Source organism: Cuculus canorus, chromosome 1 (assembly GCF_017976375.1).
Source record: "Cuculus canorus isolate bCucCan1 chromosome 1, bCucCan1.pri, whole genome shotgun sequence".
Lineage (NCBI taxonomy): Eukaryota > Metazoa > Chordata > Aves > Cuculiformes > Cuculidae > Cuculus > Cuculus canorus.
Window position 1 is genome coordinate 43,991,573 of NC_071401.1, and position 60,948 is coordinate 44,052,520.

The 60,948-nt window shown below is 42.1% G+C and overlaps 4 protein-coding genes across 5 annotated transcripts; 2 read left to right on the forward strand and 2 right to left on the reverse strand.

Annotated features, from left to right (window-relative positions):
* Positions 1–1,466: 1,466 nt before the first annotated feature.
* Positions 1,467–10,626, forward strand: ACOD1 (aconitate decarboxylase 1). The gene is made up of 5 exons (XM_009556036.2): positions 1,467–1,554; positions 2,911–3,072; positions 4,177–4,266; positions 6,186–6,391; positions 7,381–10,626. The coding sequence occupies exons 1-5, from the start codon at positions 1,543–1,545 to the stop codon at positions 8,297–8,299; spliced, it is 1,389 nt and encodes a 462-aa protein (XP_009554331.2). The 5' UTR covers positions 1,467–1,542; the 3' UTR covers positions 8,300–10,626.
* A 990-nt stretch (positions 10,627–11,616) lies between these two features.
* Positions 11,617–17,998, reverse strand: LOC104054959 (glutamine amidotransferase-like class 1 domain-containing protein 3, mitochondrial). The gene is made up of 4 exons (XM_009556034.2): positions 17,827–17,998; positions 15,242–15,413; positions 13,193–13,397; positions 11,617–11,922 (listed from the first exon to the last, which is right to left on the reverse strand). Exons 1-4 carry the CDS (start codon positions 17,932–17,934, stop codon positions 11,730–11,732), a joined length of 678 nt encoding a protein of 225 aa, XP_009554329.1. The 5' UTR covers positions 17,935–17,998; the 3' UTR covers positions 11,617–11,729.
* Positions 17,999–22,748: 4,750 nt separating this feature from the next.
* CLN5 (CLN5 intracellular trafficking protein) lies at positions 22,749–32,706 on the forward strand. The gene is made up of 4 exons (XM_054067209.1): positions 22,749–22,840; positions 25,210–25,375; positions 26,994–27,219; positions 32,120–32,706. The coding sequence occupies exons 1-4, from the start codon at positions 22,752–22,754 to the stop codon at positions 32,629–32,631; spliced, it is 993 nt and encodes a 330-aa protein (XP_053923184.1). The 5' UTR covers positions 22,749–22,751; the 3' UTR covers positions 32,632–32,706.
* A 5-nt stretch (positions 32,707–32,711) lies between these two features.
* On the reverse strand, positions 32,712–54,261 carry FBXL3 (F-box and leucine rich repeat protein 3). 2 transcript variants are annotated; one of them, XM_054067187.1, is made up of 5 exons: positions 54,047–54,261; positions 48,490–48,844; positions 45,979–46,101; positions 42,705–42,876; positions 32,712–38,540 (listed from the first exon to the last, which is right to left on the reverse strand). In XM_054067187.1, exons 2-5 carry the CDS (start codon positions 48,841–48,843, stop codon positions 37,897–37,899), a joined length of 1,293 nt encoding a protein of 430 aa, XP_053923162.1. In that variant the 5' UTR covers position 48,844; positions 54,047–54,261; the 3' UTR covers positions 32,712–37,896. The 2 variants fall into 2 exon arrangements, with proteins under 2 accessions (XP_053923162.1, XP_053923169.1); XM_054067194.1 differs by lacking the exon at positions 54,047–54,261 and adding an exon at positions 53,642–53,900.
* Positions 54,262–60,948: the final 6,687 nt, after the last annotated feature.

Sequence of the window (60,948 nt, forward strand, 5' to 3'; positions counted from 1 at the left end):
TCAGTCAGTGATTTTTCAGCCACCTCCATTTTATACCACTACAGTTCTACTGTGGAGGTACAGGTCTTTGTGTAGATGCCTCCTTCCCCTGCAGCGATAATCATATTGCTTTCCTTTCCCTCTCAGCCTACAGCACACACCTGATTCCAAAGTCCATAGACCACATTTTGGAAATCAGTCTCCCAAACAATTTAATTTTGTGCACTTACATTTACGCTTCATCCTTTCTAGAAAAAGTCACTTTCGCGTAATGTCTCTGTACAGTCCTTAAACAGCAGTGATGTTATTATTGCAGTACATGGGACAATCCACCCTGCAGCTGAGGTTACAGAAGGAAGTGACAACATATCTGAGATGAGCTAGCAGCATCTGACCACACATCATGCTGCAAAGTACATCACAAGTTCTGGCTCCCATTCAAATTCGCTTTGGAGTCTTGATATGGGATTAAAGGTAGCTGAATGTCTGCACTTCTTTGCTGTAAGAAATGTTTCAAAGTGTTGGGGTGTAGTAAGATGTTGTAAGCCACGATCTATGCTGATCTCTATGTGGAAGCACTCAGGAGTTAGATAAGGATTTACAAAATTATTTGTGGCTTGGCTGAGTAAAGGGCTGATATTCCTAAAGTTTTAGGCAGTGCTTAAGCATGGAAGTGCAAGACCAGAATGCTGAAAAGACTTGACCCTTTGTTCCCTAATCCAGAAACTTCCCAAACTTCAGACATACATTACTTTTTCACTTTAGGATTATTCAGTGGCCTCTATTCGTGCTCCTCAAGGGTCTGCTTCCTTTCTGTTGGGATAGGTAGGCATTTCTCACTCCACAGAAGCAAAATCCCTAAACTGATGATGGGATAAGTGCCTCCTTCCTCAGAGAAGACATTCTTGCCTGAAGTGCGAAAAAACTGCTAGTAGAAATTATGGCCTCACATAGTGATTCGTACTGTTAAAACACTACTAAATGCCAAGAGCTGCTTTAGTCCAACTTATAGTCTGAAATTGTTATGGTACAGTATGGTGCCTGAATTGTATGCATTATAGAGGAGACAGATATAGTGAAAGAAGAGAATAAAACAAACCAACAGGTTGTTTAAAGTAAAATAGTCTTTGCCATGCTGTAGTCTAGTACCGGGCTAAATGTTCTTCCATCCATGGCCTACTGTGGTTTCCCAAGATCAACCTGACACACTTAATGACCTCTTCTCTCAGTGCTACCATATGTAAGATGCTTAAATTAACGTATTATTTTCTATCACATACATCAGTTTACATATGACATGTATGTGGCAGACAAAGTCCTATCAGTCCTATCTGTATCAGCAGTTTATAGTGCAATTAGTCAGAGGAAAATTGAAAGTGAAGAAAAAGGAAGATTTCCAGACACAGAAGGAAATGGGCAGGACACAATGAGCAAGAAAAAAGGCCTAATACTTCTTCCCCCACCCAAGACATACGTATATAAACAGTGAGAAAGTGATTTCCCTGCTTGCTGTCTGCCACTCATTTGCTGCATCTCTTTGGGACCACACACCAACTCTCCAAGATGTGGGCAAAGGTAAAATCTTGTTTCTTAGCACTGTAAGATGCACTTCTCTTTTTAAGCTTTTGCATCCTTGTCTGTTTCCATAGGTGAACAACACACCATGGGATATGTAGTTCACCTGCTTTAAATGACCTGTGTACCTCAAGATAGTCTTAAAGCTTTAGTAGAAATCTGAATGAGTACTTGTCTGAAACAATGAGTACAATTCTGGTCACCATTACCAGGAAAGAGAAATCCCATGCGGACAATGCAATGAAAAGCCACTAGCATAGTAAGAGTGAGTTGGTCTTTTAAAAGAGAGAGCAACACAGTTTGGTTTGTTTAACTCAGAAAAATGAAGGCCAAGAGGAAAAATCATCATCTATTTGGATATGTGCAGGGGAGCAGAAAAAAGGGAAGGACGAGGAGAAATGGAAGGAGACAATTTCCAAAGATAGAGAAGAGCTATATTCAGTAATGCCAGTATAAAAAGAACAAGCATGTGCATAGATGGGTTGTAAATAATATATACCTCTACAGGAGAACGTTTCTGATGGTCAGAGGAGGGAAGTTCTAGACTGGTTTGTAATAGAGGTCTTAACAGCAGCTAACAGCTCCAGCCAAGAAGCAAGCTGACTTTGTGCAATGGGTCAATTCTCAATAAGAAAGCAAGTAAACAAACAAACAAACAAAAATAGAAACATAATTCCCAGACCAGCAAAAGCCAGGAAAAAGTAGCCACTGATTTTCAAAAAGTGAGATCTTGTCTTGGAGAAAAGCTGGGACTCCAGCTGAGCATGAATTAGATGGGAGCTGGAAGCTAGATGCAATGGGTGCGAGTTAGAACAGCCAAGTCCTGCCTCCCACTGAGCTCCAAGCTCAGCAAGATTTGTGATAGTAATTCTGCTACTCAGGGAAATTAAATCCTGCCTCCTTGTGTGGTAGTGGCTGCACTGGATTGAAATCGCACTTTTCCGCTGATTTCAATAGCAATAAGAAGGTGCTATGGAAAGCCAGATGTGTTTTGCTTCTATTTCTTTTATATATATGTATGTGTGTATAGATATCTACATCTATCTATCTGTATCTTGCAAAATTTCATGACCTGCAGTGCTTACCTTCAAGGACTCAAGTCAGGGGGGAGGCAGCAGAAATGCAGAACAGACTTGATGAAAGTATAAGTAAAATATAAATAACACCAATGCATTTCTGGGAATAAAAAGAGGAAGAATCAAACCTTAACTTTGTTGCATCACATGTAAGCAGGGGAAGGACAACAGAACAACCCAACCGAAATGGCCAGAATGCTAAGCACTAGCCTGAAACTGAAAGCAAAAAAAAAAAAAAAGAAAAAATTATCTACTTCTTTCTTGTTTTATCCCCTCACAGACAATTACAGGAAATTTTGCCAATGTAATTCATGGTTTGAATGCAAACCACTTGACAGATCAAGTTATTCAGAGAAGCAAGCGAATGATTCTGGATACTCTTGGAGTGGGGCTTCTGGGTACCAGAACCGAGGTCTGCCACAAAGTGACACAGTACAGCAAGGTAATATGTCTGTCATTCAGAGCGCACCTGAAAGTTTAGCTTTCAGAAAAGCAAGGAAAAATTTGGGCTATAAGGGGAAACTTTGTCATGATGAAATTCTTCTGGGGATGGAAAGAGACACACGGTGTTCTTCCCACGGAAGACAGGGAAACTTCATTTCTTGAGTTACTTTTAACTTTGGATGGGCAAAACGCTGTGTAACGGTTTGTATGCTAAGATATCCTACTGCAAACACAGTTAATGAAGAATCCCTTCCTTTCTTTCACCTTTGAGATTTCCTTAAAAACATCAGCAAAATAAAAAACACTTCTCACCTGATGTGCAAAAGTGAGAGACGGAGAGTTAGTAGTGAGTTGCTTCCTGTTCAAAAACCATAATTATTGTCTGAGGTACATTAGTCACATTTCTCCTCCTGTCTTACTCCTTAAACTAGAGGAGTACCTTACCCTAAGGAGAAGCCTTCACAACACAGGAGTGCACCAATGAGTTTAGCCCACTGTTTCATAAGCCAGACCTGCTTAGTTGGACTTGGGCTCCAGAGCTTTGTGTGCCAATAAGCCTCTTTGCACAGATATCCCTACTTCCCAAACTGTGGTAATTTATGCCCTTTTATTGATTTCCATAAAGATATCTTCATTGACTGAAAGATCTGCACAGCAAAACGAAAGGAACAGCGGCTTTCAGCACCAGGAGGCCACACGTCCTTTACTCAGTGGCTTACTAAATTGAAGGAAACTAGAACCCTTAGCCTGAAATCTTCCCTAACAATCATAGAATCACAGAAACATTAAGGTTAGAAAAGACCTCTAAGATCACCAAGTCTGACAAGGTGTTAACAAGGAAACTGCCAATGGGCTGTGAGACATCAATGGACAGAGGTTTTGTGAAGGTATTGGATGGCGAGATGGATGGTGTGGTCTCCTGAGATCTATTTGGGTGAAAAGGGACATGAGTCAACAGCAAAATGAGTTTCTTTTCTTACTTTCTGAAAGAAATGTATTTTTCTCGTTAAAGAGAACAGTTGGGTCCCAAGGGGGTACGGTCTGATCTCAGTTACGTTCTTGAGTTCAGGGCTTCGAATTAATTGATGTAAATTTGTTTCAGATCTACAGCTCAGATACATCCAGCACCATCTGGGGCCACTTGGATTTCCAACTGCCTCCTCTGTATGCAGCTTTTGTGAATGGAGTGGCTGTAAGTGATGTTCTTTTATTCACTCTTAAATCACACTAATTGATGCCATTCTTGCTCTAGAGGGAACAGAATGCTCCTAAAAATCTTTATTTAAGTAGGCTATTCTTCTGATGTGTTTCAACTTTCTTGCAATGAGACCGAGTTCAAGGTATAACATATAAATCTGCTCCGACTCAACAGCATCGCTTACCTTTCATGTGGTACTTGGGGGCTAGTCAGAACTCTACAGCTTGTTATACCTTGCTACAGCCACATTACAGAGAGATACTCCAGCTCTCACTGATTTCACTGAGATCCAAATTTCTTGCCAAGTGGCAAAGTATGGTTACAAAAAAACACAAATACAGATAGATGCACATATACATATACACATATAACATCAGAAGACAGTTTAATCTTCAGTTACACAGTTTTCAAAAGCCAAATATATATTTTGGACATGTACTTTGTCATTAAAACAATAACTGACCCCCCAGACTTTTGTCTAAGTTCAGATTGAGGCTGAAACTATTTGAAGTTGAAAGATGCACAGGAAGTAGGGTAGAAAAATTTAGCATTTATGCAAAATTAGGGAAGCTGACCAACCAAGGAAATGGCAATACTAAGCCTATCTAAATGAGCGTGACAACAAAATCAGAGGTCCAATTTGGCACTTCATTTCCAATGTAGAGAAAATTACCTTGGAAATGAGATCTGGTACCTCTCAGGTCCTAGCAGCCCATGTGATATTCAAATCTGGCTGTTAGCAGTTATACGATTGTTTCAGTTTACATTTCAGACACAGGTCAATTCGAAGCCTTATAGAAGATGCCAGGAACACAGCTCACTGAGTATTAGGCACAGCTTTCCTTATCCTGCATTTCAGGGCACCTTCCCAGCTGGCTTCAAAATTCTTCAGGACAGGGACTGGATTTGCTCTCTGTTCAGAAACACAGTACTCAGAAGTGCATATTCCCAATATTACAAGGCAAGCTCAGGGAAGCCTGACCACTCTCCCAGTTTGCTCTGAAGTAAGACATGGGTGAATAGGTGTTGAAGTTCAGCCTTGGAGGCACTATGATGTTAATCAAAATGTTGTCCCTGATGATCTCAAGTCCTTGGGGGTTCTCAAAACCTGGTGGGGGGATGTTTCCAACAAGCAGTACATAGCAAACACTGACTGCACCATTGGGAGCAGTCTGCTACCAGGACTGCAGCTCTATTCCATGCTGGAAATGCCCAAAATCTTCTCAAGCAGCTGGACTCTGGGCGTGGGAAAGATGAGGAACCTCTTTGCATACTCTTAAGGACTAAGCAGCTCATCCCAGTTTTAAGACTGTAGCTTTTTCCCACTCCCAGCAATCCCAGGAAGTCTGATTCTCTGTTTCAACATGCTGAAAATTCAGGCTAAAGCCTCATACATGTTTGCAGGCTTGTGCCTGTGGATTGTTGCACTGGAGAAGCTGTTCTGATGATGTAACTTTCAGTTAGCAGTATGGATTTGACTGCTACAGCTTTAATGGTGTGAATCCTAACAGCAGCATCCATTGCATCACTGGGAAAGTAATTTCATTATGTTTTTGTACTGTTTGGGAAGAAGTGTAAATTCACCATTCACATGGTGGGCTTAGAACTGCTGCTTTAATTATACCAATCTGATTAAAGCAGCAAAAGCTTAATGTACGAAAGAATCATTGCCATACTGGTTTTAGATTGATGTCTCATTTGAGGCAAGATTTGTGTTGCATCCCCACTTCTTATGGAACCAGGGTGGGAGTATAGGTCTTTAAAAGAAAGACTTTTGAAGTTTTGCTTTGTAAGGAAAAATCTAGGTCTTCAATCCTGTTTTCTACAAGTTACAGTAGTTTTGTTTGACTGAGACAATCTTGCCAAGTCAGAGTTTATTTCTGATGACAAGACGTGACTTCTCTTTCCTTTAGGTGCACTCAATGGATTTTGATGATACGTGGCACCCAGCCACACACCCATCTGGAGCCATCCTCCCTGCTGTGATTGCACTCTCAGAGGCCTTTCCTCAGAAGAAAAAAATCTCAGGTCTTGATCTGCTCTTAGCTTTCAATGTGGGAATTGAAGTGCAAGGCAGGCTGCTGCGCTTCTCCAGCGAAGCCAGGAATATTCCAAAAAGGTACGTAGGTCCAAGTAGATACTTGACTGGAAGACGTTTTTTTCTCAACGTTAATATACTTTCCTTAATTACAGTTAAATTACTAATGACACAGTTCATATTTTTCATGTTGTTTGTCTGAAGGTGTTCAAGGCTTGGATGAGGCTTTGAGCAACCTGATCCAGTGGAAGGTGTCCCTGCCCCTGGCACGAGTGTTGGAACTGGATGATCTCTAAGGTCCCTTCCAACCCAAACCATTCCATGATTCTATGAAATTTAGGAAAGGTTCATCTTAAACATAAATACACTTATATGACTCCTTACAGCTTAGCTATTATATTTCTCTTCTAGAGCCTTGATCAGTTTGGAAGGAGGTGATGATCTCCTGATTAGCTAAAAGCAGCAGCAAAGAACAGTGTTTAATAATGGAGGTGTCAGGCTGTCGTGAATACATAAGGTCATGCCTCTTTTGCAAACAGTGGCTTGCTTTGGGAAGAAAGCAGTCACAGGTGCTGGGCTCAGAGCAGAGCCCAAGACAGAGACAGCTTTAGAGGAAAGCCTTGAAGTGTGGGTTGGCCTAGATATCTTCTTGCTATTTTCTGTGTGTTCCTTCTACCAGTTCTGCAAAACTCATTCTGAATAACAAAACTTGCCTCCCCCAAAATGAATAATTTATAGATGACTATAAATTATTCACAGATAATTTATAGATGACTATGAACTTTGACCCTTTTGCCATTGTTCTATTCAGTATGCCTTGAAGAATGAGCAGTTCTAATATTTCAGTTGCTTTCCGGGGAAGATTATTGTATGCGGTACTATTCCAGTTTAACTTGTTCTTAGGGAAAAGCAACAACTTTTTCCATTAGAAGTGCATATGAATACTGAATGTATGTTTCTTCACAATCCGATTAATCTTCTATAGCAGTGAAAGAAAACTGGAGCTTGTCTATCTAGTGTGTTCAGGTGACATTTTGAAATACAGTAATGAAGAAATTTTGTTTTCTCAGGTTTCACCCACCAACTGTGGTTGGTACGATGGGAAGTGCAGCAGCTTGTGCTAAACTGCTAGCTTTTGACCGGCTGAAATGTAAAAACACTTTGGCTATTGCTGCCTCTTATGCGGGTGCCCCACTGGCTAATGCAGCAACCCAAACAAAGCCCCTCCACGTTGGCAATGCTGCCAAGCACGGACTGGAAGCAGCCTGCTTAGCATCCCAGGGCCTTCAAGGAAACAAACAGATCTTGGACATGGAGTCAGGGATAGGTGCCTTTTACACAGATTACAACCCACAGACTCTGCCAAACTTGCAGTCCTATCCCTGGCTGTTAGACCAACAAGACGTGGCCATCAAACGCTTTCCTGCTCATCTTGGAACACACTGGGTGGCAGATGCAGCATCTTCTGTTAGAAGGAAGCTTGTAGAGAGCTGTGACAACTTGCTCCCTCTTGATAAAATTGAAAAAGTCATTCTGAAAGTCCCAGAAGTCAAATATGTGAACAGACCCAGCCCTACCTCAGAGCATGAAGCTCGACACTCCTTCCAGTTTGTTGCATGCTCTGCTTTGCTGGATGGCAGCATGTCAGTCCAGTCCTTTGCCAACGAGAACATTCACCGGCCAGCCTTACGGGAGCTCCTTGGCAAAACACAGCTGGAGCACCCTACAGATAATACACCCAGCTTTGAAAGCCTTTACTGTGAGGTGTGTGTCACACTTCGGGATGGCACTACAATCAGCGACCGCTGTGATACATTCTATGGACACTGGAGGAAACCTCTGAAAAAGGAGGACTTGGAGAAAAAGTTTCAATCCAATGCTTCCAGCGTCCTGCCTGCAGAAGCCACAGAACGCATTATAGAGACCGTGTACAACCTGGAAAAAGTAGAGGATTGTTCTGTGTTAAGTACATTTTTATCGGGACAGTGAGCTAGAGCGCTTTTGGAGGAGCTGTGCTTCCTTTAAGTGTTCCAACTAACAGCTAGACACTGTTCACAAGGCAAACACAAAATTCAGGTCAATCTCTTATTTAGTGACTCAAGCACCTTTAAATCGGACTCTTCTAACACAAGCACCATGCTTAGTCCAATATTGTGGGTTTGACTAAGTAAATAACTTAGCAATTATGTGCACGGCTCAGTCAGGCTGAACAGAAGATCCTTTGTTGACACAGTCAACTTTAATTATCCATATACCTCTAGAGGCAGAGTAGTGCTTGTGTATGACACAAAAATTGCCTACTCTTCTGCCAAAAAATAAGGTCTTTATGTTCTGTTTCTGGTAAATAATTCCATAAAGAAAATCCACATTTTGAAGGAGTATGGAAATGTCATATCTGTGAGAAACACCACTGTGAGAAGGACAGAGAATAAAAGCCTTTATATATTTATTTCTATACGTTTAGCTCTAAAGCCTCCTTGAAGAGGCCATCTCTTATATCCCAGCTTTGATGTTTATGCTAATATAAAGATGGAGTACAAACAGAATAGTAGCACTTGATACATCAGGCTTTGCTGTGATGATTGATCTTGCATTGACAAGGTAAATGTTAGCACCCTTCCTGATCGTGCCAGCTAAGCAACAGGGACAACTCAACACTCCTCAGCACAAAAGTGTTATTTCCCAGTTCTGTCTCTTGGCTACTGTGTGGTGCAGGTTTATTCCTGCTGTATTCTTGATCCAGTTACAAGGACACTCACTCAACATGACTTAATTAGCACTAATTAGGAACAACACAGTTAGATTACTTCAGGCACTGCAAAGCATGAGCTACAGTACCCTCATTATGACTGCCAGAGACCTGTGAGGACCGGAACACTTTCTTGTGCTGAGACAATTAAGCATCCACAGTGACAATCAACTTTCCTTGATCATGAACTCTGGGGAATTTTAGTTCCTTCATGAGAACAAAGCCTTGCAGATTGTTCTTCTAAGAGAGGCTGATGACCTTTGCTCACATTTATAAGATCAAAGCACATCTTCTAGCATACATAAAATGTATCTTCCTTGGAGCATTAAAACATGTACGCAAAAAGTCACAAAATAAAGTTTATCCACCTTACTAGCTTGTGCTGCTTTTGGCTAGGATAGACTTAATTTTCTTCCTAGTAGCTCGTATGGGGCCACATTTTAGATTTGTGCTGGAAAAAGGGTTGATAATACAGGGATGTTTTGGCTGTTGCTAACTAGGGCTTACACAGAGTCAAAGACTTTTCTGCTGCTCAACCTACCAGCAGAGCAGGTAGGTTGCACAAGAAGTTGGGAGGGGACCCAGCTGACCCTAACTGACAAAAGGCATATTCCTCACTGAAGGACATCATGCTCAGCTGTGGTGGGTTGACCCCAGCTGGACACCAGGTACTCACTAAAGCTGCTCTACCATTCCCCCTTCTCAGCTGGACGGGGGAGAGAAAATACATCAAAGTGCTCATGGGTTGAGATAAGGACAGAAAGATCACTCACCCATTACCACTACCGGCAAACCAAACTAGACTTTGGAAAAAAAAAATATTACCAATCAAATCAGAGTAGGATAATGAGAAATAACTAAATCTTAAAACATCTCCCCCTCAACTAGCCCTTCTTCCTGGGCTTAGCTTTACTCATGAGTTCTTTACCTCCTTCCCCAGGCAGCACAGGGCAACAAGAGGTGGGTGTTTTGGTCAATTCATTAAACATTGTCTCTGCCACTCCTTCCTCTTCAGGAGGAGGACTACTCACGCTTGTCCCCTGCTCAAGCATGGGGTCACTCCCATGGGAGACAGCCCTCCATGAATTTTTCTAAGGTGAGTCCTTCCCACAGGCTACAGTTCTCCCTTCCCACACAGCGCAGTCCTTGAGGAACAGACTGCTCCAGCACGTGTGTGTGTGTCCCCAGGGTCACAGGTGCTGCCAGCAACCCTTCTCCAGCATGGGCTCCTCTCTCCTCAGGTCCTGCCAAGAATCTCCTCCAGTGTGGGCTTTCCACAGAGCTACAGCCTCCTTCAGGTAGCCACCTGCTTCAGCATGAGGTCCTCCACGTGCTGCAGGTGGATATCTACTCCACCGTTAACCTCCATGGGCTGCAGGGGGACAGCCTGTCTCACCACGATCTGCACCACAAGCAGCAGGGGAATCTCCACTCTAGCACCTGGAGCACCTCCTCCTCTTCCTTCACTGACCTTTGTGTCTGCAGTTGTTTCTCTCACATATTCTCACTACTCTCTCTGTCTGCAGTTGCTGATGTCTAGGTTTTTCTCCCTCATTTTTAAATATGTTATCCTAGAGGAGCTACCACCATCGCTGATGACCTCAGACTTTGCCAGTGGTAGGTGGAGCTAGCTGGCATTGGCTCTATCAGTCAGGGGAGAAGTTTCTATCAGCTTCTCACAGAAGCCCACCCCTGCAGCTCCCTTGCTACCAAAATCTTGCTACACAAACTCAATACATGAGTGTATAAAGGTGGGGAGAAAAGAAGGAAGGGAGGACATTTGGACTGATGGAGTGTGACGGAGTCCTGCTTTCTTGGAGATGGCTCAACACCTGCCTGCCACTGGGAAGTGGCAAATGAATTCCTTGTTTTGCTTTGCTTACTTGCATAGCTCTTTCTTTGCCTATTAAGCTGCCTTTATCTCAACCCACGAGTTTTCTCTTCTTTACTCTTCTAAATTCACTCCTCCATTCCACTAGGGGTGAGTGAGCAAGCAGCTGTGTGGTGCTTAGTTGCCTGCTGCGGTTAAACCACAACATAACTAAACTTCAATTTCTTTCATTTATTAAAGCAAATGTGTCTTTGCCACCTACATCTTCATTTGCACTTAAGCCTCTGTGTCTTGGTTTATAAAGTTGGTGGCTCTGCAAAAATTTCCCAAGTCCATTAGTTACACTTGCTTAAAGACTTGCAAGGAAAGAAAAAAAACCCAAACATATTTTTTTTTTCCTTTCCCCTTCTGTTTAGAAATCAGAATTCATTCTATTTCACCTGCAACAATAGCTGGGTAATACCAAATGTGAATTGCTAACAATTATTAGTGATATGATAAAACCCCACTGGATGAGGAGGGTTTTTATATTATCTTATCAAGACTGAATGCATTCAGATCCACGGGGGGGAAAAAGGGGTTAAAAAGCCTCCCACATCCTCACAACCAAAACAACAGTCTTTAGCATGTGCCTTCTATTTTAAAAAAGAAATAAACAGGATAAACTTAGCAATAACCATCTGAAGTACTACAGATTAAAAAAAAAAAGCCCAACAAACCCAAACAAACCAAGAACTGTGAAGTTTAATAGTTGCATTATTTTATTTATACAATCAAAGTAAGCTAAATGCTTTTGCTTAGCTAAAGCAACTTTCTTGCAGAAGTCTGTACCCTTCCAGTCAGGCAAGTTTCAGGACTTCTTGTACCATTGTTCCAACTCCCTCAAAGATTTCATGCAGAGGAGCCTTGCACATGAATGCACAGGTAGTAACTATTTTATTGGCTTTATCCACATGGGATTCATTTACATTTTTGCAAACGTGCTTACATCCAAGCTCTACTATAGCAGATGCTGTTTCAGCATCAGGAAATCTGTAAATAAAAAGATAATAGTTAACATAAGAGAGGATACAGCCTTAAAAGTTCTGCCAACCTAACTTGAATGAGAGAACTACAATAAATATTTAAGTGGTTTAGTTGACGATGACAAGTGAGTCAGACTGCCACTGTTAGCTTTTCCCATCCCCTATGGACACAAGTGGTCTGATTCCTTTGAAAACAACATCTGAAATGCAGAGCCACAGTGTGTCAGAAGGGACAAGTCTGTTTTAAACAATCTTTCAACAAGTTTACAAGATGATACCAGTGCAGCCATAATTGATTCTCAGAAGTGTGAAAGGTGTCAGCAGAACTTGCAGACACGATAGACCTTTTCCTGCACCTCCACTGGGATTCTGCAGAGATTATTTTTTTTCCTGATGATAAGGTAGGAACAGGGGCAATCCCTCACTACTGCTGCTGATATGAAATTCCATTCAGAAGTTTTATCAGGAACTGACAGTCCTTGAAGCAGCACTGACTTATGGCAGGCCCTGTTCTCGCCTATGTCCCCTAAAATGGCCCTAAACCACTTCTGCCAGAAAAACTTTATTAGAAATCCCCAAACAGGTGCAATTTAAACAGCAACTCAAACTACCAGAGGGTACACAACTTTTGAATTCTACATGATCAGATGCCTACTCTTCATTTGCACGTTTGTAACGTGAATCATAGCCTTCCAAGGCATTGGGTAAGCAAATTCTGTCTCTCACTTAATGCAACCTAAAAATCTATCACTGTATCACCAGGAATTTAATGTGAAAAAATAACTGGATATCCTTGGTCACCTGCATGTTTGCACAGCTATGGTTCTATAAAGTCATTGTGTTCTGTCATCTTTAAGACTGACAGGTGCCACATCCAGCGACACATTAACACACACACTGCATAATAAAGCCAGTGCCAGAGCCTATGTTATCTTCAGTAGCTCACAGACTGATGACTTCAGCGAGAGTTGAGGCTACCTAGAGGTTTCATACTGTTAATTGTCATGTGTCTGTAAATGTTGATACCACAGAACACATCAAAGACTGACGTATTTCCAATGTTGTAGCAGACAAGTCACCTGGCCTCACAGATTCAGTCTGTCTGCCCTGAAAGTGCTGTGCTTACTACTACTATGCAAATGAAAACTTGAAATAAGTGAAGGAATGTCAATAATAAGGTACCTAAGGCATCAGAGACCTTGGACTTCTGCATAGAATACTGGCCATGTTCTAATCCTAATTCTCATGTAAATTATCTCCACGCATTTTCTTCTTACCTTCCATCCACATTTTTATCTTGGCCGACAGTGACCTCACAACCAGGAAACACTTTAGCTGCCAGGACTGGCGATATACAGCACAATCCAATGGGCTTTTTAGCACTGTGGAAAGCTTGGAGTGTGGAGTGCACATGCTCATTGACAGTGCAGTTCTTGCCGTCTACAGCCCAGGAACATAGGTTCTTTGCTACACCAAAACCACCTAAAAGAAACCCAGAACCCAAAAGCTCAGATGTAAGACACTGCTAAAAGACGTTAAATTCAATAACAGAAAGAAGTTTTCCTTTTTTATAATATAATCATGACATACGTATAATCATGACATATGTAGAAGTTACTATACTGAAAGCTTTCAGCACATGAAGGGTGATGGGTTTATAAGGTTAAATGTTTAAGTGCAGATTTTTTTATACGATATATGTTACGTAGACCAGAAAGCTTAACTTTGAATCAATGAGTAGAAACTGAAAAACAAGAAAGCTCACATGCATTCGCTAGTGACTGGAAAAGCTGTACCACCTAACATGCACCCCTTGATATGCAAGAGAGGGATTAGAAGAAAAGCCAATGATAGTTAAAAGCAGAGGATGTAATTTACAAGAGTAATGCAACCAGCATTTTCACTCTACAATTTCACTCTTAAGTTTTAGTTCAATACTTAAACAATTACAGGGACTCTTTCCCCACATAGAATTCCCTTTAGACTTCAAAAAAAATAAGCAAAATGGGCATTACATAGAAAGGAATTGACAACATGATATTCTGAGAGACACCACTTGTGAATAATAACATCATATACTATTAAAAATAATGCTGAATTTGTCCTTATAGAAATTAGTTGTGACAACCCTTTACTTGCATTTAATCTTTGTTTAATCTTACAAGCAGATTCTATTTTACAGCATCTTCATTTACTGGATTTATAACCATCAGAATGATCAAAGTAAAAAGATTATTACTAAGTGCAGCAATCCATTATATTTGATTCTTCATGAAATGTACACAACATTAACTTTTCTACAATAAACAAACAGAAAATTCCACAAGAATTGTAGTGGATGACATCAAGGAGATTTGTATTTTTAATATTTTTCCTTTCACTCTTTGCTCACTTTATCTCGAATCTCTTGAGGTAAGATTTTAATTTTCAAACTCAACAGGGTTATTTCCCCTCTAACAGTTAGGACAGCAATCCCCCTGTACCAGGGTTATAACAGCATGAAATTAATGCAGAAAATACACGCTAGCCACTGCGCCCTGATCAGTCCTGATGTCTCCCACTCATTTCAGTGTTGGAAGTATGATTCTCTGTGTTATACAAATCCTCCCTCTGCTGGCTTTACAATAGAAAGACAATAGAACAACTTCAAAATTAACACTTGGGCACAGTCGTAAAGGTAATATTTAACAGCACTATGTATATTCCAGAAAGCAATCTTCAACCAGTCATAATTTCCTTGTGACATTTCAGTTTCTTTATTTGTACAGTAATTACAATTACTTCCATCTGAAAGGCAATTCTATGGTCTATAAATAAAAATTTACCCTTAAATATGTTTAGTATAACTTGATCAGCAGAAGACCAGATACAAAATGTACTCCTATCTGACAGAGAATATAATCTACTTAGCAACCTGCTATTTTGCCAACAATTTTAGAGGCCTTAAAATTAAGGTATTGCCATGTAACATCAAGTTCTGACCTTAGTCAGTGTCCTTCAGTGCCACAAATAGGTACTGAAGTTTTCACAGTCTTTAGAAAGAAGGAACAATGTGACGTATAACTTCATACCTAAAGAATACTCTGGCATTTTGAATTAATGAACTCTAAATTAATAAACTGTCAGCCCATGTAAGGTTGCTAAAACATTTTCTCATCCTCAAAAGAAAATAAGTAAAAAGAAAGAAAAAATCCACATACCTCTCAAATTCAAGAGTGTAATTTATTCTTTAAACAGATTTAAAAAAAAAAAAAAGGAAGCAGTGAATGCAAATAAGTTACTTACAACTGAAGAACCACAAGTTATTTCCTTCTGAAAGCACCTACCAGGGAAAATGACCGCATCAAATTCGCTAGCTTTCAGTTCAGCCAAATCCTGAATGTTCCCTCTTGCCAATCTGGCACTCTCAACTAACACATTTCTCTTCTCTTCTGCTGGACTCCCTTTTAGGTGATTGACTACATCCCTTTGCTCAATGTTGGGGGCAAATATCTTCACCTAGAATACAGAGACAAAGCAATTTTGAGAACGTAAACAGAACTCATACACATTTGTGACAATGATCTTTTAATGAAAGTCTTTGTTCCTCAAATCTCTAATCCAAGAGAAGTAGATATCACTAGATGAATCCATTGCATTAAATACCTAAAGTGACAGATGATATATTAGGATAGGTAAACCCAGGCACTCTCCCCATCCTATTCCTGCATCTTTTTGACAGGGACGCATTCTGACACCAACATTAAGCTTATGAGTTTGCCAGGGCCTGCAGATATCTCCTCTGTGGATAAACTCAAGGACAAACAGTACCACAACCTACATTAGCAGCCTGACTGGGCACACAGCCGAATCTGCAGAAAGACTGCTCTTAACTGTTACAGCATCAGGGTGCTAAAATATGCATAAGAAAAGGTTAAAAGAGGAAGAAGCAAACTTTATAAGCATTTCAACTCCAGACATTAGAGTTACTCATTTTTGTGTAGACTGGTACCAGGAAAGAAAAACAAAACATGAAAATACATATTTTCACAGAACCATAGAATGGTTTGGATTGGAAGGGTCCTTAAAGATTCCAAACCCTTGCCATGGGCAGGGACACCTTCCACTGTATCAGGTTGTTCAAAGCTCCATCCAACCTGGCTTGGTACAAAAAGGGGAAGTTCCATCAAAAATATAAAGTTCCATGAAAAGGGTGCTCTTTTTTACATCTCTTTTGATGTTTGCTTTGCAGACTCCTCAGTGCTCACTCCTTCAGTTAATTTTAGAGGACCATTTCGTGCTAAATCATAGACTCATAGAATCATAGACTCACAGAATCATAGAATAGTTTGGGTTGGAAGGGACATTAAAGATCATCTGGTTCCAACCTCCCTCCCATGGGCAGGGACATCCCACTAGTTGAATGGCATGTAGGAGTGTTGTTGTTACCATCCAACATCTGAGCCATCAGAAAGCCACCACCATCTGTTATCCAAAGCCACAGCGGGGACCAAAACATCCCACCATCATATCCTGGTCCAGGCTTCTCCAAGGAATCCTGGTAACTGAAAAAGCCCAGCTAGAGGAAAACAAGCAGGCAAACCTGAGCTGGAGTGAGCATCTGACTTCTGCAAAAGCAATTGGAAAGCAGATCCGGAATATTAAGTGGATCTCATCTCCAGGTCCCTGTAGCCTGGAGGAGGTGGCTGGTAACAGAGACCAGGGCAAGGCCTCTTGCCACTCCTGGCTCCCAGGTTCAGCTGCCTGTGTGCGACTGCTGCTCCTGCCAGGGGGACAGGCACATCCTTGAGGAAGGAAGGAATAAGATAAGGAGACAGGTTGTGGCTCAACAGAATCATAAAAACATAGAATGGTTTGGGTTGGAAGGACCACCATCTGGCCCAACCCACCCTGCAGTAAGCAAGGACATCTTCAACTAGATCACAATGCTCAGAGACCCAGCCAACCTGACTCTGAATGTTTTCAGTGACAGGGCATCTACCGCCTCTCTGGACAACTTGTTCTAGTGTTTCACCACCCTCAATGAAAAAAAATTCTCCATTTTTAGTTTAAAACCATTACCCCATGTCCTATTGCTACAGGCCGTACTAAAAATATTTCCCCATCTTTCTTATAAGCCCCCCTTTAAGTATTGAAAGGCTGCAATAAGGTCTCCTCAGCGGAGTCTTCTCCAGGCTGAATACCACCAACTCTCTCAGCCTGTCCTCACAGGGCAGGTGTTCCACCCCTTCCATCATTTTGGTGCCTGTGGGAGCAACACCAAGTATATGGAAGATTAATCTGGACTAAGATTAAGCATGAAACTAGTACTGAGCATATCAGAATAAACATGATTAAAAGATCAAGTGCTCCGAATAAGAATCTTGAGTGTGTAAGAAAGCCAGGCTGGAAAAACCCGCCTGGGAATGAGAGTGTGCGTGTGAAACAGACAAAACAAAATATCCTGTTTGTTTTCTTAATTCGGGAACCGAAGAGCTGTATAAAATATCTGCCTGAAAGAGACAAGACAGTGTACTTTCTTAATTTGACTTCTGTACGTTGTGCTGATTAAAAGAATATAGTTAGAGAAAACTGCGAGGTCTGCGTCTCCTCCACTGCCACTGACCGGGGCTCTGTGCGAGGACAGGTGGCCTCTGCACAGGTCCACGTTCCATGCTGAAGGCTCCAGAGCTGGATTCGATGTTCCAGGCGTGCTCTCACCACAGCAAAGCCGAGGGACAGAATCACCTCCCTCGACTTGCTTTCCCGCAGCCGTGGGAAAAAGCAGGAGAGACTCCTATACCCCCAGGAGCCACAGGATGGCGAATCCCGGGCTCAGGGTCGGGGGAAGCACAGGCGGAGATGCTGAGGGGCGCAAAGAGAGGGATGAGAAGCGGGTCCCCCCCTGCCCTGGGTGCGGGACCCCCGGTACCTCCGCGCCGCCGCGGCTGAGGTGAACCAGCGCCGCTGAGGCCTCGTGAACCTCGCTGCCATCGAACACGCCGCAGCCCGCCAGAACCACGGCCACCCGCTTGCCCATGGCAGCCCGTCACCCCGGGGCTGCTCCTCCTCTTCCTTCTGCTCCTCCTCTTCCTTCTGCTCCTCCTCTTCCTTCTCCTCCTCTTCCTCCTCCTCTTCTTTCTCCTCCTCTTCCTTCTCTTCCTCTTCCTCTTCCTTTTCCTCCTCCTCCTCTTCCTCTTCCTTCTTGTCCTCCTCTTCTTCCTTCTTCTTCTTCTCCTCCTCCACCTCTTTTTCCTCCTTCTCTTCCTCCTCCTCCTCTTCCTCTTCCTCTTCCTCCTCCTCCTCCTCCTTCTCCTTCTCCTCCTCTTCTTCCTTCTCCTCTTCTTCCTCCTTCTCTTTCTCCTCCTCCCCCTCTTCCTCCTCTTCCTCGTCTTCCTTTTCCTCCTTCTCCTCCTCTTCTTCCTTCTCCTCTTCTTCCTTCTCCTCTCCTTCCTTGTCCTCCTCTTCCTCCTTCCTCCAGGGAAGGTGCTGCCTGGAGACACTTGTGATCACTGTTACGCATCTGCATTCCTGTAGCTTGCCTGGAAGTGTCTCTGCTTCCAGCAGTCCCTTCCAAAGGAATTCTGGGTAGAGGCCAGCATTACTGTTTATTTCAGTGATACTCTTAACTGGTCAAGTTGTCCTACCTCTTTTGGCTTCCTTAACCTTGTACTGTGCTCCAGGGTGTGGCTCCATTTTGCACGAAAGCCAAAGAATTTCTTTGGAAACCAAACCTACCTTCTGGCACCTAGCCCTCCTATACAAGGAGGGGCTGAGAGAGTTTGGATTGTTTAGCCTACACAAGAGAAAGCTCCAGGGAGACTTTATAGCAGCCTTCCTCAACTTAAAAGGGGCCTACAGGAAAGCTAGGAAGGGACTTTTTATCATGGAGTGTAGAGGTAGGACAAGGGGAAACAGTTTTTAGCTGAAAGAAGGGAGATTTAGATTGTGTATCAGGAAGAGATTTTTTCCTGTGAGGGTGATGAGGTGCTGGAACAGGTTGGCCAGAGAAGTCATAGATGCCCCATTCCTGGAGGTGTCTAAGGCCAGAGTAGATAAAGCTTTGATCAACCTGATCCAGTGGAAGGTGTCCCTGCTCATGGCAGGGGAGTTGAAACTGGATGATCTTTAAGGTCCCTTCCAACCCAAATCATTACATGATTCTACAAAAATGAACTGCAGAATTGCTTGGAACACTGGCAGCATTGTGTGCAGCTCTGTGTCAGCTCAGAAAGGAATTGTTCTGAAGGTTATTGTAGTTAATTTTCTTAATTTATTTAAGATACAGTGTTGCAGGCACAGTCTCATGTTTTTTTGTGTGTTGGACTTCATATGTGAAGAGGAGTTCCGTATCTGGCTCCTTTTCTCAAAATGTCTTTGTCAGCCCTCAAAAGTGGGGACGGTGGACCTCAGATTAATGGGCACCTGTCTTTCAGACTGGCTTCAATATGACTTCAGGTAAAGTTTGCATTTCATAGTGTGCATCCGAATGACTTCATAGCTACTGTGCCCTTGTGAGTGAAAAAAAAATCCCAACCTGTGAGCAGTAAAACGGCCAGCTGTGTAGGTTTGTCTGCTGCAATCCATATATATAACTGTAACTTCCTTACCAAATGATAGGAGCCAAGGGAATGGCATCCTTCCATCCTGTTGCTGTCAACGAGGATCTTCTTCAATGTTTCAGGAAAATGTTAGGTTTTCAACTCCAGAAGTTGAACTTTCTAGCCAGTCTCAATCTTTCCTCTAAGCCTGCTGGTGAGGAAAGATGCAGATCATCTCTGTGTGCTTACAAAGTACAATTAGACATACTTCTGGCTAATAAACAAGGCAGCTGCTGACTCAGAAATTGCTGACATGAGATTTTTTATCTCAAGTATATTTATTCACAAGTTTATTAGTCATTTTTTTCTATGTTAAAATATGGGTCATGACATAACAGGTTGTACGTGAATTAAAAACAGAGTACTATGCTGCAAAAGATTCCTATGGAATACAATGAAATAAGATACAAAAATGCTACTAAAATGGGGGGGAAAAATCAATAGCTGTGCCATCTGAGTCATATGACCCAACAGCTTTAGCAACCATAACAGTGCCTGAATGAGGACTTAATAGTCCAGACTTCAAACATAACGCTGAGTCAAGGCTAAAAACCAGTTCCTACTGTATTCCTAGTTTGGCTAATGAGCAGCTACAGCTCCTTCATTATGTCATTTCACTTCCTTGCATCCTGGTTTCATAGAAGGTATAAATTATGCTCCCCTTATTGCAAAAAACAATTCCAGAGTTACACATCAAAATCTCTAAAACCAGGAATTTCAGCTATATTACAAAGAAACACATACCTTTTTGAAAAGACAAAAGAGCTGACAGCTTGTACTACTCAAGATAGGAAACATTTATGAGTAATATCACACTTTATGTTATCAAGAACAAAAACAGAACTTTAAAGCAGATACAAATAGCATGCATGAGATTAAAATGAAATATGGAAATATAGGTATGTATAGATTATGTTTACGTGCAGGAAATTCTTGTATAGTGGTGAATGGCATGGATTTTGAAGATAAGCAGTATAGAATCAGGCAGCAATAAATTGAGGTACAGAAATGTTGCTGAAATTAAATATTTTAATCCATATCATGTGGTTTTCTGAATGCCATACCTACCACCTCCAGCATCATCAAAACTGATACTCAAGTAGCCTATCCTGCTCTTTCATGTAGGATGCAGGGTTTTCCACCTCTAATTTGTTTGAATATAGCCTAGCCTAATGCTGAATAGAGAACTGATTGTTCTTTAGGGGCTCACATGTAATGAACAAGGATATTTTTCTGGCTCCTGACAGTCAAAAGTCCAGAGCACAGTTATTATTTACTCAGTGAATAGCCTACACAAGCACTTTCACTGCAGATGCAAACCACTGAGCCTCCTGGACTCTTGACACAAGCATAGCCTTTTTTGAACGCTACAGAACGGGGAAAAGCCATGTTTACAGCAGGGCTGCTGCCGGCAAATCTGTCTTCACTGTTTCTCTTAGCCACAGTTCATCTTAAAGATAGTTCTTGCCATTTTCTTAAAAAAAAAAAAAAAAAAAAGAGAGAGAATAGATCTATATAAACCATGAATGTGAGCTGTTCTAACCTGAATAAGAATTCTGAAATGAGTGATACATGAACTCACACTGAAGCCCTGAAAGGCTTCAGACAAGGCTCAGGGCTACCCGGTCCATCACTGCAAAAACCTTTCTATCATTTGGTGAGGCCTCACTTCTTCATGACAGCTCTATCCCCAGAGGTCATCTCTCTTGGTGGATTCCAGTTGTAAGGAAAAGTCTAAAAATGGCTCCAAAGCAATGCTTGAAACCACATTCTGAGCTGCTAACACATAGTTGAGCTAGATTAAAAGAATCATAGAATCACAGAATCATTACAGTTAGAAAAGACCTCTAATATTAAGTCCAACTGTCAGGCCACCACCACCATGCCTGCTAAATCACATCCTGAAGTGCCACATCTACACGTTTTTTGAACACCTCCAGGGATGACGACTCCACCACTTCCCTGGGCAGCCTCTTCCAACGCTTCACCGCTCCTTCAATAAAGAAATTTTTCCCAATATCCAATCTAAACCTGCCCTGATGCAACTAGAAGCCATTTCCTCTCATCCTGTCGCTTGTTACTTGGGAGAAGAGACCAACACCCACCTCGCTACACCCTCCTTTCAGGGAGCTGTAAAGGGTGATGAGGTCTCCTCTCAGCCTCCTTTCCTCAGAATAAACAGCCCCAGTTTCCTCAGCCATTCCCCATAACCCCTGTGCTCCAGACCCTTCCTCAGCTCCATTGCCCACCTCTGGACATGCTCCAGATCCTCCATGTCTTTCTTGTACTGAGGGGCCCAAAACTGAACACAGGATCCGAGGTGCAGCCTCACCGGCGCTAAGTACAGGGACACAATCCCATCTCTGCTCCTGCTTGCCACACCATGGCTGATCCAAGCCAGGATGCTGTCGGCCCTCTTGGCCATCTGGGCACACTGCTGGCTCACGTTCAGCCACTATCGACCAGCACCCACAGGTCCTTTTCTGCCAAGCAGCTTTCCAATCACCCTTCCAAGCCTGGAGCACTGCATGGCGTTGCCGTGTCGCAAGTGCAGGACCTGGCACTTGGCCTTGTTAAACCTCATCCCACTGCCCTCAGTCCATGGATCCAGCCCACCCAGGTCCACGCACAGTTGTTTGCGTCACTGCAGTTCAGCCAAGCGATGTTTTTCAGGGATGCCCTCTCCCTTGAGGCCAGGTTGGATGAGGCTTTGAGCAGCCTGATCTGGTGGGAGATGTCCCTGTCCACAGCAGGGGGGTTGGAACTGGAAAAGCTTGAAGTTCCCTTCCAACCCAAACTATTCTAGGATCCAGCTGGTTATCCTCGTCTGGAGCAGGGAAAAAAACCCGCCTTTAGCCAGGCACCCTACTGCCATCCCCGCACGGTGCTCCGAGAGGGCGGCTCCCTCCATTCCCCCTCCCTCTGCCCCGGGCTCGGAGGCGGTTCTTTCCACCCCCCCTCCCTCTGCCCCGAGCTCGGAGGCGGTTCTTTCCACCCCCCCTCCCTCTGCCCCGAGCTCGGAGGCGGTTCTTTCCACCCCCCCTCCCTCTGCCCCGGGCTCGGAGGCGGTTCTTTCCACCCCCCCTCCCTCTGCCCCGAGCTCGGAGGCGGTTCTTTCCACCCCCCCTCCCTCTGCCCCGAGCTCGGAGGCGGTTCTTTCCACCCCCCTCCCTCTGCCCCGGGCTCGGAGGCGGTTCTTTCCATCCCCCCTCCTCCTGCCCCGCCGCTTCCCCTCCAGCCCCGCCAGGTCGCTGCCATGGTGGCCGCCCGGTGGTCGCTGCTGCTGCTGGTGGCCGTGGGACCGTGTTTCTCGGGGACGCAGCGGCGGTGGCCGGTGCCGTACAGGTGAGTGGTGAAAGAGCCCGTGGGGTTGTTCCCCCCCCGTTTAATCCCGGCGGTGTTTTTGTGTTTTGTTACGGCATTTTTAGAGGGGGAAAGGAAAGGGTGTCCGGTCCCTGGCTTAGAGATGCGCTCGCCCTGCTCTGCAGCCCCTTCTGTGCTTCAAATGCCATCGTGGAATGGTTTGGGTTGGGAGGGACCTTATGGATCACCCAGTTCCAACCCTCTGCCGTGGCGAGGGACACCTTTCGCTGGATCAAGCTGCTCAAAGCCTCATTCAGCCTGGTCTTGAACACCTCCAGGGATGGGGCTTCCACAGCTCTGAGCAACCTGTGCCAATGCCTCCCTATCCTCAGAGAAAAAAATGTCTTCCCAATATGTAATCTAAGTCTCTCCTCTTTCAGCTTAAAAACATTCCTCCTCCTTCTGTCACTGCACTCCCTCATAAAGAGCCCATCCCCATCTTTCCTGTAGCCACCCCTTTAAGTCCTGGAAGGTCACTGTAAGGTCTGCCCTGACCCTTTTCTCCTCTGCACAGAAGAACTCCAGCTCTCTTAGCCTGTCCTCGTATAGGAGGTGATCCAGCCCTCTGATCATCTCCATGGTCTCCTCTGGACCTGTTCCAACGGATCTGTGTCTTTGCTCTAATGAGGATTCCAGAACTGAATGCAGTAGCAAAAAAGTTGTGATGAGGAAGTCCGGCTGTGGTTTGTTTTATTTTTTAAGTTTAAGTTTATTTATGCTTCCACTGAAATGGTGCAAAATCCCATTTGCTGCTCTGGAACGGCCTTTGCTTCAGAAGAAGGCCTGGTGCTGTTGGGGACAACAGGAGAATGCATTTTACCGCATTTTACTGAAGAAAGTAGCCATACCTTTGTTTATGCTGAGGAAAGGAGGCCCTTTGGGAGAAGGGCTACGCTTCCATGTGTATTTTGTGTGGGCTTGCTGTTTGTCAAGGGAGGTGTAATGGTTTAACTGCTATATAGTTCTTGCCTAAAGTTCCGAATGCCTCTTGAGTAGTTCCGAGCAGTGAAGTTTGTTTCAAGTGGTGCTTGAAGGAGCTGATCTTGCAGTCACGAGTCAATCTTGCAGTCACAAATAGTTCAGGTTTTCCAGCAAGTTCAGTTGTTGCAAGACTGAGTCTCGGGGTAGTCAAAATTGGAATACAAGCCTGTCAGTGTAAGACATCTGGAAATGTGATGTTTAATGCTTCTTAATGTTCATGTTACCTTCTTGTCACGTACAAGGTGCAGTGGGAGGGGAAATAGAAAATTTAAGGTGTGCAATTTAGAAACATGTCTGGCATAAGTCTTTTTTTCTAACTGAGTGTTCCTTTTCTAGTCATACTTTTTTCTTCCCTCCTTCCCTCCTTCCCTCCTTCCCTCCTTCCCTCCTTCCCTTCTTTCCTTCCCACTGCCCTGGACAAAACAAAGGTAGACATGCTGAAATACTCAGGAAGCTTGGAGAAGAAATACACAGGGAAAATCTACAGTGTTTCAGCAGGGCTACTGGCCTTACTGTGGCTCAGGAAGTCCTGTGACCTTGAGTCATCTCATGGTGGGGTATTTGTGCCATTTATTAGCCCTGGGCAACTGTGTTAGATTCTGAGGCTGTGTTCTGGGCAAGCAGCATACACCAGCCTGTCTTGGTAACAAGAATATGGGAACCCTGTCTAAGTGAAATACAGTGAGTGAATTTGAAGGAAATTTGGAAAGGAAGACTTGTCAGAAAGGTTTTTTCCCTGTTTGTATGTAGTGCGGTACATAAGCACATTAATTTTTTGTGGTACATAAGCAGATTCATTCATGAAGCAGTCTTCATTTTTTGAGGTTAATAGAAATGATGAATGGAAACAGTGATCATAAGTGCTTAGACCTCTTTATCTAAAGTAGCATAGAGGAATGGAATATTTCTTTCTGATATTGGCAGTATTCTAGAGTAAAAATGGCTTCAACTTGGAAAGGCTTCAACTTGGAAACTGTTATATAGTTTTCCCAGAGCAAGCTGGTCAATCCCTGTGTAGAAAAACTGCTAGGAGAATGTTTATGAGGCAGATGTCAAACTACCCTCTACTCAGCATCTTTGTGTCTCTGATTTTGTCAGTGTAAGTCACCCCATGTAATCTGCGTCATGTCCACTCCTGAGCTATCTATAAGCACTGTGTACAACATGACTTGCATTCATAAGTCTTAAGTCCTGTTTCTGCAGATGTGCCCCTCATCAGCCTAACAAACTTGTGTACTGCAAGTGCTGCAGCATCTGAATCACAGAATTTGTCTTTGCAAACCTGTCATTCAGGCCCTTAGGAAGCCACGAGACAGTTACTCCAGCGATGAAGCCTTGCTTATTTTGTGTGCTTCTCTTTCTCAAAACAGGCGCTTTGATTACCGTCCGAAAACTGATCCTTACTGCCAAGCTCGTTACACCTTCTGTCCCACTGGCTCTGCCATTCCTATTGTGAAAGAAGAGGATGTAATTGAAGTGTATCGATTACAGGCTCCAGTATGGGAATTCAAATATGGGGACCTACTAGGACATTTGGTAAGGCGATGTTTTAGTTCAACAAAGTTATAGTGGCAAATTCAGATTAATTCAACAACGGGTGTCAGTAACGAGAGAATCATAGAATAGTTAGAGTTGGAAGTGACCTTAAAGGTCATCTAGTTCCAACCACCCTACCACGGGCAGGGACACCTCCCACCAGATTGGGCTGCCCAAGGCCCCATCCAACCTGGCCTTGAACACCTCCAGAGATGGAGCATCCACAGCTTCTCTGTGCAACCTGTTCCAGTGTCTCACCACTCTCAAAGAGAGAGCGAGCTGTAAGGTTGGGATATGTTTGTGTGGAAGAGTATCGAAGCACACAAGCTGCGCTATGTGTAGGAAACCAAAGAGCAGTAAGTTTCAAAACAAAGTTACAGAATTTAGCTCAGCTAAAGGAAAAGGCATGACCAGCACTGTCAGTGGGTTTGAAAGTGTTCCCCCACAGAGCTGCATATTTGAAGTATTTTGTATACACACACACTTTGAGTGTCTCTTTTTTTCTGCACTAGCACTAGGTCAAGAAAAAAACATTTTTTTTGTTCCTTTATGTTAGATGAAACAGTCACTTAGTGTGTTAACTTTTCTGTTGTTAAAAACTTACATGTTTGCATGGGCGTGGATATCTTTAGGAATGGTCAGCTCGCTGTTCAAAATCATAGAATCATTGAATAGTTAGAGTTGGAAGGGACCTTAAAGATCATCTAGTTCCAACCCCCCTGCCATGGGCAAGGACACCTCCCACTAGATCAGGTTGCTCAAGGCCCCATCCAACCTGGCCTTGGACACCTCCAGGGATGGGGCATTCACAGCTTCCCTGGGCAACCTGTACCAGTGCCTCACCACTCTCATTGTGAAAAAATTCTTCCTTATGTCTAGTCTAAATGGTTGGTTATTTTAGGGTGTTATGATCAGTATTGAATTAAAATCTCAGTTCATGGAGTCATGCAAATATGAAACAATCTCAACTTTAGTGATATTTGTAGCTATCGCAGTAGCATAATTAAGCTTAAAAACATGATCCCTAAAGAAATATTAGTGTACATGAAATAGCTACATCAAAACTAAGCATGCAGAGTCAAAAATGGAAATAGCTTCAAATATCATTATCTTAGTTGTGAAACTAAGGTTGAATTTATCTATTTACAGTACAGCTTTTAAAATAAATATCTCATTCCTTTTGTGGTTTTTATTACTAAGATGTTGGCAAGTTTTACTAAGATGTTGGCAAGTTTTACTAAGATTACTGATTTTTTGGTAACTTGGTTCTGCTCTTAATTTCTTTGAAACTCCTGTACAGTTAAGGATTCAAAAGTACGCTTGAGTTTTGATGATGAGCTCATGCTGTCTGCCTCCAAATAACAGAGTTTACAATGGATGGATAGACAAACACTGAGATGGTGTAATTGTGGGATAAAAGTACGTGCATAATGCAATCCAGTATGCTGTGTGTTGATTGTACTGAATCTGAGATGTTATAGGAACCCCTTCCCTTCTTCTCACCGTGTTACAAAGGAGCTCCCAAGCATTTTGTCTTCTGTACAGGTCAAGCTGAAGTTTGGTTTATGTTAAAATTTTGGCTTTTGATTTATTTTATTTTTTATTTTTGCTTTTTCAGAAAATTATGCACGATGCTGTGGGTTTCAAGAGCTCTTTAACGGGCAAAAACTACACAATGGAGTGGTATGAGCTCTTCCAGCTTGGAAACTGCACATTTCCACATCTCCGGCCTGGCATGGATGCACCATTTTGGTGTAACCAGGGAGCTGCCTGCTTTTATGAAGGAATAGATGATGCACATTGGAAGGAAAATGGAACTTTAGTTCTTGTGACCACAATATCAGGTAGGTTCCAGATGCTTTGGATGGTGCTAATATCATAAAACATAGAGTCAGCCTTGTCTTCATGTAAAGTAGTATCTTTTAATTTATGTTCTGTAGGTTATTCACTGTGTTCATCACTGATGATAATTTCAACTGTCTCTGCACTTCAATACAGAAAGCAGCATGAGGCTGCTGCCTTTTAAGCAACACATCCACAAGAGTTGTTAAATGAGAGTCATTTGATGTTGCTGTAGGAAAGCATTGACTGTCTTGAGTGTAGAAATAGCAAACCAGCTTATATACAGAAGCATTATGGGCTCCTTTCACATGGCTTCACTGAAACAAAGCCTTCTGTTGTGAGGTGGAAGATGAGTACTGAGTCAGAAAAACTGACGGAACAGTGTACATTACTGAGCAAACAAATAATGCGTATTTAGAAATAACGTAGAAAATATTTTAAAAAAATCTCTGTTTCCATCTCCCTTATTCTGTGTCATAAAAACTGTGCAAATGTCCCCAGTAATAGGACTCTGTCTTATGTCATAGAACAAAACCAGGATATAACCCTCTGAAAATGTGATGAACACCAGAATAGCTTCTTGATATATATGGAACGCTGAAATCCTAAAGTAAAAAGGTAATTTAAGTAATCTGGTTGATTACTGTAGTAGTGCAGTGAATGTCTTATGAACAAAGTTCCCTGAAGACCTGGAGAGTTGCATTTTCTGTGACCAAATCCACTTACTCTCCAAAGTGTACAACACACAGCAGAGAGTTGTATTATTGTGTCCAGTTCTGGAATCCTTAACATAAGAAGAATATGGAACTGTTGGAACAGGTCCAGAGGAGAGCTACAAAGATCATCAGAGGGCTGGAGCACCTCTGCTATGAAGACAAGCTGTGAGAGAGTTGGGCTTGTTCAGCCTGGAGAAGACAAGGCTCAGAGGAGATCTTATAGTGAGCTTCCAGTACCTGAAGGGGGCGACAAGAAAGCTGGGGAGGGACTTTTTACAAAGGCTTGTAGTGATAGGACATGGGGGAATGGCTGCAAACTGGAGAGGGGAAGATTTAGACTAGACATTAGGAAGAAATTCTTCACAATGAGGGTGGCGAGACACTGGCACAGGTTTGCCCAGGGAGGCTGTGGGTGTCCCATCCCTGGAGATGTTCAAGGCCAGGTTGGATGGGGCCTTGGGCAGCCTGATCTAGTGGGAGGTGTCCCTGCCCATGGCAGGGGGTTGGAATTGGGTGATCTTTAAGGTCGTTTCCAACCCAAACTATTCTATGATTCTGTGATACTATGATTACAGCCAATGTGATGTGGTGCTTTATGTCTACCCGCTTCCACCTTTAGCAGCTTTGCTGGACTCAGTCTCTAGATAATTTGTCCAGTGCTGCTAAGAAATTCTAGGCTGTTCTTTAGGCAATGGAATTAGCAGAGCTGCTTTCCTGTGAGTTTGTAGCTCACAACTGAAGTCTTTGATGCCTTATAGGCTTGGATGGTTTTGCATGAGTGCCAAGTTAAATACTGTCACACAGTTGTGAAAATTGTAATGCCTCCTGCCTGTGTGGATTATTTGATGCCTACGAGATGCGAGGATGTGATGGTTCCTTGTGGAGGCATTGTTACAGTCTTCCTTGTCTTTTTCACTTCCCGTTTCCATGAAACTTTAAGGAAGGTAATCTCTGAGAGTTTTGAATTGTCTGAATTTGACTAGGAATCTGGAAGTTATCGTGGAAGAGGGTGAATGGATGCAAGCACAGATGGACAGCATCATGAGCCAAACTTGGTTGTGTAAGAGAGTGGGCATAGAGCATCCCATCTCCTGGGAGAGAGCTTTAACGTATAAAATGGCTGGATCCTTTTTTTCCCACGGGAGATTCTATGGATCTGTTTGTCAGCAGTGTCAGAGGCCACGTTGAAACATTCACATTTTCTTTGAGAGCCCTTTGGTCAGATTGATGTTACTTGGGATTGTGTCTCTTTAGTGGAAATGGGGCAGGAATATCCAAAGTCTGATTTTTGACTGTCTGGGAGTTGTCCGAAATATTATCATGGAGCCATGCATTAACCTGTAATATTTTTGTTAAATTTAAGACATTAAGGGGAGCTTCAAGCCTATTTACAGTGTATAGTATGTACAGTTCTTGATACAGACTTAATGATTTGCTTTTTTATTAAATCACGTCATGGGTAATTAAAAAAGAAAGTATCCAACACTTTGACTGAACAGAATCGTAGAATCATAGAATGGTTTGAATTGGAAGGAACCTTAAAGATCATCCAGTTCCAATCCCCTGCCGTGGCCAGGGACACCTTCCACTGGATCAGGTTGCTCAAAGCCTCATGAATCTGGCCATGAGCATCTCCAGGGATGGGGCATCCATGACTTCTCTGGGCAACCTGTGCCAGTGCCTCACCACCCTCACAGGAAAGAAATTCTTCCTAATGTCTAATCTAAATCTCTTTCAGCTTGAAGCTGTTACCCCCGTCCTATCCCTGCACTCCCTGAGAGAATGCCCCTCCCCAGCTTTCCCATAGGCCCCCTTTAAGTACTGGAAGGCTGCTAGAAGGTCTCCTGGAGCCTTCACTTGTCTAGGCAGAACAAGCCCAACTCTCTCAGCCTGTCCTCATGTGGGAAGTACTCCAGCCCTCTGATCATTTCCGTGACCTCCTCTGGACTCACTCTAGCAGATCCATGTCCTTCCTGGGCTGAAGACTCCAGAATGATTGTTAATGTTTACTGTAAAGCTCTTAGATAGGCAGTGAGGAACAGTTATAATGGAGTAGCCTTGGAGGTGAACATGAAGAGCTGTAGTTAGACTCTGAGACAGTAGCTTGCACGTGTGCCTTCCCTTAAGGTGGGTGTGGGATGTTTGTACTCTCTGATGAAGACCACACCCAGCAATCTGACCTTTGCAGTTTGTTTTAGAGGGACTTGAGTGGCCTGCAGTGCTCTGCATTGGTCCTGACAAATGCAACACTGCAGTGATACCCAAGTTGATGCGCCTGGGCGGGTTGTTCTGTGCAGGAGGATGTTAGTTACGGAGTTCTGTGTCATGTCTGCCACCCCTGAACTTCAGGGTAACTGCTGCTGGTCTCTTGGCTTGCAAAAGTCTTTCCTATCTTTCAGCAAATACCAAGCACAGTTACTGTACCCACAGCAGCAATGCTTGCAGATAAAGAGAGAGCGTGGCTTGGAACACTGATGCGATTGCAAACTGTCATCTGAGTGACTTCTGACGCATTGCACAAGAAGAATCTGCAAAATTTGGATGTGCTATGAATGTGAGGGACTGGACAGATCTGAGTCATGGATGGTTGTACCCTGTGCTGTGACTGAGGAACGAGAGGGTGAGGAGGGCCAGGGTGAGATCAAGTGCTAGGACTACGGTTAATAAAGGAGAGAGAAGACTAGCCACGTGCTTCAGAACTGTTTTGGAGACAGATATGTTACATGTAAGGAGCTGCTGGAGGGATGAGCTGACCTAGAGATGTTTTCCTCATTCCAGCTGTGTAATCACCAAAACACTCGAAATGTATTCTAACTAAAAAAATAGTCCACAAGATCTTTAAGTTTACTGGTCTTCACATCCCACTCATATCATTGGGCTTAATTGAGCTCTGGACGAGGAGCTGCTAAAGCCACAAGATGTCTCAGTCTAACATTACATAGGCTGCACTTGTAGGGAGATGTGAAAATTTCTGCCCTAAATTGCTGAATTTAGTTAAAACTTGAGCAAGTGCAGAAACAGCTGTTGCACTGGCGAACACTTAGTCAGCATCTCTTGTAGATTGTGTGACCTGCCCTGTTTGTCTGCATGGATTAAACAAAATGAGTAGTGTTGTGGGTCCCTGTTGTTTGGATGTTCTGACATAGTAGCAGGCAATGAGGCTGAAAACTGAATTAGAGTTTAAATAACTTACCTGTAAGTATAGTTTACTCAGTGGGCTGTCGCTTCTCCCCTCAACCTAAGCCTTGTGTCTTTGTATGGTGTTCTGGCTTGAGCTAAAGTAGAATCATTTTTCTAACTAACTTTTCAGCTAAGCCTCCTCTGAGTAACCTCATTTTCTGAAAGTTAATTGCATGTTTTCGGACAGTGTTTCTTTCTAGAAGTGGTAACAGGGCACTGGTATGCAGAAAGGCCATTGCTTATATTTATTCCTATAGAAACCAAGGCCATCCTGGATGGAATGTCACATAATCATAGAATGGTTCATGTTGGAAGGGACCTTAAAGGTCATCCAGTTCGAACTCCCCTGCCATGGGCAGGGACATGTTGAAAGTGAAAGGGGCAGGAAGGAGCAGATAGGACAGGTGACCACAAACTGACTAATAGGGTATTCCATATACGTCACACTTGGGATAACACTGAGGGATCATGAGGGTCAGGCTCTCTTATTTGATGGCCAGTATCCAATACAAACCTTGTCTGCCTTTTGTGCCCTGATCCTTGATTCGTGCATTACTGAATCCACTTCCTGAGTCCAACTCCCTCTTGCCACTGAGTCCAGCCTGGGACCATTTCCCTGTGCCTGCTCTGCAGCATCAGTGGTGACATAGTCATTGAGGAATGGGGGGGAAGGTTCAATTTCCTATATTTGTATATATTTTATTATTTTCTTATTAATAGCATTTTCTATTATAATTATTATTATTATTATTGTTTCGTTAAAGCTGGTTTAATTTTAGTTTCCAATATACAAGTCTCTTTCTCTCATTTCCCTTTCCATGGGGAATTTGGATCATGTTTGGCTGCTGACCAAGCTGGGCCAGGGCTAAACCATGACAGTATGGCTAGGTAATGTTGTAGGTAAATTTTTGCAGGGAAGGAAGGCAAGCCTTGAAATTCAGGGAAAATATTTTGAGTCGTGTGTTTGTTACCTTGTCTCTGTAATACTGATTTTTATCTCTTACAGGAACCATGTTTAATGAAATGGCAAAATGGGTAAAACATGACAATGAGACTGGCATTTACTATGAGACCTGGACAGTTCAAGCAAGTCCTGACAAACAATCAACAGTATGGTTTGACTCTTACGAGTGCTCTAAATTTATACTCAGAACGTACCAGAAGCTTGCTGACTTGGGAGCTGTATTTAGGAAGATAAAAACAAACTATACCAGCATAATTTTATTCAGTGGAGAACCGATTTACTTAGGAAATGAGACATCTATTTTTGGACCTCTAGGAAACAAGACATTGGCAGCAGCTATCAGAGACTTCTACTATCCATTCAAACCTTATCGGACAGTTGGAGAGTTTTTTGCGGATCTTTTAAAAATAATTGATCGTGTCATCTTGAAACATCAGTTTTACCTCTTCTACAACTTGGAATACTGGTTTCTATCTATGAAGTTCCCTTACCTCAAAATAGTCTATGAAGAGATCCCTTTACCTGTTAGAAGCAAAACAGCCTTTGGTGTATAATTACTGAAGCACTGAACTTGCCATTATGCCAGAATATCCTTAAGGAATTTGGAGTGTTCCCTTGATGGTTTGAAAGCAGTGAAAGCTGTGTTGGGAAGCCTTTGCTAGTCCACATGAAAGACTATTGCCTTTTTTTCATATTACCTGCACAATACGTACCTGAATGCTTCGGCGTCTCTGAGTTGGCCAGCTTCTCCGAGACCATGGATGCCTGGTGCCTCAGGGCAGGCTGTAGTGGCTTCTTTTGGCTGAACTCTGCAGCACCAGAGGGTGAACGGGAGGCATCCTGCCCACTCTGCTTTCAGGCACTCTCTGTATCCATGGCTGTGTGGCAATGGATAGCACCAGCCCAGCAACAGAGATGTAACACAAGCATTACAAGGACCTTCTGGCCTGACCAACTGATCAGTGCATTAGAGCTGACAGACCTGGGTTCCTGGATGTGTCCAATTCCATCAACATGTGCCTTAGATTGGTGTTTCTGTGTTTTTGTATAACTCAGACTCATGAACTGTTCTCTAGTTCATGATGTAGGTGTTCAGCGGGGTCAGAAGAGGCAGTGAATCTGTTAAAAGATGACATGGATGTGATCTTGTCACCATTTCTTTTACCCATATTGTAAACACAATACAAATAGCTCTTCTTAAGATGTTTGTGCAAGTTTTCTAGAACAGTGAACAGCCAGTTTTGATGTCAACTTTGATGCCTATCTGCAGTGTTCTAGCATTCTCCTGACTTAAAGGCTACTTGAGGCTTCAATTAGATCTGTGTCACAGAACCCATGTTTATTTTCCTTTTACATTCCTTTAAAAAGCAGAGAATCCTTAATATGAAAGAAGCATGACAGCTCGTGGTGTGTCAGTGTCCCAGATTTGCCTGTGAAAAGCGATTGCAGTCTTTTACTGGCAGTGATGCAGTAATGGTGCTGTGCCAGCTGTGTTGTCCTTCAGTCACATTCCTGGCTACGCCTAAAGCAGCTTGGCAACTAGTTCCCTTTAATTCCAACTTACAAAAGCTGAAGGAATACTGGCTTTCTGGAGAGCAGTGAGGTGCCTGTACACAATCAAAGCACACCTGCAGCAGCATAATCATCTCCAAATCTACGGAATCACCGGAGTCTTTCTCCTTAATAATAAAATGAACCATGACAGTTGATCTTTATGCAGGATAGTCCTAAAATGGGAAATTACAAGTTTTCCATCATGCTGCAAGGTGAAGGAACAGACACTTTCTCCAGAGCTACCCCCTAGTTCCTCAGCATTTTGCAAGGAACATGATGAATGTCACAAGTTGGTAAATTTGAAGTCCGAGGGGGCAGGGGGATGGGAATACCTAGAGCTTTGGTGACATTTTTCTTTTCTTCGCACCTGCCCACCAAAACTTTTACTTTCTTCTACACTTTTTATAGTAAGCTTGAGTGAATGTGGTCACTATAGTAGCTGCCGATTGGTGGAGAAAGAATTCTTGCTTTGCATGCCAAAACTTAACTGTGCAAGCCCAGGAGGAGTGGCCATGGGATTGGTTTGCCTCAGAGGAGGGTAAGCCTTATGTGTGGAAGTGTGTTTCAATAGTATGACTATATTACAATGATGAGCAGAGGTCAGCTGTAGGCCAGGTTGTCAAAGCAGCAGCTGCAACTCATTAGAAAATAATTAGGCTCTTGTCCTTGTAGGGGCCTTGCCAGTCACAGATCACTATGCCTACTTCTATGTCTCATTCCCCACTTCAGATGCCCTTGGTGCATTCCTGTCTGTTGAAGGCCTTGTACTCAAGCCATAGCAAGGAGGAGGGGAGTGGAAGGGAAGGGGAGCGAAGGATCCTGTCCCTTTTCTCCCCACGTTCAGCACCATTCCCGTAGTTAGCTTTTATTCTTGCATTCAACCTTATTTCCCACACCATCTTACAAAAGCACAGATGGAGGACAGAGCAGAAAGCATACACTCTTTTCCAAAGCACAGGAACTACAATGGCCAGCAATAGATGCGATCCTACAAGAAAAATCTAACAAGGATTTACATGCAGAACATCTAAGGTCAACTGTGGTTCCACTGTCCTACTTTAGATACTGTTGAACTCCAAACGTATCTCAAAGGAACGTGTTTCTACAGGACCTGTACTGTAGGAAACTAAATTTAGTTTGTAGGCTGAACTACAGACACTGAAGTTCTGAGTCCCATTAAGGTTTCACAAGTTTCATTAAACCTATGCTTCAGTTTTCAGGCCCAGCAGCACTGACCTTTGCCATTCTGCATGCCACCAACCAGACCAGCCAAAGATGCAGCCAATTTATACCTATGTAGTTAGATCAGTTTCATAACAGCTGTTTAAGCTTCTGACTAAAAATCCCTCAAAAAACCCACTTAAATTTACAGATTTGTAGCTTTAGGTAAGTCACAGGAATCTACTAAGTTAATGTAAACAGCTGCTCTTATTTCACTTTGGATACAACCTCTCTCTCTAAGCTAACACAGCTGGTCAGAATCACCCAAGCTGTTCACCATCAACAGCAATTCCCTATCCCAAACCTATGTAGCATTTTTGTTCAGAGATCAGTTTGCCACTGCACACAATTCCTACCCCAAACTGGACAAACAACCCAGCACTGTATTACCTTCTTCTGAAAAGAAGAAATGAAAACCCAGAGAAAATTATTTTATACAGCTATAAGACTTCTAGGTTGTTTCTAGTGAACCTGACAGTCTGTGGCACTCATTACTGCTCACGTCATGAATTACTTTATTGGTTATTATTCATTTTTTCCAACATGTAGAAGGCAAAATATGAACTGCACAAGATTTGCTGAAATGGAGCATTGCAGCTTTTCCTGAAGATACTTAGAATATAAATTTGCCTGGGAAGTTTTTTTTCTGGCTGGATTGAGCTAAGGATGTTGCAAGTGGTTCTGTATAAAAACTGCAGACCTTCCGTGGGAGAGAGACAACTGCTTTCAAGTGGTTTTCTTACCCTTGAACATTATGATAATGGCCAGGATACTATGTCATGTCTATGAAGGACTTTCTGAAGTCCACACAACAAGAAAGACTTTCTCAGAAGAGGCCAGCAGTGATCTCTCTGCTGGGAAAAGCAGTTCCACTGCAATGAAGCATGAAGCCCTCAGCTGCCAACGTGTCCCCAGTTCAGGATCTGGGTGAGGTTGCTCTGTGAGAAGTGCAACACTGGGCTTCAAAGACACTAATTCCAAAAGCAAGGGAACTTGGGTATTTCGGTTGTGTCTTGCTTTTCCGTTCTGCCCACCACCACAGACCAACCTACTTTGCCAACATCAGGACACGGGCAGCCAAGGTCCAAAGAGGTACAAGTAGTGTTACTTTTGAGATTACTTCGCACATTAATTAGGTGAAAACATGTCCTCTTCCCCAGATCAGTCCAGTTACTCCACCTCTACCACACAGGCAATCTCAAGAGTCAGAATACAAAGAAAAAAAACAAAACAAAAAACAAACCCACTGAGCTTTTTTACTTTTACGGACTGAATGTATTGACACCTTTTATACAAATAAAAGCAAATTATAGTATTACATTAAATAAACAAATTCTAATACAAAACCATGTATTTCTTAAAATGTGATTTTTTTTTAAACCAAAGCTCTACAGAAACATACAACTCCCCTATAAAGGTGTCCAGTCCACTGAGCAATGTTTGCTCAAAATATAGTTACGAACTTAAATACGCTCGTAAGTGTATTACACTTGAACTATACATTAGGTAAACGTTATTGAAGTCAGAAATGAAAAAAAAAAATCTACTGATTACCAAAACAAGCCCTCACCTCAAGAGAGAGGCTGACACCAGCAAAGCTCAACAGGGCTCACAACTAGAGGAGCTCTGCCTTGCTGGTGTCTGCTCCCACCTTCCCAACACATTCCGCAGTCAGGCCAATTCTTTAGAATTGCCAATCAATCATGTAAAAAAAAAAAAAAAAAAAAAAGATGTAGCTGTTGGCAGTAAGAAATGAAGTCACAAGTCACATCCAGATTACAGGCAATACATTGCCTACATCATTTACAGACTAAAAACATTCTTTAATAAAACTGATTTACCAAATATTCAAACCAAACTTTTGCCTATTGCTCTACTTCACGCAAGTTTACTGCTTTTAGGTTTTTAAATTATGAAATGATTAAACTAGCTGAATTAAATGTATACAAAATGATCATCTATCAAACATTCACTTTATACATAAACATTTCTGGAACAGATTTACAGTTTACAATTAGTTTATACAGCGTAAGCAACTGTTACAGTGTCATTTCTCTCAAATTGTAAGCAGCCAAAAGGTCTAAGATTGTTAAAAGGTTCTTGGTCGCCATTCAAATCTTAACTTTCTTGTCTTGCACTGTTCACAACCATATCATGGAGTTCTTTAATAAACTATGCATTACTCCATCCAACTCAATGCTGCATAACTGTATAACCTGCAAGAACAGCTCATTACCTCCAATGTGGTTTTAAATACAATGTATCTACAATTTTCCCCAGAATGCTTTCGCTTCCTGAGCTAGACATAAAATACCTTAAAACAGGTTTAGACGCAGATCTGAGACTCCGTGAGCAAACTACATTAAAAAGCATAGAGGGGGAAAAGAAACCCACACCGCTTCTGGTAGCTCGCTCTATTTGTTTGCATTCTAAATACATTTTAGATGGAGCTAATACTCTGTTCAATAAGACAGTAAACTTACCTAAACTATATTATGTATTGCTCTCGCCTTGTATGACTTTATATAAGAGAAAGGATATTTCACAGCCTACTAAATACTCCCTTATAATCTTAATCTTGTCATCTTGGGTGACTGCATTTAGAAATGAGTCTGCAACTGAAGCATGCAGTTTCAGTGGCATTTTGTTTAGTTTTTTTAAGATCAAAATTTGATTGTGTTCAATACCAGTATCTAAAAGAAGGACATCATCTTCAAAATGATATTTTGCAGGTACATTTCAATATTTTAAATACATTTTTAATTTCCATAAGAATTTGAGGTCACTGTCAATGAAAAAGAACAAATCTAAACACAAACCAGATTTTTGTTTGGATGAAACCAGATTTTGCAGCTACCCATTATTTCTGTTTTTGAATCAGATTTTAATTTTTCAATCAAAAGTTACTTATGAATTTTGTAGTTAAACAATGAAGTAACTTACAGTAAAAACTATAGTATTACATAAGCTTATACAGTAAATTGCATTATGGTAAGCTTGGGTTTAAGGTGCCTTTCCCTTTGCCCTGAAGTCTCTGAAGGACTTCACCATGTGGGCATCATGTCCGGGAACCAGACTCTACCGAGATGCTTTGAAACTTCCCAATGAATCTGCTCTAAACTGTATTTCTGATCCGGAATCAAAACTTCCTCCATAATAGAAAGCTGAGAGAGACGACCGCCACACATCTTCACAAACTCAACAAAGGCACTGCAAGAGACTTCACATTCTCCTAGGCCAACAGCTGACAGAAACTTGCAACGTTCTGCAATACGTATCAGCTCCTCATCCAGAGGCCGTAACCCATTGGCGCACACCACCAGTTCAACCAACCGAGGACAAGTCATCCCAACACGGCCAAGGACGTCTTTGCTTACTGATCTTCCAAAGTAAAGGTGAGTGACAGGTATTTCATAACGGAAGAATGGGTCAAACTCTTCTTCATACAAGAAAAAGTACATTACTAAATTTACTTTTGGAGAATGCTTGATGAAAGCGTCCCAGCTGCTCTTCTGGATCGTGTGGAACTGAGTCTGTCCAGGATTTTCACTGACAACGTCGATGCGCAAGTGTTCTAACCTGACATGCTTTTCAGAAGACAAAGCAAGCAGAAGCTCATCACTCAGCAGGTGGTAGTTCAGCGCCAGCTCACGCAGGCCATGACACTGGTCAGCTACGCAAAGGATGCCTGGGGAAAGACAGTTATGAAGAGTTACACAGATAACTATACCAATATCCAAACAAGAAACATACCAGTGACTTGTATAGGTGTGTCAAGAGGGTACAAGGACAATGTATTCCACCACGCAATCAAGACCTAACATCAAAACTAAGCTGTATTGGACTACTGGCACATAACTCTTTTTCACTAAGCATGATCTTGTGATTCCTTTGTACCCAAGTGGTCAGAGACATGCACTACTCGATTACATCACTATTTTGCTAGGGAACCACAAAGAAGTGAACATCTTGCATCACTGATTCTCCTGTAACAAATATGTAAACAGCACATACTGACTGTTATTCCCTCTCCTAACTCCAGACACTCAATTTTTGTAAAAGGAGCTTACTCATAGTAAAAGTATTTCCCTAGCTTGCTCTGGAACAACTGCTGTCCCTTCTGTGGCTGACAAAGTAGACAGGAATGAAATCTGTCACCTCAGGAAAGCCAACATAATTTGCTAGATAAAGCATATTTGCTAAACATAAAAGCTAGATTTTAATTAAATATAGAAGTTGCTGCTGTCAGTATTTTTTCTACTAGCAAAGTATAAATATTTAAATTTGGAAAAACAAAAAGGGGGAAACTAAAAACTGGGAGTGTTAATTCTTAGAACAGTGATTTTTAGACTCTCCCTTTAATGAATCAATATAAAAGGATGACAGAGACACTAACAAAAAGAATTATATTCAGTCTATAAGGTTTCCACCAATGGTACCACACAGGTAACTGGAAAAAAAAAAAAGGCACTAAAAAAAAGCACACAGTCCTCTGTATTTCATGTGCCCCAGAAAACTGTGTGAACATTGAGGATACAGCCTTTCCATTAATAGAAGAGATGAGAACATAACATTTAACGTGCAACCAGAAAACCTGAGCTCAAGACACCATCGCTTTGAAGCAATGGGAAAGAACATAGACAAGTGATTTTAAGATGTGGTTATTAAACTCAAGAAAGAAGCCTGCACTGATCCTAAAAGCACTTTCTTAACAACAAAAAAAACCCCAAAGTTGCATGAATACATACACAAAAAAAAAAATATGTCTTTTCCATCTGAGGATCTGCACAAACAAATGAATCAGCAGCTCTTCTAACTATATCAAATATAAAGTTTGTTAGATGAACAAAAATCAGTAAAATTTAGGTAAACAGAATTTTAACTCAACTTTTATTTCAACTACTTCCTGTAAAAATAGTTTATACACTTAAGCATAGTCATCATTTGATTCAGGTGAAAGAGTTGGGATCCAATATGAAGGGAAAATTCACTACTTATTTTTAAAGACTGGAGCACAAAATTTGAACACTTAAGTATAACTACAAACTTCTATATACCTTCTATACATTCCAGAGACCAGTTCTTGTCCCTAAATCATATAAAACAACTATTCTTAACAGCAATGCTCCTACAACAGCTGCTACGACCACTTCATTGAAGCAGGCTTGGGCTTGCGGTTCATAATGCCAAGGTCTGTTGACACAGGAAGCATTTTAAACAGTGTTTCAAGATTCAGATATTGTCTCATCACTATAAACTCAAAATTTGCTACAAATGTAGCATCCAAACCAGCTCCTTATCCAGATTGCCACCCTTACAAAAAGGTAAACAAAACACATCCTTGTTGGTAACCATAAGGGTACATTATTGACTGGTGCAATGCAATACAAAAGGACTGGGGTCCAGTGTGCTGCGATAGTTTATGGGTCTGCACTGGAAACCCACATCACGTGCTGTCAATGAACTTATGTCTCCTGACATAAAACTGACCACAAATACAAGGTAGACTGCTACTTGCTGTCATGCCTGCCCGGAGCCCCTGATGGGGGCCACATCCCCTACAAGGAACATGTGCAGAACACCCATGGGCACTGCCTAAATTGTGTCACTGGGAGGTAAACTGCTCCGATACCATACAGCACAGATTTGTAGCAAAAAAACTCCTTTACTAAACTGCTGATGCAGACATCCCCTGTACTCACTCTCCTCCTCAGCCCCCCATCCAAAGAGAACCCCCAAAGCAGAGCAGAAATAGCCCATAGAACAATGCTACGAGATCCTTCTGTTCCAACAGCTAATATTTCAGGTAATAGAAAACAACACTTCAATCTGGATTTAAAAATAACTCTTATTTTGTTTTACAAGGTATAGTTGCACTTCTAATGTAAGTTAAAGTTCAGAGAGGAAACGGTAAGCAGCACAAACTTTAGATACGTTCACAAAGATCAGAAATACATCGCTGCCTTTGTTTCTCCAGCCCAACCCAAAATGTGCTACTTGACCTTTGTACAATAACTTAGGGATATTCAGAGCATCCTTTGTAAGCAACCCACAGTTTGATATTAATCTTTTCCCTTTATCCCTGCAGCAGTAGTCTCTCTTGCACTATTTGCATTATACTCCCATCCTTCACCAATGGATTTCTTAAGAGCTACTATAGTATTGAACATTTGCCCCTTCCCAGATGCAATCTGAAGGCATGTTATACCATTTTAAGTGCATCTACAAGTAAATAGCTTTGCATAACTCATGGCCCCTTTGATTCAATTACAGTTTTTCCACATTTATAGCAGCCTGATAATTCCAATATTCCCATTAATAGAAAACAGGTAAGTCTTGGTGCTCAAAGTTTCTCGTTTTCCTTCAAGAGTGTTGTTTTTGCAGCCTGCCTGCTATGAAGCCAACTCTCCACATACCAACTCCTTTCTTTTGTTCCACTTTTTTCTCCACCTCAAGGCACACCCATACCTGAATTAAGCAATCAAATTCTCCTGACGTTTGCTTAGCACACTTTGGTTTGGTCACTAATGCATCTGATCCCATTCTATTCACCTTCACTCCATGAAAGACGGTAACAGTTGTGCTCCCTGTTCCTTCAACAGCATTGTCATTTCTTATCCATTGTTCCTTCAATTTAAAACATCATGCAAGATGTATCAAACAGAATATACCAGTCAAACAGCTTTGCAAACCCATGCCCCTCTCCCAAATTATCAAGTCTCTGATGTCCCATAAAACCTTCTTGCAAGGATAAGCCACAAGTCAGCAAAGTCTGCTAGAGCTGACAGGTTGCTCTTGGATCAGAGTCCAAGAAAATGACTCACTTCGCCTAGCTACAAGTTACTGCTGGAGCCTATTCCCACTGAAAGACACATTCTGCCTCCTGTACTTCTCAGAGACAAGGATTCTCAACTGAACTTTGAAGTCAGAAAAATCAGTTACTCAAGTCAACTTAAAAAATGCCCTATCCATGATTGCAGAACTTTGTAGGAAATAACATTTTAGTTAATAGTCTGGGGAATGCTTTGCTGGACAAACTCCACAAATCAAATCTGCTTTTTCAGTACTTCTTTATATAAAACTATATTTTTATATAGTTTCTACTTATCCTCAGAAGAGGAATTTAACTAAGGTGCCAGCACCTCATTTATAATTCCTCTTCACTATCTCAGTGAAAAACAGTAAGCTTTAAATCGATGAGCTGTGAATCAATCTTAAACTTGCTCTGCATTACCTAAGTCTTCCACAAACGTTAGTTCTATGAACTTCAATCTGAATGATTTCATTCTGATACAAGTAGGCTTCATTCTTGCTGCAAACACATTGACAGTGTTAATGAAGTACATTTGGTAATGGCAGCTCAGTCATCTCTGCTTTGTTGATCTGTCTGCACTCATTCTCCAGCAAAAAGATAAAACAGTCATTCTAAAAGAAAGCAAAACCAGCATCTTCACAATCCATGACACTGCAACATTCAAACCCCATACATAATGAACTGTGGAAAAGGAAATAGTGCTCCAAAACACTTAATTATACTGGAGTACTTAGTCACTGCAGAATTAGTGTACCATCAAACCAAGACATGCTCTTTTTAAAAGTTGCACAAGAGGTTTATTATTTGCCCAGAACAAAAACGTGCTATTCTATTATTAGCTCCGTAGCCACTCTGCAGATGGTGGGATAGAGGGACTGACAACCAAGTAACTGGTAACTTTATTCAGTAATAGTTGCTGTAGATACCACATTCATCCTCACTCTTTCCTTGCCCCTAGTATTTCAGGGATTTACTGGTTTCAGATACAATTTAATGCATACATTTAAAAAAAAAAACAAACAAACTACAGTAGCTTACCAGCTGGAGAAACATGAGGACAACTGCTCATTTTCAAGAGTTTGAGTGTGTCACTGTTGTTAGCCACAAGCACTTTGAGAGATGGATCATCTACTGGTGTATCGTCAATCTTAAGTGAGGAGAGGGATTTGGAGTTTACAAACACCACTGTCAGTGCAGAAATAAAGTGAGACTGGAAAATAAAAAGTTTAAATGAAACTGTAGTATCAGAAATAAAAATCTCCACAGGTTTACATTGTACACAGCAGTCGCACTTTTCTCATTAATAGCATTTGCTGAAAAAGCATTCTTGTGATACTGCATAGCTAAAAATTAATACTAAAATTGACATTTCTGAGTAAATTATTTTGCACTGCTAGTCTAGTATTTGGCAAATCAGAATATCTGACATTAAATACAAATCAGGAAACTGACCTGGGACAATCTACCACACAAACCTAGATCCATAGGAAGACCATGAGCAAAGAGAAAACTGACAAGCCCGAATTTTGAGGATTATTTGCAAGTTGCAGTGAAAAAAAGAAGCATCTTCTTGAACAGCAATTCTCATGCAGCAAGTTGTGCTACACTGGTGAGATGCAAACATGGTCAAGAATAGCAACCTTGTATTGTTGTGTCCAAAGCCAAACAGTACTACTGCCCACCTACTATCCACACAGGGTACTTAAGGTTTGAATGGATGTATCTTGCACAGCTAACTGGCATGGACCAAACAGAGCCAAGGAGCAGGTTAATTACCAGTTAAGCAGCATAGATAATGCAGGTCCAGTGCTCAAGGTTGCTCTTTAGAATTTTATGCAACTGCTGAGACTCACCAGTAAGACAGTGTGTCCAGGACACCTTGAGAAAAACAGACTAAGGAGTAGATACAGTAGTGCTTGTAGAAATCATTGGTGGCATAAAAGAATCGAATAATTAGCTTATCTTCACGATTTCCTACAGGACCGCCTGAATAAAAGACTTTTCAGAAGTACCTTCTCCATGCACTAAATTAAATACCCCATAAAATTACCTGCTACTTTGATTTCAATACTGTTTCACAGTGAGCCACATGCACGTGTGGAATCCTTAGTACAGTTATATGGGAGAAGGCATGGCATCAGTACTTGATCATTTTTCTGATATTTGTGGCTTTTGCTAAAACTCACATGTGATTAGATTTAGAGCAAGGATTAATATTTTCACATTAACATAAACTCAGAGTCATTTCATGTAAATGGAAACAAAAAGTAAATCAGAGCACTAGGCATTTTGGCTTCAGGGACTACTCCCAACTCTACTAAAAATATGCTGATTATATATGTTACGTACTGAGGAAAAGGTGCTTTAATAATATTTCTACTCTGTGTTCTGAAAGTATTAGTACTGCATTTTTATTCTGTGTTTAGAAAGTAATTCCCTTAACTAAAAAGGCTGTTAAAGAGAAAGGCAAAGAAAGTCAGCCATGTTTGCAAAACGAGGTAACCTGAAACAGAAGTCAGGCAATATTCCAAAATGAAAAATCTGGTGATTTAATGTCTTTTCAATATGGCCATGCATGTAGCCTATAGTATGATTCTTCAAAAGGCTCATGTAGGATGCGCTCAGTAAAGTATCAGGCAACAAAATGCTAGATGTGATTTTTGTGTCCCTGCCCATGGCAGGGAGTTGGAACTGGATCTTCAATTTAAGGTCCCTTCCAACCCAAACCATTCTATGATTCTATGATTTACAAATATTTGCCAGATGTCAAGTTATGTGAAATCAGAAAAGCACCGCTGAAGATAATGCAAAGTAGTTCACATTTCCTATACAGTCCGATTTAAAAAAAGAAAAGAAGAATTGAGAGTCTTGTTTTTCAGATCTATTCAGCTTTGCTTCCAACAGGCCTGTTACTAACAGCATCCTATAAGGAACTTATTAATGGTCCAATTCAATCCTCTAACTTCATTAGCGGCTTAAGAAAATTTAAAAGTCATTGCTGGTGGTAACATCTGCCACTGACAATATTACAACATCAATAGATGTTGACAATCAACTGATTTTGGCTCATTTTGAATATATTTTTTAAAGGCCACATGAGAACCTATCAGGAACAAAAAAAACTTACAATTATTCAGAAAGCTGAATATGACCATAGCATATCTTTCCAGTGAAAACTAAGAGAGCTAAAACAGCACTCGTATTAAGTAATAAAATAATATGCAAGAGCTGAAAGGACAAAGTATTGATAACACACTAAGACTGCAGATTGTTTTCACTACATTTAGGTTTTCTTACAGTCATATCTCAAATCACATCAAAAAAGGAAAAAACATACAAAAAACTAGTTAAAGATCTGCAAAGCCTCTTTGGAAGTTAAGGATTAAAAATACATAGTCAAGAGAACTACATGACATGGCTGTGATGACTGCCAAGGATAATAATTGATAATCCTTCTGCAGCTAACCTTCTTTAAACCCTATAGCCTACTTCCTTTCCAGAGGCTGTCCCTAGTTCTTCCTTGTCCTTGCTGCCATCATCAGCAATGACATCACCAAGATCCAGCTAATAGGCTAGCTGTATCCGGCCCTGACATACATGTGGACTGGATTCCAGAAATAAGGCTGTGAGACATCCGAGGTGTCCCTGTCATAGAACAAGCAGCCCAGGTTACCCTACCCGCTCTCTTGCTTCTGAGCGTTAGTACGTTTCTAACTCACCAGAAAGAATTACTGTTTTGAAGCATCTAAGAGATTTGTTGTCTTCTAATAAAAAATCTAATTTTTGGTAAACATGCAAGGTAAAAATCTGACAGAAGATTTCAGAAATACAGTGCACTTTTCCCAAGAATCCAACACATGACTGCATGAAGTACTGAAAATGATGATCATTCTGCTTTCTAAAAAGAGTTCAATGGTAATACAATCCCTACAGCAAGTCCACGTGTATAAAACTCTACCACTCATTCAGTAATAATTGTCTCCTAAACATCTCCCACAGTACAACTACACAGACATGAATTGTCTGCCCCTCTGACTTGCATTGTGTTGCTCAGCATCACATTGAGGTCAATAGGTAAGAGGACTTGGAAGAATGAGGTCAGGACTACGTTCTCACATGGTGCAGAGAACGACTGAGACTTTAGTTATCCATCTTAGTACAACATCTCAGTTCTTCCCTTTAGTAGAGCACAGTACCAAAGTTTTCCTTAACAAAGATTTATGTTCTTACAACAAACTTCCCATAAAGTGCAGGAAATGCTGTATGAATCATTGCAATACTTTGCTATGGCAAAATATACATATTAAAATACCTTTGGTAAATCCATGAAGCTTGGCCGGGCAGTTGAAATTAACCCAAGAGTTTTCAGAGAACAGTTCACAAGCTGTGATAAAATATCACAAGCTGCCTCTGCAGATTCCTTGCTACTGTCCACCTTAAAACAAAACAGATTTGTTGGTTCAAAAAAATACATATCAAACATATTTTACGCAAAAATGCAGGGAGGAGCAGATGTACTTCTACTTTTTTCTCTTTACCTTCTGAAAGGTTTTATCATAAAAATCCACAAAACACTTCACTTAATGTCATCTTTTTTCACCAAAAAAGTACCTACCAAAAGTCCAAGATAACTTGCTACACGTTTACCACTCTCCTATATATATTTGGTAAAATTTAGCAAGGTGAGGGGGCAGCTAAACAGTTTGTTCCAAGATATTTAACCCTCATCAGATAATAAGCAAGTGGAGGTTCATCTAGGTCTAGAGCTTACCCTGCCTGCTCTTTACATTCTTCCTTATCAAAATGCAGGAATTCTATAAGCTCTTTACTGTTTAAATTGGCGATTCCTTCTACAGTAATGGAGCTCATAACACAGAGCTACTGGAGTGTTAAGTGCATTATCATTTGAAACTATATGACTGAACCTTCACCATTAATACCACTACTGATCTGCAATGGATACTTTCTCAACAAAAAAAAAAAAATATTTTCTTTAGTCAGCTTCTTACATGACCAAAATACTTCACATTCCTCCGGTGGATTTTCCCCAACACTTGGATGTGCTTTCCAAATAACCTCTTACACACCGCAGGCATGATAGCTTTGCAAAGATACAGAACAGTAAAAAGGTTGATCATGACATCAATCCTAAGAAGCCATGCTACCTTGTGAGCAATCGATCTGAGTCCAATGAATGCTCATTTTCTGCTAGAACACAAGCTGAAAGACCTCGATTTTTAACAATCCAACATTTCTTTGCCTACAAAAATATCCCAAGTTTTCAGCCTTGACAGAGTAACAGTCTGTGTTATATCAACTCTTTTCAATTATCCTTGATCCTTAGCATTTCCTGTGACCTAGAGTTCATTTTGAAACACTGAAGGACAAGGGAAGGGACACATACAAGAAAGGACACAAGTATCACCCTACTAGGGAAGGCATCTGAAATTCTTCAAATATGTTTGCTGCAAAGTAAAATAGAATGTAGATAGACACTGAAAGGTCCTCCCAATACCGCTATAAATTTTCTTTATTCAGACACCTTGTGACGCCCTGTTTACATTTATATTGCATCATGCAGTAGCGACGCATGGTATCAGGCAGAGGTGCCCAGCCACCCACACACTGACAATTTCTACATTAAAACTGCCAGACATCAGGAACGACTGCATCCACCTTGCTGCAAAGTCATTTCCTTTCCAAAGCAGTCACACAGTTGATGCACACGACCAATTCACAGCACTCTTCCAAACCTGTGTGATATGTAGGCCACCATTAAAGCTTTTCATCTGTTGAAAACAATTCCATGACATTAACAAAGCCAATTCTGACTGAACAGTATTTCTCAGCCACGCACAATCAGCGGATACACCATCCTGTGCAAATAACCATATATTTTTTCAGTTTACTGAAAAGCAGCTGCACTGAGTAGATGCCATACACAGACAATCCTATACAACGTAATACTAGAACTCCTAGCTACTTATTACTGGAGTCACTTTTTGTGCATTACGTGTTTTCCAACCATTAATAGTAGATCCAGCTCCCTACAGGACATGAAATGAGGAGGTGTCCAACTTACGTATCCTGATCAGACTTGAATTTTGAGGCAGCTACCCATAAGTGCAGCAGTATCAGAACTGAAGTACTTCTGCCCACTTCAACAGCTATAAACTGGAGAGGTTAAGATTTAGACTAGACATTAGGAAGAAATTCTTCCCGGGTGGTGAGACAATGGAACAGGTTGCCCAGGGAAGCTGTGGATGCCCCTCCCTGGCAGTGTTCAAAGTCAGGTTGGATGGGGCCTTGGGTGGCCTGATCTAGTGGGAGTTGTCCCTGCCCATGGCATGGGGGTTGGAACTGGATGATCTTCAAGGTCCCTTCCAACCCAAACCATTCTGTGGTTCTATGGTAACCTCTATGTCTCTATGCCCATTAACACAACCTGTTTCTCAGGTACAGTAGGCCTGACAAGAAGGCTACCACACTGAGAGCTGCCATATTTCTTTTTAAATAACTGGCAATCCTAATCACACCATAAGCCTTTCCTAACACTTAGTGATGTTCTTTTGTTTTCAGCATGCTAAAGTGTTTTCATCACATTTGTCAATTACCACTCATGATCCGTGTTTCAACTACTGACACTGATCAAATCATACTTCCCATACTTCGATATTTATACAGATGAACCATCAAAACTGCCTCGAAGGCAGAGAAATTTCCTTAAAACATGCTAATTAAAACGCAGAAAAAAAGAATAGAAAAAAGAACCAAGTTTAACAAATTTAAAAATTACTTTTAAAAAGCTGCAAAAATACACTACCTTGAAGCTTACGTACTGCAGGTGATTGGAATGCCTCTTTATTATTTGCTTGATAAGTTCAGGATGTGTAGCCCTCAAGTAAGATGTAGCTGGTTGATTCAGTTCAAACTCAAAACACCTCCACAGATCAGGCATATGAAACACTTGGTTCCAGCTTCGGCAGACCTGGGATGCATGAGCACGATCCAGAAGGGGCAAGTACTGAAACACCTGCAGGATAATGTCTTGAAGCAGGTTTGCCCAGTCAGGACTCTGCACAGCTGTGACTTTCTCATCTGTAACCTTGTGTCTCTTCTCAGCTGTCTCTTCAGATGAACTGCTGCTGGCCTCATTAGTTTTCCTTCCTCGTTTCATTCTATAAAAATAACATGGAAAAAAAGCTACATATTTTTGTAACTGTAACAGAGCTAGAAAGAAGAACACTTATAGAAAACCAGGGAGGTGAAAAAGCATGTTTTCTGTAGTCTAAAAATAACATTACCACCTAAACAAATATCTTCAATGTTACTTCTTTAATCATTAGCAGTGCCAATCCATTTATAACACTCAATCTCCTTTCAGCATTTCTCTTGTGTTTCAGAACATTTTGAACGTAATTTGTTTTACTGTTTTGTTGATTATCGCTCTACTTCCCTATTAATGGAAAGATATTCTTCTGAACAATAACAATAACATTCATATGCCTTAGTCCTACTTACCAGAAACAACATCTGAAACTGTAGAAGGCAAAAGGCAGCCAAGAAAGAAAATAGTGTTTGCAGACATTGCATCTAGTCCATTAATTTCTATTTCCAGATAGGAATAACCTCTTTTTTTTCTGTTTATTCAAAAAAGGTTGTTTCAATATGTATCTATTTTAAAACTGCATTCTCAAAAACATATAAAGAATCAGAGAACGGTTTGGTTTGGAAGGGACCTTAAAGATCATCTAATTCCAACCCTCCCACTAGATCAAGCTGTTCAAGGCCCCATCCAACTTGGCCTTGAACATGTCCAGGGATGGAGCATCCACAACTTCCCTGGGCAACCTATGCCAGTGCCTCACCATCCTCATCATGAAGAATTCCTCCTTATTTCTAGTCTAAATCTGCCCCTCTCCAGCTTATAGCCATTCCCCCATGTCCTATCACTACAAGCCTTGGTAAACAGTCCCTCTCCAGCTTTCTTGTAGGCCCCCTTCAGATATTGGAAGATCACTTTAAGGTCTCCTCAGAGCCTTCTCTTTTCCAGGCTGAACAACCTCAACTCTCTCAGCCTGTCCTCATATGGGAGGTGCTCCAGCCCAGATTCACATAGGCCCACTTTCTCTGGCCTGTCCAGGTCCCTCTGGATGACATCCCATCCTTCTGGTGTGGTAACTGCACCACTCAGCTTGGTGTCATCTGTAAACTTGCTGAGGGTCCCAGTACGGACCCCTGAGGGACACCACTTGGCACGGATCTCCAATCTGGACTTCAAGCCATGGACCACTACGTATTGAATACAACCATCCAACCAGTTTCTTATATAACGAACCGTCCACCCATCAAATCCATATCTCTCCAATTTAGAGAGAAGGATGTTGTGAGGGACTGCGCCAAAGGCTTTACAGAAGTCCAGATACATCATAGCCGCTGGTTTTCCCGTGTCCACTGCTATGGTTATCCCATCATAAAAAGTCACTAGATTGGTCACACAGGACCAATTTTGTCCCTGGCAAAGCCATGCTGGCTGCCATTAATCACCTCCCCGTCCTCCATGTGCTTTAGCATAGCTTCTAGGAGGATCTGTCCCATGATCTTTCCAGGCACAGAGGTGAGGCTGACAGGTAAGTAGTTCCCAGGGTCATCTTTTCTACCCTTTTTAAAAATGGGGACAATGTTACCCTTCTTCCAGTCACCAAGGACTTCTCTTAACTGCCATGACTTTTCAAATATTATGGAACATTGTTGTGCTTTCATTTTTCTACCTAAAGAGCAAACATGTATTATGAAAGATTTCCAGTAACAGTCTAGATGTTTTAACCCACAAAAATAAAAAAAAAAGTTTACAGAAGCATCAGCAAACTTTCATAAAAATCATATTAAATTCAACATGTCTGAGGCAAACGTTTCTCTTGTTCTCAGCAGCATAAACTTCTCCCTTAGTGGTCTTACTTACACAAAGTCTACCTTAAATTACATTATTAAAGAGGGAAGAAAAACACCACTACAAATATCTGAAGTATATTTAGCATAGTTTTTTGATCAAAGCATGTTCTGTGTACATGCCAGCTCACAACTGAACTTAGAATCCAATAACCTATTTTTAAAAGCCTCAATGCAATGCACATCATGTCCTAAGTGTCTAGGAATGAGACCTCATACTGAACTACAATACACTCAGTCTTAATCTCTAAAAAGCTAAGAGAATCTGGGGACTGGGTGGGCTTGTCACATTTAAAGACAGCCCGCCCCCCCCAACCTCCATGATTTCTGTAAGATAAATATGGACTTCATACCCAGTGAAATCATTCTGGTTCAACATTCAAGTACAATTGCACATCTAAGGTTATCATATGCTCAGTTCATTTGGGATCTGGACACTTAACCTTCCCTGCTATGTATTGCAATTAAGTAAAATTTTGAAACAAGGTGTAATGTGCTAGATATACAAGTGAAAAGTGATACTGTCTTCCAATGCATCACAGATTATTTCCTCAAAGCCAGCATCTCCTTACCTACCTTTGAAACACTTTAATCCTAACCGCTTACAAGACAACAGCAAGCTGTGACTTGAGGCCTGAAGCTGTTCACAAAACCATGGGAATCAACCTGAACATACTGTCACAAGAGACTGAGAAACACAATTTGTTTTGAGTTTTGAATGTCATTTTTTTAATCCCAGTAGCACCTGGGGGCAATCACGAGATGAAGACACTTTTGAGCAAAAATCTTGACCCGCTTCCTTAGAACTCTTCACTGCAATTCACAACTCATGACGATGAGACTATGCAGAACATGACTCCTGTGCTGAAACAAGCTTTCCACCTCAGAGAGACTTCTGTTGCTGACCCACTAACCTCACTGATATAGAAGGAAATCCAGAAAACTGAATAGTAACATAGAACCTTCTGCAACTAACAAAAAGATGAAGGAACTGGATTGCACAACTGTGAAAACTGAATAATTAAAACTTAGTAACTATATTATTTGTAACAAGTTAGTAAGAAATGCAACATGCTTTTAAACTTTAGACTAAGCAGATATTCCAAACAACTAGGTTATAACAGGCAACTAACAGACACAAGCTATTCAGATGCCCATTTGGGATGGCATGCTTGATGTCCTTAAGTCTTCCCAAAGCCACCTCTTGTTAATTTGTTAAAAAATACACAGGTAACTGTTAAGACTGTCTCTCCACATCTTCCTTTACAGAGATCCTGCCTTACCTTCTGCTAACAAGGCAATATATGTGCATAAATTTTCTAGTTAGGTAGGCTTTTGTCATTGCATTAGGCAGTCAGTTTTGGATTTTCCCCTTTATCACACTGCATGGGCATGTACAGTGGAACTGATTCACAGATACAGCACACTTACTATAAATGATCTTTTCAAAGACACGAGCACTATATCTGATTTTTTTTTGTTTTTCAGAGAAGACCAGGAGTGAAGTGCCACTGAGAAAACTCTTACAATATTTTTCAGCTGGAAAAATAAACTGAGGCATGGCTGACAGAAGTGGGCCATGGCAGCAGGGTTGGAACTGGGTGATCTTTAAGGTCCCTTCCAACCCAAACCACTCTATAATTCTATGATAGGTCATCAACAGCCAACTTAAAAGTTGCACTTCTGAGTTAACTTTGGTGAGTTCTAGGTAGTCTGGTAACAGATCAAAAACCACGTGTGAAGCTGAAGGGTGCTATCCAAAGTTTTACAAACAGCCAAGGGAGAAAAGAGACAATACAGCCATCACTAGAGCTACGGTGATGATAAACTTCAGGTCACATTCCTCCAAGAAAATAAGATGCTGTGTGTTCTAAATGCCACGGCTTAAGAAGTAGGAAATGGGAAAAGACAGTTCCAAACAACTTTTTTGTTACTGACGTCTTGCATGCTCCTGTAATTGAAAAGGGAGAGTAATCTAAGTTTTCAAAAACATTTCCTTGTCTAACTTTTTCCAAAGAGGAAAAAGAAGTCTAAGCTCGAGAAGAAAAAAAATAATATGATTTTAAGAATTAGATGACTGTTTTGTCATCTAATTTCTAGCCAATTAATTAATCTAATTTTTGTCTTCTCTTTCAGAATTTAAAGCACTGAAATAGATTTTTAAAAACATAACTAGTTTCAACCTCTTAACATGCCTAAGAATACAAATACAAAATTGAAAGAATGCACTTTGCCTGCAGAAGTTTCCAGTCATCTAAAAGTTATCTACTTATAAAAAAAAAAAAAAGACCAGTTAGGAGAGCAAATTTCTTTGCAAACTTAATACAAGAACAGGCAAATGCAACTGAGGCTTTCGGTTCACTTGGGTTTATGTATCTGATGGCCCAAAGATCCAACTGCTTTAAATCCAAGGTAAACAGAAATAACTTTTCAAAGAGGAAGGCACTGATGCAAAATTCCACGCTTGCGTATTACTGTATTGGCACAACTCATTTTTCAAACAATGACTGCTCATCATTTCTTAAAACACTCGAATCATCAACCTTGCTTTTAACTCTGGCATACTCGGGTCACGCTGCTGATAAAACTTTTCCAAATTGCTGCTATTATCAACTGTGCTTTGAAATCTTGACAGAAAAGGGGGAGAAAAGCCTCCAAGCAAAGAAAACACCCAAATCTATCTACCAAGACAGAAAAATGGGTGAGATTGGGATGCCCGATTCCTTACGATTCCCCAGGTAAATTTCTCCACCTATTATAACGACTCGTTTCTGAATTCCGTGTTGTGAACTTTGCATCTAGGCGCAACCCATGCTATCTTTGTTTGCAATGCAGTCGTGTTCACCGTCACCACACAGTCTAGTCAGCAGGAGGAGGAGCAGAGCACATGCTAAACATTGTTTTTATTGCCGAGTGAGGTGCAGACAGAACATAATGGCTGTTAAAAAAAAAACAAAAACAAAACCAAAACAAAACAAAAAAAACCCAAAACCCAACAAAAACCAAACCCACCGCGCACGACTCGCCTGTGCCCCAGCCTGAGCTTGCTGTGCTGCTCACGCCAGGCTGGAATGCTGTTCCAGAAACAAGAGGAATGCGCTAATAAGGCGGAAAGGGGGAGATATGGGTTTGAGGCGGGGACACGGGCTTGAAGGAGGGGGCGATCCAGACCCAAACCCGACCCCTCCGACCGCCCAGAACAGCCAGTTCCGCGGAAAACAAGGCGGGATGGAAGCGGGACGACTCCTGCGGGGAGACAGCGATGCTCCACGAACGCCGAGGGCAGGGATGAAGCCCCGTCGCTCCCAGATCCGCTTCGCCACGGGGGCGGCTCCCTCGGGGCCCCAAAGCCCCAACCCCGCTCCTCCTCCCCGCGGGGCTCCAGGGGAGGTTCTGCCCTCCTCCTTCCCACCCCCTCTCAGCCCGCTCACCTGGCGGCTCCCTGCTGCGCTTCGCATTAACCAGGACTCGGCCCGCGCTGGCGCCTCCGCTCCGGCCACATCAGCTCCCTCCACCGAAGCGCGACCTCAGCGCCTCCTTCTCCGTCGCGTCGCGTCGTGTCGTGTCCCGCCCGCGTCGCTGACTTTCCTTCCTTTCCCCTCTCACTCTCCCCTCCCCTTTTTCTCTGTTTACTTCCCAGCGGCGGAAGCGACGCAAAAGCAGCCAAAATGGCGACGGGCGGGGCACTGAGGCGGCGCGCGACCCCGCCGCGCGCGCGCCAGCCTGGATCGCGCGCCGCCTCAGTGCCCCGCCCGCCTGCGCGCCGCCGTGTCAGTATCCGCCCGCTTGAAGGGTGGTTGCACTTCTCTTCACTGTTCTCTTCCCACTGAAATCAGAAGGAGTTGCTGCGGTTTTAATTTAAGCTACAGTTTCCTCTAAGTAACTGCAGAGAAGGACTTGGGGGTTCTGGTGGACGAGAAGCTTGACGTGAGCCGGCAATATGCGCTCGCAGCCCGGAAGGCCAACCGTGTCCTGGGCTGCATCAAAAGAAGTGTGGCCAGCAGGGCGAGAGAGGTGATTCTGCCCCTCTCTTCCTCTTTTGTGAGATGTCATCTGGAGCATTGTGTCCAGTTCTGGAATCTTCAACATAAGAAGGATCTGGAACTGTTGGAATGGGTCCAGAGGAGGGCTACAAAGATGATCGGAGGGCTGGAGCACCTCCCATATGAGGACAGGCTGAGAGAGTTGGGCTTATTCAGCCTGGAGGAGAGAAGGCTCAGAGGAGATCTTCTGGTACCTGTAAGGGGCCTACAGGAAAGCTGAGGAGGGACTGTTTGCAAAGGCTTGTAGTGATAGGACTAGGGGGAATGGGTATAAACTGGAGAGGGGCAGACTTAGGCTAAACATAGGGAGGAATTTATTCACAATGAGAGTGGTGAGGCATTGGCACAGGTTGCCCAGGGAAGCTGTGGATGCCCCATCTCTGGAGATGTTCAAGGCCAGGCTGGGTGCGGCCTTGAGTAGCCTGATCTAATGGGAGCTGTCCCTGCCGATAGCAGGGGGAGTGGAATTAGATGATCTTTAAGGTCCCTTCCAACCCAAACTATTCTATGATTATACGATTCTATGATTCCAAATATGATCTGTGCTGAACAGATATCTCTTTCTCTGTAATCGCCTCTCTTTGCAGCCTTTCCCTAACTCAAATGCAAGGTAAAGTAGAGAGCTCGCTCCAAAGCTCCAAATCAGCAAGAGTTTTGACTGTTGTGAAGTTCATAATAACATTAAAAGTAGTCTTTGGAAAGTAGTAGAACATGCAGAAAATTTCTGGGAAAATTTATAGATATGCATGGAAGTAGATGATACATGCTGTCCCCAGCTCTTGTCTTGCTGCACACAATTGATGGAGATCACTCCCTCAAGTTGCCCAGGCCTGATAAAAGATACTTGCTTTCTAAAACTCTTGGAGAGTTTATTTGCCAGTACTTTTGGTATCACTAGCTTCTGAAAACCTGCCTCAGTGCACACCTCTTCTCTGCACTGCCTGGACTGGAGTGCTGCACCGCAGGGTGCCTGGAGGCATCCAGGCAGACAGCCAGGAAAGCCACGAGGGAAACCTTAGGAAAACACCAGGGGTAATGCTGTGCATCACGGGTCGAGCCAATTACCTCAGTAATATGGAAACTCTGTGTCAGGCTGGCCTTAGGAATAAATCATAGAATCACAGAATCCCCTGAGTTGGAAGGGACCCACAAGGATCATCGAGTCCAATTCCCGTCCCTGCGTCCCCAACATTCACATTGTGTGTCTGGGGCCGTTGTCCACATGCTTCTTGAATATTGTCAGGCTTGGTGCCATGACTGCTTCCCTGAGGAGCCTGTGCCGGTGCTCCGTGACTCTCTGGGTGAAGAACATTATCTTAATATCCAATCTAAACCTCCCTTGGCACATCTTCCTGCCATTCCCTCAGATAAATGCAATGTGGAAAGCAAACAATCAATGCTTGCAGGGTGCAGCAGCTGTTGGGAATGAAGCGCTTGGGGTATTTCCAGGCAAAGGAGGCAAAGTGATGTGTGATGGTGGCCTTGGGCTGGAAATGCTTTGTTAGGATCTGCTCACCACAAATGGTGCATCACAGAGAGCTCGTTTTTCAGTTCTCTACGTGACTGAACTTAATTAAAGCTGTTGGGACTCCCCAAACTTAAATTTAATAATTTATTTATTGCAAGCTATAATAAGTAAATTACTGCTGAAATTTTTAATTTCAGGCTAGTGGGTTGTGGCCCGAAGTCCCATCATTAAGGAGGGGGGGCATCATTAATTGAAGAGCTGGAGTGTGTCCAGAGAAGGGCAGTGGATCTGGTGGAGGTTCTGGAGCACAAGTGTGATGAGGAGTGGCTGAGGGAACTGGAGTTGTTTATGACTACCTGAAAGGAGGTTGTACCAAGGAGGGCATTTTTCTCTTTTCCAAGTAACAACTGATAGAACAAGAGGAAATGGCCTCAAGTTGCACCATGGGAAGTTTAGGCTAGATATTAGGATATTACATCAAAGAAAGGGTTGTCAAGCACTGGAACAGGCTGCCTATGGGAGTGGTGGGGTCACCGTCCCTGGAGGAATTTAAAACACCTGTAGATGTGGCACTTAATGATGTGGTTAACAATTGGACTCGATCTTAAAGGTCTTTTCCAACCTAATTGTTCTGTGATTCAGTGATTAAGTTTCCTGGAAATGTGATCCAGTGCTCTTCCGAGTCTTCAAATGGCTTTGAAACAGGGTAACAGTGCTTCAGTGATCTCTCAAATGCCACCACTCTTGAGTTCTTTAAGAAGCACTTTTGTATAAAACCAATTCTTCAGCAGTGTCTAAAAAGCTTTTTTTTTCCTTACTTTCAGTTCTAAGTCTAGTTCCTTGAGAAAAAATGACTTGCATAGTGCTTTTAGTTGAGAAATGTTTATTTTGAATTTCTGTGAGAGAATAATCTGTTTTCTGAAATTCAAAATATCCTGGGATATTTACTCCAGCTCAGCCATTATGATTCTGAGTGTATTTATCAATCTACATCAAGCCTTTGGCTTTTCAGGAAATACAACAAAAATCTGAAGATAAGAGGTGGGATATCACCTCACCTTGAGCAGATTAACGAGCATCTCAGATGTATTTGTAATACACGTAATAGAAAATATATGGTTATGTGACTTTTTCAGTAATACAGACCAGCTGCACAAACCTTGGTAGATGATGAGGTTGGTTTATGGTTGAAGCAAATACTGTGAAGAAAACTGAAGTAACTAGTGTTTTGCTGTCCCCATCTAGAAATGTCTGGTGTCTTCGATTCTCGCTCTTCTTTCAGGCCCATGTTCAGAGCAGTGTTGTTTCAGGACAACTGAGCCAGTGAAGGGGCTGGAAAACAAGTCTTATGAGGAGCAGCTGAGGGAAAGGGTGTTATTTAGTCTGGAGGAGGCTGATGGGAGACCTTATTGTCCTCTAGAACTACCTGAAAGGAGGTTTATAGCGTGGGCATTGTTCTCTTCTCCCAAGTAATGAGTGCTAGGATCAGAGGAAATGGCCTCTACTTGTGGCGGGGGAGGTTTAGGTTTGGGTATTAGGAAAAATTTCTCTACTCAAAGAGTAGCAAAGCATTGGAAGAGGTTTGCCCAGGCAAATGGTGGAGTTACTGTTCCTAGAGGTGTTAAAAAAATGTGTAAATGTGGCACTTGGGGACATGGTTTAGTAGGCACAGTGGTGTTGGTCTGACGGTTGGATTGGGTGATCTTTTGCAACCTTAATGATTCTATGATTCTATGTTCTGGTCATAATGGCTGTTTCCATACGGTGGGAAGATAACAGCACCCAATTATAGTTTCTGGTAATGACAAGTTACATTTTCAAGGTTGTAACTTGAAAGCTGCTGGAGACATGGGAGAAGAAGGTGGACTCGGACTGCAAGGGGTTGACCCAGAACTGGGAAAAAGGGTCTATTTCTTATCAACAAATGCAGAACAAGCATCTGATGCTTCTTCTGGTTACCTCCCTTACTGGTTTCAGGCAACATTTGTGTGCATGATAGGATGTGACTGATCTGTGCCATGTGAGGTCAATAGAAATATCCTTCACCAAGATTAGTGCTCTTAGGAAATTCTGGTGTCTGCAGGGAAAAAAAGGAACATCTTGTGGCAAAAAGAATCTTTTCTGAGTTTATGTAGAAGCCTCAGAGGGCATAACAGGGCTACAATTTCGTTATTTTGAGGTAACAGTCTTTTAAAACCCCAAATGCATTGAGTTTAGATATATTGACTTCCTGGTGGAAACTTACTGTAGTGCCTTGCAGTTATATTTTGCTGATTGATATTTCGAGTAAATGATGCTTGCTTCAGTGTCTGTGCCCTAATTTTCTTTGTTGTAATTGCTTGTGTATGTTTCAGACACGGTAAGTGTTGGAGACAAGTGCAGAAGGAGCTCTCTCCATCACACTAGATGGGGTGTAGCCACCAAAATAAGCAAGAAAGGCAGCTGTAGTTCCATTCATGGAGCCAAATCAAGCTCTGGACATGGTGGTGAGCACTGCCAGTAGTGTCTGTGGTGTCCATTGGCAAAACAATAGGGAGTTAACCAAAGCTGAAAACCTATGGGCACCTGGTGGTGTGGGTACCCTCTCCTGGTCCCTGGTGAGCTCCCCATGGCTAGCTCTCACTTAGCTGGTAGGCAAAGCCATGCTGTTTGTAGAGTTCTGGGACTTGGAGGCAGCTGGATCTGAGAGAGGTGGCAGCTGGTTAAGGAAGGTCCAGGTAGCAAAGGTTGAAAGTCAACATCCAGAGGTCTGGTCTGTGAAAGAGCTATGTTGTTGCCAGCTGTGGCAGGGTACCTTGAAGTTGAGAATCCTTTAACAGGTATGGCAGCATTAAGTGGTTTCTTTGCCTTATCACTGAACTGGAAACAGGTGATGTTTTGAGAGAGGAATATTTTAAATTATAAAGGTGAAGTTAATGTTATTTGTATAGACTTCTAATAGCACCAGAAAAAGTCCAGTGTCCAGTACTGAGCACTGGTATGCAGGAATGAGACTATTAAGGAAACTGTAATTTCCTCAATGGGAAATTTTTTATTTTTCCAGAATAGAATGAGAAGCTTTCTGGATTTTCAGTCTTTCTGGTTGGAGAGCCCCGCACTTGTGGCAGAGACTTGAAGGAGCCCTCTCTATGATAATGTGAAGATGAGGAACAGCCCACAGATGCCCTTCCATGAAAGCCAAGAGCCAGTAACAGCCTAGCTTCTAATGGGAGATCTCACCACATGAGGCTGAAGTCGTACAGGTACACCTCTTTCTATTTCAGCTGACAGACTATCTCCGTGATGATGCCTGCAGCAACGTTGCAACCAAGAGATCTTTGTTGTAAATGCTCAGCTTTTAGAACTGAAAGTCTCATCCATGCTGATTTTCCATGTGTATTCAAGTAGCTCTGAAGAAGTCATGCAGCGTCTGTGTTCCACCTGGATGAGCCTGGCTTGCATATGGCTAGGAAAAAAAATGCAGAGGGGAAAATAATAGAAGCAGTTAGAAGAGAGCTGAGTAAGAATAAAATGGACCAGATCCAGCTATGATGAAAGTACATGAGGCTTGCAGGGCATGAGTAGCCCTCTCCAGTTTAATGGAAATACAGGCTGTGAAAACTATGGGCAGATTAGTGTGATGAGTCAGTGGCTGAACGGCATATTCTAGGCTGCCTGTGACAATCTTATTCCTCAGCAGACTGTGCTGAAAAAGAAAAAAAGACAGGAAGACAGAACTTATTCTTTAACAATGCCAAGTGAAGTTATTGTTTTTCAGCAAGGGATATCATCATGAGGGGGAATTCTCTTTGGTTGTGTCTACACAGGAAGATTTTGTAGGGGAAGGGAAGAGCTTACACTGTTAGAATAAAATGTTAGGGACCAATAAAATAAGTATTTATTATCTGTCACAAGCAAGACCTTATAGAACAGGAGCCACCAATGTTTCAAAAAGTAGTCACAGGTAAAACAGTCTTTAAAACAGAGGGCCTCAACTGGAGACCTTGTGGCTACAGAAAAATAAAAATATTTATTTTTAATTAATAAAGCCAAGCAACAGCAGGGTAGAGTGTTGCCTGTAACAGGCTGGTTACTTGATACAGTTGCTCATGCTTCAGTAAAAGCTGGAGGTAATTGCTGTAAAATGTTCCTTGAAACTCACTGTCTAAACATTATTTCCATTTCTAGAGTCTATAGTGTTCCTTCCCTGATGAATGGCTCAGGTTTTTTATTCATTTGTAAAAACTGTTGTATTACTCTGCTATCTTTTATAAGATACCATTACCATTGCTGTTTGCTGGAGCATCTCTGATACAGGAGTACCGTGGCCTGGCTTTGGCTAGGAGTTCTGTACAAATGGGCTGAGTGTGCCGAGTTGTGCAAATGACAGTGTCGATGAGAACGGAACATTTCCATGGCGTGGATCATGGATCACCAGCTGACAGGAGAACAATACTGCTGGAAGGGGGTTGTGCCATCTCATTTATAGGTTGACCTGACTACATCCTGGTAGAGGACCTTTTCTGGTTTACAGGAATTTTCTCTGTGTTCTGTACGTCTCCCTGCAAATCAATTCAGTTGTCTCTGACAGTGGGTGAAGAGTTAACATCATTAGCAAGCTAGCAGTGGTAAAATGTCCCAAATACAATTAATGCTCAGAGGGGACTGATGTTTGTATTTGGATTGGCCTTGGTACCAAGTCACTGAAGGAGGGTAATTTATGTAGCATGTCAAATGGCTCCTGCACACTCTATTGCTTTCAAATATGGGTCCAGAACCCTATTTCGTATTCTTGTATCCCATCACTGGGGGCAAACCCCAGATGTTATTCACTAATTCCTTG

Excerpts from the sequence above, each read along its gene's own strand:
- ACOD1 (XM_009556036.2), top strand. Across the intron at positions 3,073-4,176 it reads AAGTGACACAGTACAGCAAG|ATCTACAGCTCAGATACATC; the intron begins GTAATATGTCTG and ends AATTTGTTTCAG. Across the intron at positions 4,267-6,185 it reads CTTTTGTGAATGGAGTGGCT|GTGCACTCAATGGATTTTGA; the intron begins GTAAGTGATGTT and ends TCTTTCCTTTAG.
- FBXL3 (XM_054067187.1), bottom strand. The coding sequence starts at position 48,843 with ATGAAACGAGGAAGGAAAACTAATGAGGCCAGCAGCAGTTCATCTGAA. Across the intron at positions 46,102-48,489 it reads TGCAGTACGTAAGCTTCAAG|GTGGACAGTAGCAAGGAATC; the intron begins GTAGTGTATTTT and ends TTTTGTTTTAAG. Across the intron at positions 38,541-42,704 it reads TCCTCATGTTTCTCCAGCTG|GCATCCTTTGCGTAGCTGAC; the intron begins GTAAGCTACTGT and ends GTCTTTCCCCAG.
- LOC104054959 (XM_009556034.2), bottom strand. The coding sequence starts at position 17,934 with ATGGGCAAGCGGGTGGCCGTGGTTCTGGCGGGCTGCGGCGTGTTCGAT. Across the intron at positions 15,414-17,826 it reads TCAGCCGCGGCGGCGCGGAG|GTGAAGATATTTGCCCCCAA; the intron begins GTACCGGGGGTC and ends TCTGTATTCTAG. Across the intron at positions 13,398-15,241 it reads TGATGCGGTCATTTTCCCTG|GTGGTTTTGGTGTAGCAAAG; the intron begins GTAGGTGCTTTC and ends GGTTTCTTTTAG.
- CLN5 (XM_054067209.1), top strand. The coding sequence starts at position 22,752 with ATGGTGGCCGCCCGGTGGTCGCTGCTGCTGCTGGTGGCCGTGGGACCG. Across the intron at positions 22,841-25,209 it reads CGGTGGCCGGTGCCGTACAG|GCGCTTTGATTACCGTCCGA; the intron begins GTGAGTGGTGAA and ends TTCTCAAAACAG. Across the intron at positions 27,220-32,119 it reads TCTTGTGACCACAATATCAG|GAACCATGTTTAATGAAATG; the intron begins GTAGGTTCCAGA and ends TATCTCTTACAG.